The 72,089-nt window shown below is 36.0% G+C and overlaps 1 protein-coding gene across 2 annotated transcripts; it reads right to left on the reverse strand.

Annotated features, from left to right (window-relative positions):
* Positions 1-14,869: 14,869 nt before the first annotated feature.
* LOC129240286 (TPR-containing protein DDB_G0280363-like) lies at positions 14,870-42,182 on the reverse strand. Of its 2 annotated transcripts, XM_054875991.1 has the most exons (5): positions 42,074-42,178; positions 37,897-41,507; positions 16,818-17,667; positions 16,424-16,534; positions 14,870-16,329 (listed from the first exon to the last, which is right to left on the reverse strand). In XM_054875991.1, exons 2-5 carry the CDS (start codon positions 37,964-37,966, stop codon positions 16,251-16,253), a joined length of 1,110 nt encoding a protein of 369 aa, XP_054731966.1. In that variant the 5' UTR covers positions 37,967-41,507; positions 42,074-42,178; the 3' UTR covers positions 14,870-16,250. The 2 variants fall into 2 exon arrangements, with proteins under 2 accessions (XP_054731966.1, XP_054731965.1); XM_054875990.1 differs by having other exon boundaries at positions 37,897-42,182.
* Positions 42,183-72,089: the final 29,907 nt, after the last annotated feature.

The following is a 72,089-nucleotide window of genomic DNA, read 5'->3' on the forward strand; positions in this document are numbered from 1 at the left end:
ATTTTTGCCGACTGAGCTCATATGGATTTATTATTTAGATTTATTGGGCAAAGAAGTCAAAAATTGGACTGATCGAATTTACCATGAAATTCGTAGCCGCGGCGGACATATGCCGCATGTCATATTCAAAAAATGTATGCAATGAAATTATCCACCAAGTTATAATAAAAAAAATTTATTCCAATAATATTTTTGGTCTGTAGTATCATTGGAATTTATCAAGCTCCTAAATAACACCCGATATTTATTTTGTTCCTGATATTTTTGGTAAGCACAAATTTATCAAAAACAAAAAAAAAAATACTTAAGCCGAAATGAAAAGAAGGTAGAGAAATAGCTTGTGGGTCGTTTTTCTTTGGGAGATAATTTTTTAGAAAAAAAAATATTTAAAAAATTTATTAAAAAAAATTTAAAAAGTAGATGGAACGCGAGTTAATGAGTTCGGATTTAGTTATTTTGAAAGTAAACATTAGCAGAAACGGAAATTTCAAAGAAAAATTTAATGTAGAGCGGTGTTGACGGTTAAAATTTTAACACAGATTTTATAAGCAAAAACAACTTGAACTAAAATTATATGTTTGAAAACGAACTACTTCAACTTAGCTTTATTTTTACTGAGTGGCCCTTTAGCCTACAGCTGCTCGTTTTTACATTTATTAGAAGTTAGTAAATGGGTTATAATTCTTAGTATTTCTTTCCATCTTTGTTTCTCTTGCAAATGCCAGAAAATTGACGGTTTATTTGTTGTATACTTCCTTCGGTTTAGTTTATTTTATTAAATTTTTTATAGCTTTGTTTTCATTTGTTTCCTCAAGAGGGGCGCCATCTTGCGGCGCTCCTGCCCATTGTGACATTCTCCGGTAATTTTATTTAGTTTTGTTCCACAGTAAATCTTACAGCATTTATTACACTATTTAGTAAATATAGACCTTTTTTATATTTTTTTACTTTTTTAGACTTTTTATTTTTAGATTTTGATATGGACGAGATTGTGCATTCCAGAGTGACAGTTTTTTTTGTGAAAATAAAATAGCGATTTTTGCGCATACCCAAAAGCGTTGAATAGCTGTCGCCATTCACAGTTGTTGTCATAAGAGCGCGTGTAAAGCGCCTTGCTACTGTTCGAAAGAGTGTTTTTTTTAACTCTAAATTGAGTGTATGCAAAATAAATACGGATTTTAAATAAGACGAAGGTTTTTCGGTTTTCGTCAACTTTTTTTAAGAGAAAAGCCAGAGCTGACCTTAGTTGACAGCCACTTTGCGGCAACTTCATTTTGTAAGCTCAATACTTTTTTTAAACGCATTTCTAAAATCTGCCTTAAGTCAACTGCAAGTAGTGAAATAAAATTGAAAAAAAAAAATTATTTACTTTTTCAAGTTATACGCAAATTTGTTTTACTCTGTCACCACTTCTTTTGCTTTAACTGTTTTCGTTGATTAGCCTTTCATAAATTGTTTCATAATTTCTTCAGTTTTTTCATTAATTTTTATGTATGCATGTATGTATGTATGCGTGTATAGTAAATATGAATATATATGCTTTATGTTTATACGTACGTATGTATATTGCAATAAATATTTATTATATTTATGTATGACACCTACTGCATGCTACGGACACTGAGAGAGTGAGAAATTTGTTAATTTTGTTAATTTGTTTTTATTGTTGCTTAAAAAGTTAAAAATTTGCATTCAGTATTGTTTGGTTTACTTACTTACTTACTTAGTTCTTTTCACATTTCAAATCTACCTAAACTTTTGCATGTATGTATATGTATAGGTATGTATGTATATATAATAATTTGTTCGTGTTGTATTTCCTTGTTTCTTTGCTTAATTTTTATTTTACTCATATTTTGTCTTCCTTAACAAACCACCTAATTTGTGTTTATTACTTTAGTTATATATATATTTTTGTTGTTTTGGTTTTTGTTTTTAATATTCTAACGGTATAATTTGTAGTTTGCATTTTAGCTGAGTACTTCATTTTTGTTTTTGGTTTTCTGTGTTTTTTTGGTTTTTAGAAAAAGGCAAAAATTGACGGGAGCTTTCACTTCCGCATGAAATTATTTACATAAATACATTTAATTAACACGATTTCATACATATCTACATTTAGTAATATCTAAGTAATATTGTAATTTTCATGCTTTACGTCCAATACGCTTAGTCTCGTTTGTAAGTGTTACCAGAGTAGATTTATTTGGTTAAAATATTTTTTTATCGAATATCATTTCGTTTGTTGCATGGAATTTCGTTGAGTGATGACGAACGCAATGCCAGCGGGCGCGCTTTTCGGATGAAAGCAGCCGCACAAGTAGGAAATATGCGAAATGTATGAAAGCTGCATAAGCTTTTTATGAAAGTTATTGTGTACTCACATTCCTTAAGCTTTGTGGTGTGAAAGCTTGATGAAAATTTATCTGAAATGTAGTTCATTTGCTGATTTAAGCTCAGTTTTTCAAAACGCATTAAAGTGGCCTTGGAGGTGGAAACATTTTAAAATAAAGTTTTTAAAGTTTATCTGAAATGTAGTTTATTTGCTGGTTTAAGCTCTTTTTTGAAGGAAGTTGTGCCTACTCAGATTCCTTACGCTTTGTGGTGTGAAAGCTTGATGAAAGTTGATCTAAAAAGTAGCTTACTTGCTGATTTAAGTTCAGTTTTTGAAAACGCATTAAAGTGGCCTTTGAGGTGGAAACATTTTATAATAGCATATACCAAGCCATGAAAGCTGAATGAAAGCTTATTTCAAAAGTAGGTTATTGCTGATTTAAGCGCTTTTTCTTGAAATGAAACATTTTATAATCGTTGCGCACGGAAAGTGCTTAAGCTTTGTGGTGTGAAAGCTTAACCAGAGTTTTTTCTGGAAAGTTTATCCAGTATCTGATTTAAGCTCTTCTTTGAAAACGCAATGAAAGGGCCCTGGGAGCGTAGGAATATTTTAAAATCGCATATGCCACATCCTTTGTTAGTCGTTTGGCCAGCTTATTTCGCAATTATTGGCATGCGTCTTGGCAGCCGGGTTTAGGTGAGTAACTTCTCGAACGCTCCCTACAAGACGTATATTTGTATGCATCCTGAAAATTTGTAATGCTCACTGAAAGTTCCTTTTATAAGTTTTTTTTTTTATTATTCACTCAATTATTACTTTGCTTTATTGTTTTTGTATATTTTTATTTTTAGAAAATGCATAATGGCACAATTGTTTGTTTGCTTCATTTGCTTCCAATTACTCAGATTTTTATTAACCTCTGTTTTATATTAACCAATTTTTTGACTACCCTACCTCTGCTTATGCACTTAGTTGGTTTCTAATTTAAAATTGTTTTCTCCTCCTAACTTTAAATTTTACTTACATAAGTACTAAGCCTTTGCTTTGATTATTATCGATAAATATTTTCAACGTACACGCAGATTAAATTTAAAATTCTAAAGACACACCGAGAAATGTTTGTTGAACTTGCTGGTTATTCTTGTTTTTGGTTTATATATATATATTTTTGTATTTGTAATATTTATTACGCATTAATATTATAATTTTATTATACTTTTATGCTCATTTATTTCGATTATCTAACAATACTACCTAACTAAGAATTTAAACCTACTCATATGTGTGTGTGTAGGTGTTAGCGTTTATAGTCACTTATCTCGACACGCAAAAAAAAAGTAAATAAAAAAAAATAAATAAAAATAATAATAAAAACAGAAAAACAAATTAAAAAAAGATAAAAAAATAAATAAACAAATTAAAAAAAATCAAAAAGTACAAAAAATGTAATTTATATACAATAATAAATAAATTTTTTAATTTAAACACAGATACACGAAAAAAACCTCTGACCAGCTACAAAACTTGCATCTGAAAAACGAAAAAAACCTTTTCGAATTTCAAAATTTGTGTAAAAATCTTAGAAAACCCCTAAACTTGTACAAAAAAAATCGCAAAGCAAAGTAACTCGTACCTCATCTTCAACTCTGTGTGCATAGTTCAATATAGTTTTGTCCTAAATCTTCACCTACAGCTGGTTGTAATGGCAGATTTGTTGTTTTTTCATTCGAAAAGCACACTACATACTTACATATATATGTGTATAATAGATAACATCAAAAATTATTTGCGAACACTTATGGAAATTCGACTTGCCGACTTGTCGACTTGTCGAATTAACAGAATTTACTATAAGTGGTCGTTTTCAGTGTATGTACAGAGCTTGCCTGAATCCTCAGTGGGTTTCAAAGCTTTTAGCGCGTTGCTTTTACTGAGCTCTTTCGATAAACATGGCAGCTTGCAAATGGCCGTGATAATAAGAGCTTTGATAACAAAAATGCTCTGGTGGCAGCTTGCGCGTCTCGAAAGTGAGAGAATTTAGCTTTTCCAAAAATTTTTTTTTGGCATGAAAACCTGAACATGAGATTGTGAATTTTATTTAGATTCACTAATTATTTATTTTCCTTACCATAAATGGGCGTAGTTCGTTTAGTGAAATACAAATTTAATTAATTATTTATGTACACCCAAGCTTTTATTTGCAGATTAAGGGCAGTGCGGCTCAATATCGAGCGAGAATTAATTGTTGAATATTAAATTATTATTTAACCTTTGCGGTTTAGTTGAATGAACTTTTGTACTTATCTCAATTGTCTTTACGTAATATCAACAAACGACTTCAAAAAGTTTTCCCGTATAAATATTTTCATATCGCATTATTCATGTTGCTTATATTTATTACAATAGGTTGCCATTGCATAAATTGGAAAGGAAAGAATTTCGAAAGTGGGTGTGAGTGCGGATAAACAAAAGTTAAAAGAATTGTGCAAAAAAAAAAATGCAATGCAGTGGAATACGGATGACTAGAATATGATAGGATAAGAAAATGGTACGGCGCCTCCCTAATTGTACCCTCGACAGTCGTTTCCGACCAAAAACTGTCATTTCAGCAGAACTCCCCGTACATGTATAGGAAATATTTATATTGCTATAAAAACAACATGGGTACCTACACAAAATTTATGCGTCTGTTGATTTCACGATGTCGTTTCAGGGTTTGCAGAGCCTAAATGTAATATGTTATAGTTTTTAACTGCATTTCTCGAACGGACTTTGCTAAATAGAGAAACGCATATGCATATACAAAAAAAACACCTTTAAATGGTACAGCGCCTAAAAGTACGCTAGCTTAAAAAAAATTATGCCATATTACTGATCTCAAATTACCAAGTTTTTCAGTCGATCCAGTTCTGAATATTTTACCCTTTCAAAATAAATAAAAAATCACCTTTAAATTTTACAGCGCCTAAAAGTATGCTAGCTTCAAAAGAATTATGCCATATTCCTGATCTCAAATTACCAAGTTTTTTAGTCGATCCAGTTTTGAATATTTGAGTCTTTCCAAACATATAAAAAAGACCTTTGAATGGTACAGCGCCTAAAAGTATGCTAGCTTGCAATGAATTTGCCATATTCCTGATCTCAAATCGTCAAATTTGTTAGTCGCTCAAGTTTTGAGTATTTGAGCTTTTCAACATTATAAAAAAGTACCGTTAAATGGCACAGCGCCTAAAAATATGCTGACTCGAAAAGAATTATGCTATATTCTTGAACTCAAATTGAGTGTTTTTTTAATTATGACTGCTCACTCAAAATATAGCATGGAGGATTAGTCCAAGTTCGTTAAATGCAGACTAATAAATGTGGCATCAAATTGATTTGCGTGAAAACACCAGTACGGCATAGACTTGTTGTGAAATTTTGAATTGAATTGAATTTTAATTTGAATACTAAATTGGAAATTAAAATAAATTATTTTTTTTTAATTTAATTTAAAATAAATTTTTTTTATTTTTTTTTATTTAAATTTAAATTTGTCTTATTTTTTTCACCAACACTCTAATAACTAAAAACTAAGAATGTGCCGCATACTTTCTGGCAGCGCAACGAGCGGCATGGTTTTAAGGCCAGTTTTTCAGTGCTCGTTCAATTAGGCTTTTCAGTTAAATTAAGCTTAACCCTTTCGCATCATTCAACGGAATAGTCAGCGATCAAAAACTTTCTCTTATGACCAAGAATGGAATAATCGGGAATAAATTTGTTAAGTAAAAAAATTAATAATTTTGCTAATTCTGTAACATTCCTTTTCATTAGTAAAACAGTAAAAGTCTTGCCGACGCAAGATATTATGGACGCTGGTATTTTGAGTACATTGCGCAAATCAAGCGATGATGCAAAAGTGTTAAACTCAGTTTAAAAAACTCACCACAGTTACTGGCACTTGAAAAGCGGCTCCAGACACTTTATTGCCCGCAACTTTTCTCTTTTCCAGCCAGCTCCAAAAATCTAACGAAAATAGGCTCCATTTTTCTATGAAGCAATCTTCATCCTCTCTTTAAACATCTCTCAGTCTATGCCCATTATTTCTTCAAACTAGGCGCGCAAACATAAATTTCCAAATAAAAGAAAATACGAAGCTGTTTGTGCTTGAAAATGCTGATGATGTGTCGAAAATAAAGCGGAAAACTAGCGAAAGATGAGCGCCGGGCAAATCATATGTAAGTAGATGTATGAATGTGAATGGTAGCGTTCAAGAAAATAATAAAGAAAAAACACAAAGTGATTTTTTTTGCAACATAATAAGTTTTTTGTTTTTATTAAATTTTTTTGTGGTGTAATTTGGTTTTGTATTTTTTGTTTATTTTTTGTTTGTTTTTGTATTTTCACAAATATTTTTATAATAATTTTATTTGCCATTGTAATGAAATTAGTTGTTGAAGCCTAGTTTTGCGTTGTGCACTGATTTGATGTTTTTATTTTTATATTCTTTCCACATACACAACAACAGTGAAAATTTTCAAAATTCTTTAATAATAATTACATTAATAATTGCATATAATAACTAAGTTAAATTGTTAATAGTAATTAATTGAATTGGAAAATGCCTACATAATCACGCGCACGCGCACTCGCATACAAATACAAATACAATCGATTAATTTCTCATATTTCAATATAAAACAAATAACTAATAAATACATACAAATACAATACTATTTATGTAGTAAGTAAGTATTAAGGTGAAAAATCTTTAACGCTAAGTGTGAGAGAAACATTCCATAATTTGTGTTTTGTTTTGCATTTTTAGATTTTTTATGTTTTTAATTTATATTTTAAATTTGTGTAATTATTTATATCGTTTATTTGTTTTTAGAGTTTTTGCTCTTTTTATCTGTATATATATGCATTACATTTTATATAGTTAAATATATAAGTATGTGTGTGATTATTATGTGAGAGCGTGGTAGGAAGTAGAGTTGAGGAGTTGAGAGAGTGATTTTTTATCTCATACAATTTTATTTTGCAATCATTGCGGTTTATGTGTATGTGCAATGCGCTTTAACAGCACAGCGGCACTCGTGTGAAGACTGGCTGGAGGGTGGAGTTGAAAGAATTGTTGGCGTTATGCGGATGATTTTCGTGTAGTGGAGGGAGATGCGCAAAAATGCATTAGAAAGTAAAGTGAGTAAATAAGCGAGTTTACAGATTTTTCGCTCTTCACATTTCTTGCCAGCAGCACTCACCGCCTGTAGGCTGCGGATGCGAGGCCAAACGGCAAACGAAGCTAATTTTCGTTAGAACTGGCGCTGGTTAGACAGGCGCTGCTGTTTATTTCAAGTTTGCTATAACTTTTTGTGTTGCTCAGCTTTTAGTAAAAAGTATAAATGCCGTAAAGCAGTGAGTGCCGCTCTATTATTTTCATTTCCTTCTGTTGTTGACAATGGAATTTTTAATAATTATAGTATTTTTTACTGAATTTTTTCAAGCACAATTAGCGGCATGCATTTTATTTGCCTTTAGCGCCTTCCAGCTGTTGTCTTCAGCCTGCTAATCCATTTCAGCGCCTGTGCTTATGCAACAATTCAAACAAAACGTACAAGAACCTGGCTTCCTACTAGGCTAAATGTTTTTGTTTTGAGTTTTTTGTATTTTCAAGTTTATTTTCACTTGCCTGTTTACTCATAACCTATGCAAGTAAGTATTTATTTATATATCATGTGTATGTATGTATGTATGCATTAATTTTTCGTTCTTTACAATTTCATATTCTAAGCTTTTTAATAAATTAATTTGAATAATTGTTATTCAATCACATGGTGGGATAATCGTTAAATATTTTTTTAACAATTTCTATAAGTTAATGGCTATATTTTTACATACATATACGATTTTTTTTTTCATACTTCTAAGCTAAATAATAGAAAATTTTTTTACTTTTACAACGTTTTAGATTTTTCAATTTTTACACTATTTCAAAGAAAATGTTTGTTGCTGCTATTTTGCTTATTATTGTTGCTGCTGTCTGCTGTTTGTTGTTTGTTGTGGTAGTAGTGATTACTTGCTATTGTATTACATACATATTTGCTATAGTATTAAGCATAAATGAGTTTTGATTTTCGGTTATTTTTGTTGCTGCTGTTGTGGGTAGTTTTATGATTATTATTCTCTTTGTTCACCATTTATTTGCTTATTTTTCATATTTTTCGATAATAAAGTGGCCATTTAAAGCATTTAATTCTACTAGGCTATTGTTTTTGTAGTTGCTTTGCATACACAAGTATGTATTTTTTGCTACTAGTTATTGTTGTTGTTGTGGTTTAATTTACGATAACAGTAATTAGCGGATGTGGACATGTAAAATGAAGATTTCTCTACGTTATTGTTGGCGTTTTTGCCTTTTTCGGATTATTTTTTGCGGTGAACTTTTGTTTTTGTGGACTGGTTATTTCTTAAATTGCGCTTTATAATTGTTTTCGTTTGGTTTTTCGAAACTTTAAAAAACACACATATAATATGTATATATAGACATAGATAAGTTCAGAATATTGTAAAATGCTACAACTACTACTTTTTCAGCCATTTACTGCTATAATTTAAATGTGCTGCTTTTGGATTTTAGGTAAATATGTTATTTATCATTCTTTTTTATTTTCATTTTCATTTTTACTTTTATTTTTACAATCGATTTCATCTGCCTATATAAATTAATTTCTTAATAGTTTTCTTAAATCCTTTCACATTTCAACGCTTTGTGTGCGTTGAATGCTTTTTTTGTTGTTTTTCGCTTAATGTTTTACAAAATACTTTGAGGAGCACTGGACGTGATAGTTTTTATATTTTTGTTTTTTTAGTTTTTTTTTTTTATATTTTAAACCTATTTTTACTTAATTATTATTAATTTTTTGTAATTCTAAAAATGCGTAAAATGAGAATTGATTTTTTGTTTGCATTTTAATTAAATCAGAAGATTTGTTTTATATTGAAGTGTTTTTTTTTTTTAATTTTTGCTTAAATTACTTATCATTAAACAGTGCGCAATACTGCAAATTATTTGAAACGTGTAATTAAAGCAACCATTCAAAGCATCAAAAACACACTGAAAGCGGCTTTTTGCATTATTTTTTAACCTTAGCTGTTTTACGCTATTATTTTTCTTTAATTACAATAGTTTATTCATTTATTGCAACACATAAAGCTTTAACAATTGAAAGAAAAAAACTAAATTATGAATTATGTTTGAGAAGATCAGCCGTGGCCAAAAATCATTTACTTTTAAATTACGCATAACCCACTGAAAGCTTATAAAATTTTTTTTTGTCAAAAATGTTACTTTTATTAACTCATTTTTGTAAGCTCGGAAAATAAGTTTTGCATCGCTGCACGCAGCTTGCAGCTTTCGCCTTGCAGCGCTTCGCAGCTTTCACGTGCTTTCGGCAAAAGCTGCGTCTGTTTTCCTTTCAGTTAAATGCAGAGTTTACCCTAACAATGCAAAGTAAAAAGTGTTAAGAAAGCGTAGAAAGTAAGAATTATTGCAGTGTTTTGTTTTTCATAAATAATTTTTTGTTTACCTCAGTTACTAGGCCTAATTTACATTTGCATCAATTAATAAATAGATCACATTCATGGTTCTATTTTTCGCTTTTCTTTACTTAATTCACATTAAATTTTAGTTTGCATACTCCCATTTGCGTGTGTGTGAGCTGTAAACAATAGATGTGTGTGTATTTGTGTGTGTGTGTTTGAAGGTATGCATTCTTTACGGCATGTTACGTTACGTTCGAAGAGCTTTAAAATTTGTTTCCATATTCTTCTTATTTTCCCTAAGCTGTGCTAAATGCTTGCGTTTACAGAACTTAAGAAAAAAGATTAGTTATTCTAGACTTAAACGTTTAACAAATAAAACCTAAACACTAATATTTGAAATATACCTGGATTTATTTCAAATTGGAGATCCTTTGCAAACAAATTGTCAAATTATAAAAATAATAATTACCTATTTAATCATAGCCTTTAGCTACATGAATATGTATTTCTTTTCAAATATTTATGGTGAGAAGTTTTTACGGGTCAAGTTTTTTGGAAAGTCAAACCAAAGTTGTGTAGGAGCGGCAAGCGCACAAAATCTAGCTTATGAGCTTATGAGTGAAAGTTTAAGAGTACTTCAGGAATAAAGTTTTGAAGGCTTTATATTTTAAAATGATCCTAAAATGAGTATATGTTATACGTTTCTAAGCGGAAGCGCTTGGAAATAGCGAACGAGCTTTTGATTGAAAGCTCTAGATTTTTAAACTATCATATTTTGAAGGACTGAACTTTTGAATGAAAACTCTATGTTTTAAAAAACATGTTTCGCAGCAGTGAGCTTTTAAGTGAAAGCTTTAAATTTTTTGTTCGCCATATTGTGTGTTGGTTGAGCTTTCGAGTGAAAGCTTTGGATCATGAAATGAACATATTTGAAGTTTTGAAAGAAGGCTTTGCACTTTTGAAATACATATTTTGAATATAATCACATTGTGTTGTGGTCGCGCTTATGAGTGGAAGCTTTGGATCATGAAATTAACATATTTGAAGTTTTAAAAAAAAGTTTTACATTGTAGAAATATTCATTATGAAGCTGTGCGCTATCCAGTGAGTTACCCGATCGAAATTTAATTTTTAGGCCGCAGCTTACACTTGAAAAAATACTTAATTTTAATTTTATATTTTAAGCGCATATATTTAATAATTCGAAACATGCTTTTGAAATTTTCAAAGCTTACAGATTCAACTAAACCGGTACAGAAATTTGAATGTTTTGCGCATTCGAAATTTTTCGCGTGCCGCTATGGCTTGACTGCCTTTCATTTGTTGTTCATTTAAATTGCCTCTTGGGGCACAAAATGTTTAAAGAAAAGTGCGTTCGACATTAATGGTCTAAATTTTGAAGTTCATAGCAATGAAGTGAATCAATACTGTCATCGGTAAAAAAAAATAATAATCATGTCCACATTAGTACAAATGCAAATAGTACATGACACGGAAATTTTAAATTTGTTTAAAAGTGCTTATGCTTAAAACTCAAAAAACAACATAATGTTTTTTCGGTAAAAGATTAATTAAATTTTTTTTTCATAATTTAGTGCTTTTTCCTAGCATAGACTTTTGATATTAATTCAGTGACTTGAATTTTTCTTAAGTGAATATCACTTTTTTTGCAAAACATTATTTTTAATACTAAAAATTCTGAACAGAAAACCTTTTAATATTAACTTCGACACAACAAATTTAATCCGAATAGTTGATGCAATCTATGCACAGAAATTGAAATTTTAATTCAAATGCACTGTTTCGCCTTCCAGTCCCCGTGTTGCCCATGTAATCAACGTTTGTGTGTATGCATGTCGGCGTGCATGTACGTGTAGGTGTTGTTATAGTGGTGTACTTCCTAAACTAATTAGCTTACAATAAATATTTGTTGTTGGTTGTGTGTTGTTGTTACAATAACTAAGTATATCATATCATATATGCATGTATGTGTGTATGTGTTTATGTGTTAATGTGTTTATTTGTTTTTATTTGTGTAGTTTGTATGTTACCCTTACTAATACCTAATCCACTATTTTTTAATACATTACTATATAACACAGATGACTTTATCTTTTGCTTACATTTATTACACACCTTTCCCCCTTGCGAATTTCCCTTTCCTTTTTTGTTTTTTTGTTACATTTCCTGCTCAATAAATAAAAACTCCTACATACACATTTCTTATAACAACCTATGCCTTCGTTTAGTTTCCTTATTGATTTTTATATACTTTCGGACCAGCACACATACACATTTGTAATTTGTTTTGTTTTGTCCTACTACATTTGTTTTCACTTCATTTTGACGATTTGTTTGCTTTTTGTTTTTATTTGTTTTTGTTTTTGGTGACGATGTGCGGACACCATCACCGCGCTTAAAAGTAAGGTTAGGTTTTTAATTGTGTGATAGTTTTTTTTGTTTTTGTTTTTGTTTTTCTAGTTTTTTTCGGCTTATAAAAAAGTTTGATTTGATTCTCATCTAATTTGCTTATAACTGCTTAGTTTATCCATTTGTTATTGAGCTGCACTTGCCTATTTGATATTCGATATTTGATATTTTAATATGTATGTATGTGTGTAGTTCAGAGTTGTTGCTTCTGTGTTTGCTATTTCAGTGAAGATTGTATTTTGAGTTAAGCCGGTGAATTTTTATTTCTAGATAAATATTATTTTTTTTCGCTTTTGGATTTGAATTTTCTATTGTTTTATTGTTTGAAAGAGCTGGGTGGCTATTTTATTTTGTAATTTGCTGTTCTGTTTTTCATTCTTCTTCCTCCTTCGTCTTCTTCATCGTTTTTTTTTCTTAACTAATTTGCTAACATCTACGCTACACTATTCGCGCTATACTACTACATACACGCATTATACTGATTGTTTGTTTTGTGTGTGTTGGTATGTGTGTTTATGTGTACCACAAAAATGAATGAAATTAATCCATTTAACAAGCGTGAAATTAGTTTTCAATTTTGTAACATTACGTAAATAAATTTCATTGGATCTTATTTCAATGCACTCCAACTGTACTGAGTGCGGTGAGTGCTCTTATTTGTATGTAATTTGTGGGATTTATTTGAAAAGAAAAAAAAGCAAATTAGTTCCAAATGTTGAATGGACATACATAATTGAAAATAATAATAATACATACATACATAATAAAATAATAAAATAATAAATAATTGGAAAAACTGTAATGTGTATACTGGCTTAAAGAGCTTTCAATATGCCTATGTTGTCATACAAGTAGCTGCTTACAGTTAGAAAAAAATTAAATAATAAAATTTTTTATTTTTTAATTTTTTCAATATTTTTTATTTTTTAATTTTTTCAAAGTGGAAAAAATTTTTTTTAAATTTTAATTTAAATTAAATTTAGATTCTAAAAGTACATATGTACATACACTTTTTAATTCAAAACTTTTGTGTTGTAGAATTTAAAATAAAACTGTTTTTTAACATTAAAAATTTTTGTTTTGATTTTACTTTAATTCTAAATCAAATTAAATTTGAAATTAATTTTTCTTTTAATTTAAAAATTTTTTTTAATTTTAAAAAATTTAAATACATAAAAAATTAAAAGTTTAATTTTTTTAAAAGAAATATAATTTTTTAATTTGAAATATAAAAGCATTTAAGGCCTTTCAAATAAGTTCTTTAAATATGAAAATATCAATACAAAAGAAAATTTAATTTAACTAAGTCTAAAAAATTTTTAATTATTCATAAAAATTAATTAGAAAAAAAAAAACGTATGCTTAATCACAAAAAACAGGCCGATTTGTGTCAAACAAGTGAAACAAAAAAATATCTAAATCAATGTAAAAAATTAAAATAAAAAAATATATTAGAAACAATTTTTTTTAAAGTTAACTAAAACTTTCATGTTAACGCGCAAATTCATGATTTTTAAATAATTTAGTTTTAAGCTCAAGCATTTTTTGTTATTATTTTAAGGATTTACAATATATTAAAATCAGTGTACAAAAATTACGAAAAATACAAAAATATAAAAAAAATTGTTAAAAGAATTTAACAGAACTTTCATGTTAATGCATAATTTCAAGATTGTTAAATAATTTTTCAATAATTTTACTTTTGATTTAGAAAATATATATGAAACTAAAAGCAAAACTAGTGATTTTTGTAAAATCAGTGCCAGCTAATAACTTAAATGGATTTCGCTTTGATGGCAATTGAAAAAAGTTATAGCTTTTGCAAAGTATTTGAAGAAATTTATGAGCAAATTCATGCATAGTTAAAATATTTTATTTCTACTACAAAGAAACGTAAAGGTCTAGCTCCATCTTCAGCCAGCCAGGTCAACCTAACCTAAGCTAAAATGTTTTATAGATACATCAAAAAAACAAGAAATTAATTAAAACCAGTGCAAAGTACTCATTTAGCAGCATTTACTTAAAGCAACACTTTGAAAAATAAAAGATTTACAAATTCTCAATTTACACTCTAAGCAACTGCTTTAACGACAACTGGCGAGTATTTTCTAGCACTAAATCTTTCATTGCTCTTGCGCTCTTATTTTAGACTTTTTGCCATTCGCAGCTAATTATTATTTCAATGCATCTTTAAAGTCTCAAAAAATAGAAAAATATCTAAAATATTTGTTTCCAAAAATTCTTACTTTTTATAAATGTTTCGCTGCTTCACTCTACCGCAAAAAATCCACCGGCGGGTGGCGTCTTACTGCTTCGCGACTCCGCACTGCTGCCTTCACGCTGCCTTCACACTGCTGTCAACTGCCTTCACTCAGCCGCTTCCTGCTTATTGCCAATGCCGTGTGAGTCGCTTTGCCCGCAGCCTGCGTCTATGTTTTCTCTTTCCACAACAATCCAGCTACTTACTTCCAATACTCCAATACTCACATTTATAATTCTACTTAATTCCTGTTCTATTGCATTTTGGAATAAAGAAAAAAATTGCTTTGGCCAAATTAAATAACAAGAAAAACTGTGTTGAAATTCGTGTTTTACCAATATTTTGTTTTTTAAATTTTAATTTAATATTAATTTGTTTCTCTCTTACTATCAATTAGTTATCATTAATTAATATCACATCGACTTTGTTTGTTTTTGCGTTTTGCATCGCTTATCTTAAAGTTTTAAGAGTTTCTTATTTGCTTACTTGATTTTTTCAAAACTGTTCTCATTTTGTTTTGTTTTGTAGGTTTATGAAAAAATCGGCATTAAATTTCTCATTGCATAGAAAAAGGAAATAAGTTAAAGAGCTTTTCTTGCTTGTTTGCTTGTTTGTATGTTTGTTGGTTTGTTATTTACGTAATACTACCATAAATACAGTGTTGGACGTTAGCGTTGGCGTCCGATTTAATGTTTCTTTGTTTGTTTTTGTTATTAATTTTATAAATTACATATATCTTATCCCTTCTTTTTCTTCTTCTTCTTCTAACGAATGCAGTATTCCCAAAATAGTAGTCACTTATTTTACTGCTTTTGCTTCTTAGTTCTCAACGATCGCGCACCGTTGGTACGCAAAATCGCACTGCTTTGTCGTTACATACAATTTCTCTGCACCTTAATTGCATAACTCTTACCCCTTTGTTAGTTTCATAAGTTTTCGGTCCAAATTATTTAGCCGGTAACTGTTGGTTCATTTGTTGCCGTTGGTATTCCTGTGTTTATCTTTTTTGCCTGCAAATGTTATTGAGTTGTGGTTGCTGCTATTGTAGTTGTAGTTGATACGAATTGAATTGTAATTGTCGCTTTTTTGTTTCATGTATTTATGTATGCGCCATATTCCGAAACTTGCTTTCGACTTCTCTAGAAATTTAGCGAACAGAAAAAGTGTGATCCAAGTTTATTTGCTTTTTTGATTTTTTGGGGGTTGTTGCATTTGTTTAATCCGAAATCTCCAGCGCCTTCCTTAGCGGTTTCAATTATTTCTAACCTCACATCCTTTTCCTACCTTCAACTCGTTATTTTTATTGCCTCTTTCGACTGTTTGTTTCTGGTGTCCAGTAAAAATAATGAAATTCGGAGGGATTGTTGAGAAAGTAAAGTATTCTCGTTATGCGTTGTTCCTGGTTTTGTTGTAGTAATTGTTTGAAGTTTTCTTTTGTAGTTGTAGTTAAAGCCACGCCCATTTGATTAATAAAAAAATTGAATAGCGTATAAGTGGTCTATTCCATACAGCTAATACGCAATTGACCAAATTCTGATGCCCTTCGTTTAAGGTCCTTTCGTTTCGTTCATTACTTTGTATTTGTTATGCTTTGTTTGTGGTTGTGTGAAGGAGAATAAATGAGATCTCTGGGTTGGTATGTATACATATAATAAAAAAAATCTCTCTTCTCGCAACCATTCAGCGGGAATTCGCTTAAGCGCATTAATCGCAGGAGTAAAGCTTGTTTTTGGTCAGCGTGAAATCGGGGCTCACCAAAATGGTGTTGCTGCGTGTAAGATTTCTGCGAAAAGAAATTCAAAAAATTAGTTTGAATATAACTGAGCGATCACATGCGACTAGCTTGCATATTTTCGCTTGCTTGTCGAGTTACATACTTGATAAATTGTGGCAACAAAGAGGTCCAGCCGCTCTTGTCCTGCTTTAGCATGAGATACAACTCGAAGGTGGAGACGGTGGAGTCATCCACTTTGAACGAGGCAATGCGTCTGTAAAATTGGGAAAAGAGAGTAGAGAGTGTGAGTAGTTATCGTGAAAATATATCCAATATCAGTAAAGCCGTCTGGTAAACAGCGCAATGAGTGAGTAATAAAACAAAGCCGATAGTAGCACCAAATACTAGCAGAGTAAAGCTGCGTTTAGCGCTCCATCGGTGGGCAACTTCTATGGCTCATAATTTTGTGTTTGATACCGCGACATAATTTCGCTATTCTTTACCAGTTGCCCACTCTTTCTTGTCACTCACTAACCAATCACCACCAGTCCACCTACCTCACATTGCTCGGCTCACACTCGAAATCGATGTACAGCGAACAGCCACGCACGCCACACGGTTCCCGCTCCGAAGCCTTGATTATTTCGGCCGCAATGCGCGGCATGAGATTAAATGGCAATGAGACTTCAGTGCAGTCCAAATGACGCTTCTTGGCATCCCGCAACTCCGTCTGCACCCGCTGTGCCAGCTCATTGACGGCGGCGATGTCCACATCAGTGGTGGCGCTACCGAAGCAGCTGCCCGATGTTGGTGTGCCCACTGGTGTAATGGCCGCAGTCACTGGTGGCTCATAGTAGAACATGTTGTCGTTGAAGGCGCCTTTGGTGTTCTCTTCTTTTGTTGTTGCGTTGTTGGGTTTTTGCGATTTCTGTTGCTTTGCTTGTTTTTGTTGCCCAGTGGTGTATTGTTGGTGGTTGTAGTATTGTTGCTGTTGTTTTTGGTGTTTCTGATAGTGGTGGTAATTGTTGGTGTGTGGTTGATTATGATGGTGGTAGTTGTTAGTGTGGTGGGTGCCACCGTAGTGGTGATTGTTGTAATAAAAGTGTTGCTGTCGCTGCTCGTGCTGATAATTATGATGATTGTAGTGTTGTTCTGCTTGTTTTAGTGGCGCTGACCAATTTCCGCCGTCAACAACGTCCCCACCCTCTACTGCGTCCTCGGTGTACAGCTCTAGGAGCTGCTCCTCGTCCTGTTTTACTTGGTAGTTGTTAACGTTTCTGTTGTTGTTGCCGTTGCCGTTGCGTTGATTGTGCGCAACGTTGTCACTGGTGATGCTGTGGCTTGTTGATAGCAGTTGTGATGATGATGATGGTGGTGGTGGTGGTGGCGTTAACGGACTCGTCCAGTCTATCGATTAAAGAAGATTAAAATGTTTGGAATTCGTTAGAAATTTTTCACAAACTGACAAGTTGGATTATTTATTCAAATTACAAATTAAAAATGTGAAATAATATAGTAGGCAGCGCGCTTAAATATTGGAGCGGTTATCTGGTTAGCGCGTGCTGTCGCAAGAATTGAGCAGAGCCTAGAGAATAAGGGTGAGCCAAATAAGATCTACCCAAGCTATTTTAGACTTTATTGGTGGCCGATAAATTCAACGCGATCTTATGTACTTCATGTATCCCTTACAATTGTTTAAGGATTTAATTCTAACCTACAAAAGAAAACACGCAATTACATATGTACATACATATGTATTAGGAAATAAGTCGTAGATCTTATTTGGCCCAACCCCAATAAATGTTCTGTATAGAACGCGTTTATTTTTCTTCAACTGCATTTTAAGTTGTGTATCATCTCAAGAACTTCATTCCAAACCTTTACTCCAAATTCACCGAAAAAGAAAGAAATCTGTTTTTTATGCTGGTTCAATCGCTGCAAGAGCAGACTGCACCGGCCGGCTAGATGATAAATACTTTCCTATTAAAACACACATACACACAAGCTGTAAATAAGAAACAGCTGCGTGCCTCCAAAATACTCACTCTCCGATTTTGTGCTACTAACTACAGAGGAGTGTCTAAAGGTCGCATTAACAGAATTTTTATTTACATATGCATGTATGTAAAATGTGCAGAAATGTCCAACCTCAAAACACAATCCCCTAGTTGTGAATAAAAAGCGCCTAACAGCTGTTAAAAATAAAACTAAAACAACAGGTTCAACAGCTGACATTCAGCGAAAGTGAAATGAATACAAATGCACTGGCCAGTAAGAGCTTAACAAAATTCTGTACATCGTTTGTGCATACCTGTTATTAACAGAGAGAGAAGAAATGCGAGCGCGAGAGAGATCGAGAGAAACAAAGTGCAATAAACAGTATTTACCATAAAGCGCAGGCGCTGCAATTACAGTGCGAAGAGCTGCAAGCTGTTACAGTTATAGCAACTAAACAGCTGTTTGCTCCAAACAGCTGAGTTGTTAATTTTATGTATTACAAGTGTAAAACATGTATGTGTTTGTGTGCACTTGCAGGCAACTATAAAGTTAAAGACAAAACGCCGGGTGACATGAGACGCAATCACCTGGCAACTCAGCTGGAAATCAGCCGTTTTTGGGTGCCGTGCCAAGGCATGCCTGCGTGACATTTGCTCGTTTATTCCAACATTTGTACACTCGTTCGTTCGTTAATTCGTTGCTGCAGTCGCCATGTTGTATCCAACAAATAATATTGAAAGTGAAGACGGGCGAAACACACACGTGCATGCATGTAGATATACATATGAGCATGCATACTTACATATATTTATATACAACATATTTGTACATCTTAAACAGAACACGTATGTATGTGACTCATGTTTGAGGCTATGTATAAATTTGTAGGGAAAAATTTACAAAAAACTACTCGTAGTAAATCCAATTGTCTTTGGAATAGCTCATTTCCGAACGAATTAAATTGAATAGAGTAAAAAACTAGTACTGTTCGAAGCTTTAGAGTTTTATTAAAGTTAAAGTCAACTAAAAGTGTACAAAAATGCCCACAGACGCTTCCTTGAAATCGACAATTAAATTCCACCAGTTACTTGCTTAAATAAGAGAAGCAACGCAAATTAGTTATGTATAAAGTCGAATTTTGAATCACGTTCAGTTAGTGCTGAAAGAAGCGCAGCAAACTTTTACATGTTGACGCCTTTGGCTGTAATCACCGCTCATTGGTTTTTTTTTAATTATTTACCTAACTAGTTCGAGCTTAATATTTTTAGAAAAACCGAAATTAAGTCAATAACAGTCCTATTTGTACCAGTTTCATGACACTCATAGAGTGGTTGGCCAGCTCCAATTTTTGCTGAAATCGTAAATGGTATTGGATTGGTGAGGGCGATGTGCACGGCTTTGACGTTTCCCTAATGACCAATGGCAGTAAAACGGTTGATAAAACACACAGAATAGAGCAATTATTGTGCTGATGACTAATAGGAAAATTTATACTTTTGTCATATAGGTATGTGCATAAGTATGTATGCATGGATTAGTGTGTAAAGTCTTCTTTATCAAGTAAAATTTGATTGCAAATCTATTATTTTATTAAGTAAGTTAACACTTTATTCGTAGACCGATATATGTAAGTATGTGTGTATGTATGTACGTATTAAGGGTTCGAATTTTTTCAAATGTGGCATACCGCGTGTATGTAGAGATTGAAGATATTAAATCGCAACGAAGTGCAAAAACTGCATGGAAAAGTCGAGAATATATTTTAATTTATTAACAAAAAATTTTTATTCAACAACTTTTTTTTTAGCTTTATTACTAAATGAAAATACAAAAATTGTTTTGAGAGAGGAAAATCTTTATTTCGACTTTTGCGCACTTTATTGCTTGCCTGCTTGTATACTGTAGTTGTCTATTTAACTATCTATTAACTTCTAATCTTCCGAATGAATGAGTAATTTGCGCCTGGTATTTAAAATCTAATAAAGTTATATTCTTATATTTCTTTTATCCAACGCTCACTGTTAGCCAATGGTTGTTGTGTTGCTGGCTTCAAACGTGGTCGTAGAGACACCGATGATGCAAAACTCAGTGCACGCCCAAATGAGGCGGTAACGCCAGAAATCATCAAACGAATCCGCAAAATCGTTGAAATGATTGCGTTGTTCGTGATGGAAGTTACGTTTATAAATTCAATTAAATTTTCTTGGTTTTCTAACCTTTTTAAATCAGACTTTCTGAAACAGAATCGATTGTGGAACGGGGGGTAAAATGGTTTTGCCAAACTAAGGGGTAAAAAATTTGTGTCAATGAAAGAGCCAAAAGCTGCACTATTTTTAATCGGCTTAATTTTTTTTTGTATTTGTCAACAAAGAAAAAGACACTTATTTGCAATATTCAGTCGAATATTTAATCAAAATTTAGAAATTAAAAAAAGTAGAAATCTCAAAAAAGCACAAGCATTCATTGTTTTCAAGTATGCAATAGCGATACGCTTGTTGTTGTTGTATTAGAATAGAAAGTTCCTCATACCTTTCTTGGAAATGCTAATAAACCGGCAGTTGTTGGCCATGTATACATATATATACATATATAATTGGCGCGTACACCCTTTTTGTGTGTTTGGCCGATATCCTCCTCCTATTTGTGGTGTGCGGCTTGATGTTATTCCACAAATGGAGGGACCTAATATGCCTGCTAATAGTAGACTACCAGTAACGGCTTATTTTACCACATTTGATGCCAGTGCCCTATGGATATTTTTTGTTATTTTTATTGCTCACTATTGTTTTGATAATTCAATTATCAAAATAAAATTCGAACGTATCTTCCAGAATTGACTACTCCAATTTGCTTCTATATTTTGTAAACGGGTGATTCTAAGTGGAAATGTAATTTTTTGTTAGAGAAAAAAGTCTATCGGAACCATATCAGGCGATGAAAAACCGCATAAGGCCAATAAAATATTCTTTAGTTTCACCACCTGATTTTTGTTTTGCAATAATTTTACAATCCATTTAAATGAGCATTTTAAATGATATATTCCAAGTGCTCTTCACAATAGGCAGATTGTTCTCAACAACAAGAAAATTGTGTGTAATATTTCCTTAAAAACTCGGCAGCGCTCTCTGAAGCAAGTTGCTTACCAGCTTAGTAGTAATGAAGAAACTTGCGTAAGTAACTTCGCCCGTATAATTTATTGTTGTCTGCTCATACAATTGCCTACTTAAAACTTGCTTCTCTTCTACCGCTTTACCCGAAAGTGAGCATTTATGTAGGTGCGTACATGTGTACGTATGCATGTATTTAGGTATTTCTCTTGCTCTTCGCTCTCATGAGCATAGCTGCAGTTCAGTTGATTGCAGTTCGTTCACTGTATTGGCAATAAGCCTAAGTAAGCAACAATTACTACGTCTACTACAACTACTACAAAAACAACAATAGCAGTGAATAACAACAAAAGCTATCAATTAACCAACCCCAAACCAATGACGCCTTCGTTAGCAACAGTCGTTCAGAAATCACACAAATGCTAAAAAGCAGAAGACGAACAAGCAGAAGTAACAACAACAGCGAGAGTGACAAAAGTGTGCCGTGTTAGGAACTGTTTGTTGCTGGGCGGTAGTGAGGTTTTATGGGGTTTCATCACATTCATAGCAGTAATAGCAACAAATATGCATACAAATACAATAGGCAACATGGGAGGGAGGCAGAGCATTTCATTTGGCGACATTTCATTCTCTGCGCCTCGACAAGGCGAAGGTGAAATTTCATCAGACAAAGCGGCATTTCATGTTGTATTGTGATGTTTTTGTTGTTGCTGTTGCTAGCCCCATTAATGTTCTTGCAATATTTCTTTGTTTGCAATATTTTGTTATTTTTTCCTGTTTTAATTGCCAACACACGTTCAGCGCAAAAGGATTAAATAATAAATGAAATAAGTAAGCCGTTCAAGCAGCAAAAGCCAACACAGTGGGGAATTGCTTGAGACATGTAAATGCCAGCGGGGGCTGGCGCACAAGAGTTGGTAGGAGCCAGACTAGCCACAGCTGTGCGCTAACAGTGACATAAGCGAGCATTGTTTGTTGAAAGAAGAAAAATTTGCACAAGAAAGCCACATTTGTATGCACGTACATTTACATATATATCTATTTACACACATACATACGAGTGTATGCAAATGTAAGCATGTCTAAATACATTCATATGTACACATTATTTATTGTCAGCAGGCAGAAAAATGAGGATGTGCCAGAAATAATAAGCACAACAACAGTGCACAATAAAGAAAGAAATAAAGCACATAAAATTTGAATTGAGTAGAACGAAATTTAGAGCAAACTGTAATAAAAAGAAGACAGATTATTGCATCACGTCACAACGCACAGAATTGCGTTTCTGGATATTTACTGAACAAATTTCGATTAATTGAAAACATTAGCAAAGCGAGAGAGATGAAAATTATTAAAATACAAACATTTAATATGAAATAATATTTGTGACGTGCGTCTTATTATTGTTTCACAAATGAAGGGACCCACAGTTTTAAGCCGACTCCTAGTGGCAAATGGTTTTTTATGTGGAACTTTTCTATGGGGCCACCGCTATTGGAAAAAACTTTTTCTATCATTTTGTCAAGTAATTTTCCACGGTTCAAATAACTGAGTGCGATCATCAAACATTTTTATTACACATAATTAAAAAAGGGGAACTACAAAAGGGTGATGCGTCATTACTTTATTTTACCTCTGTTTTTCTGTTTCATTTTACTTTTCTCTTTTGCTCTTGTGCTGAACCGAACGTAATAATAGCCATTATCATACATATCAATTATGCATTTTTAAATTTTAATTTTGAAATAAGTATTTGGGTTTGGTTTTATGGATTTATGAATTTCTCGCAATTAGTTGTTGTACCACAAAATAATAAGCCCTTCGGTTCCACCACATTTATCAAAAAAAAATTTAAAAAACTGCCTCGTGAACATGACCTGGAACTATTAGCAAACAACGAAACTATAGTCAAGGTAAAATCTGAGAATATAAGATGGCTCGGATACGTGTTTACAATGCCCAAAGAGATAATAACTGGAAAGTCAATTGAATTACGCGCTGTTGGAGGCCGAAAAAGAGGAGGCTCCTTAAAGGCATGGTTCGAAGACGTACAAGTTGACATTGAAGAGCTAGACGTGTGGTGGTGGAAGGCGATAGCCTTAGATAGAGACAGATGGCACAAGGTTGTGAATGAAGCAATGGTTCACCAAGGACTGTAATGCTAAGAAAAAGATGAATAAACTGCCTCGAGGAGCGAGAAGTTGCGTCTTATTGAGATTGGAGGACATGCGTCGCTTTGGAAAGTACTTCGCCATTTTTAAAAATCAGGTAGATTTATTAGGCTCGAATACGATTGCCGGCTCGCTCAATTGCCGATATAAAAATGTGCTCGTATTTGTTATAAGAGATATAACTATACGAACTATGTGTAAAATTTAGTTATAATTTTCTACTTCTCATTTATGTGGATATTTATTTTCTATTAAATTTTTATAAAAATCAAAATAAAAAAGCAATAACAAAATTAATTTGTGGGGTTTTGGAATTTTAAGCCAAATAAGTCTGTAAAATTTTGGCTTTTTTGTTTACTACATCAATTTTTTAACCCACCGTGGAGTACCTCTTTTAAAATCTTCGATTGACCACCCGGGTCTGGTCTTCTTTCTTCCTGTTGGAGGAACCTTTTTAAAAGCTTTAATCCCTAAATCGAGAGAAAATTAAATTTTAGGACGCTACCTGGAAGCTCAAGTTGTTAGCTATTATAGCAAGATCTTAAATTTACGCCCAAAGTCGAAAAAGTCTGCCCAACGGAGGGTTAACTTCTTAACCACCTTTTTTTTGTTGATTTTTAATAGGCCTTAATAAAAATGACTACTTCAAGTTTTCTGAGTTAACCTGGCACAACTTTTAAACACTGTGGCTTGTGTCTCGCACATCCCACTAAACACTTCAAACAACAAACGAGTGAGGCACGCGAGCACTCAAACACAAAAAAACAAACAAAAACACTGAAGTCGAATGCATACTTATGTATGTGTGTATGTATATGTGGGTGTGCTTGTTGATATAACCATAAATAAACGTACATACAAACACACATACAGACATATATGTGGACTGCCAAGTATATGAATGAGCTGTGTGTGCATTTTCGCATTTTTTGGCACAGAATTCACTCGACTTGGCCATGACTGGGCGGCGGTGGGTGGCTTTCAAAGCACACACTTGCGAGCTTCATTACAAAATTTCCAAAGCTAATTCAACAACGCGAAAAACTACCACACAAAAAAAGAGAAGAAAAACAAGACAACAAAAAAAGTATAAAGACGCAAGCAAACCAAAAAAAAGCATATGCAATTTTAAATGCGCGTGAATGTGCGTTGAACGAGCAAAGTTTTACAAAAACTCAATAATTGAGCTGCCGGGTGTGCTGAGTTGGCTGTAGAGTGGGCTGGTGTGACGCGGGACCGGGTTATTCGGCTGCATTTTGCAGCTTGCCGCTCGCGCAGAAGCTTAGCGAATTCAAAGGACAACGACAGCGACAACGACAAGAGAAATGACGCAAAACTCTGCCGAGTAGCGGTGAGGCTGCAAAGAAGAGGGGTAAGTGGAAGGGGTGTGTGTGTGCCTGTTCGCAAGAACGTTTCTATGCAAATGTCCTTCAGACGACACATCCTTTTGGTGAATGCGTACACTCGGCAATAAAGTGTGTAATTTATGCGGGTAACAGCATGCACACACACACACATACACACGAGTACAGGCGCTTGTAAGCGAATATGCAAATAAGAATTACAACAAAATTGAAAAAAATAGTAGCCATTTGAAAGAGTGTGAAAGCAAAGGTGGAGCGAGGAAAGCCAGTTGGCGTGGACACAGTCAGACATGAAATTAAATTGACTGCAATTTTCAAAACCACAAAAACTGGACAAGAGGATGAACAATGTGAGAGGGGCCATGAGATGTGGCAAAGGGACTGATGTTTGTATGATTTGTGCTGAAAACGTGTGACGGGGCCAACAGTCAGCTGATAGCTAAGCTAAAGTGCATACATTCATACACACATACATACATAAATGCATACATACTTACATATCAACGAAGCGGCCAACTTGGCAACAAATCACACAAGCGTATAATGAATGGTTGCGCGGCCGTCGCACTTTCCGTGTATGTATGTATGTACATCTATATATGTATGTATGTATGTGTAAAATATATGCTCATGTATGCTGCTTTCTGAGAGAGCGATCAGTTGAAGCCAGCGCAACCCGGCAATTGTGATGATGAACCGTAATTGTTGGCAGGCCGGCGGACGGTCGCATACAAGCGACAGTTAGGCGCGTCGCTTGCCGCCGAACGGGCCGAAGTGTCACAAATGAAACAGCTGCGCGTCCAACCAACCAACTGCTGGCTTAGCCTAGCCAGCTAACAGCCTGAGCTGACGGACTCAATTGCCGCCGACAGTATCGCAAGAATGCTTGGCAAAATGTTTGAATGCGCCTTTGCACAATCGCACAGCTTCCTCACTCTACCCATACGCCCCTCTATCTCTTTCCACCCACTTAACGCCGCCTTTCGGTGCAAGGTTTCAGTCAGCTTTTCCCTTCGGTATGGATTTCAATTGCCAACCGCTTTTTATACACCTTCCACGCGGCTGTGTTGGCACTCAACTGAATTTCTCAGCTCGGCCTTTTGGCGCTTCTATTTTGTCCTTCTACTTTTGCCATTTCAATTTACTTATTTTTTCTTTGCCGCTCGCTTTTATAAAAGTTGCCTTTTGTGTGCGCTCTCGACTCGAGCATTTAGATGTATAGAAACTATGCAAACACCCTCGTTCGCGTGTGTGCGAATCTGTCTCGAGCTCGCCCAAGTGACAGGATTAACAGGAAGTTGCATAATCCCTGGAGCGTCATGTCATACTTGTTTGGCCACCGACTTTATAATACCAACTCTGGCGCATACGATTGCGGTGCAAAAGCTACACAGGGCAACACACAACGCAGACACACAACTTACTGCCGGTGCCGGAGTGTATTTCGGATACTACACACACACACACATGCATAGGTGTACATGTATACTAAGTGGCACAAAAGGCCGCAGCAGTAGTTGGCTGTATAATCTAATGCAGTGTCATACCCACACACACACGCACACACTCAACTTGCAGCTTAGCAATTCTGCATTTTTGATTTAGTTTTTTGGAGATTTTTTTGCTTGTTTTTGGAGGTGTGGTTGATTAAATTTTAAAATTCATTCAGTTTGGCAGTGTGGCGTGTGCTGGGTATTTGCGGGAATTAATACAATAACTTCTAGCGCATACACTCGTTTATGCATATGTGTGTGTGCACACATACACCCAAAAGTGTATTTGCAATAAAGTTTGAAAGCCGCAAATTTAGATTTTTATGTCTTCCACTTTTATGGGGATCACCAGAGACGAATTTGGTGCATTTTTAACCCTGCAGCAGTCGCGCGGTCTACATATGTAATCCACCATTGTTAAATTTTAAATTTCTTGAAAATCGTGCATCGATTTCATCGGAGATTTTTGCTACTTGTAACTAACAAATTGAGAGTCACTCTCAGTTTTCCGCTGTTAATTGTCGCATGCAGTTGTGTCGCTAGAGGTTCGTGAAATTCATGGTCTACGTATGTATGCCGCGCGACCGATTACGTAAGTATTTTAAATTAGGTTTTATGCTAATAGCTAGTTATACTTTGTAAATAAAAGTGGACTTTTGGCATAATTTTTCATTTTACAATTTTGTGGAACTTTTCTTATAATATTTACATATGTAAATTTCAGCTACTCTGCTGAAATGACTTTGGACGAACAACTCTTGTCCTTCAGAGGGCGTTGTTCTTTTCGGCAGTATATTCCAAATAAACTTGCTAAGTATGGACTGAAAGTTTTTGCACTTGTAGATGTTCATTACCCATACACCTATAACTTAGAAATTTACGCCGGCCAACAACCCGAAGGTCCATTTCGGTTAAGCGACGAGAGATTTGATATCGTGGTGAGAATGGTGCAACCAATTTTGAATAGACATATCATATTACTATGGACAATTGGTTTTCCTCTCTGAAAATAGCAAAGCAATGATTTGATAATGGAATTACAATGGTTGCTACCGTTCGAAAAGATAAAAGAGAAGTTCCCCGGGAATTTAGAATTGCCTCTAACAATATGCTCCTCAAAATCACTCACTCTCCATATACTCTGGTTTCTTATGTACCAAAAGCCAACAAAGTAGTAATAGCCATGTCTACAATGCACAACGATACAGCGATTGATTCTGACACCGGAGATCAACGAAAGCCGGAAATAATAACATACTATAATCGCACTAAAAATGGCGTTGATCTGGTTGACAAGATGTGTTCTCTTTATGACGTATCTAGGAATTCGACAAGGTGGCCGCTGACTAAGTTCTATAATCTTGTAAACCTCAATGCTCTCAACGCATTATGCATTTACACTGCAAACCGTAACTATGAATCTGTCAAAAGGCGTGATTTTCTCATAGACTTAGCCTTGTCTTGGATGAAACCACTGGCTCACCAAAGATTAACACTTACCACGCTACCTAGAACACTGACATTTAAAATAAAAGACTTCTTGGATCTTCCACAAGTTGTAAGTCATCAAGGTCCAACGCACAATAACTACGTCGGTCGTTGCTACGATTGTGGAAGGGCCCGTAATAAAAGCACCCGTAAAGTGTGTAACGTTTGCAATAAATTCATTTGTCCTGATCATTCCAAGACTGTATGTTCGTCATGTTTCGAAAACAATTAAAACATCTCAATTATCTTCTGGTTATTTTATATATATTTTATACTTTTGTGAAGTATCTTAATTTTTTGTTAAAAAATGAAGTTTTGGTTTTTATTTATTTTATGTAAGAACAGAAAGTTTATTTATGTTATTTTTGATTAATATTAATAAATTAAACAATAACAAGAATACTTAAAACAAAAGCAATGGAAGAGTTAAATATTTATCTTTTGTATTTTTAATTTTAAAATGGATTACATATGTAGACCGCGCGACCAATTACGTCAGTTTCAGGGGCGCGACTACTGTAGGGTTAATAAGTTTCGAGCGGATGGATCGACTCATGAGCGTGCAGATGGACATTTTCATGTGAAGTACATACACACATGCACACTATACATGTATGTGTGAGAAAAATGTTAAAGAGTGCAATTAATACACATCATTTTGCGTGCACAAGTTTGCTGGGCGAAACACAGCCGAATATTGAGTTTTTGGTTTAGCTTGGGTATTAAAATTAAAAAAAATACTAAGGTTATGCCCATGTTATTGCCCCATAGTGGCAATATGGAATTGAATAAAAGAAGAAATAGTTCGCTGTCTCATTATTGTTTTAGTTTTAAGTGACGGCACAAAAATATATACAAAATATCAACCTATCTCACCTAACCTCTCCCTCTGGACGCAACCTGTCAAAAGAGCACGTTTTCTGGGTCTACCGTTGATCACACCGCAGTTATAGCGCTTAGTAAGCTGCCGCAACAACAACCAACATTTCCGAATTTTTAATCACATGAATTAAGTGAATATCCAGCACCGAAACTGAATGGGGTTCACAGTTATATCGACCCCAGCACAGAAAAACGTAGAGCATCGCAGAGATCATAGTAAAGGAAATCCTCTCAAGGAGTATGGAACAGTAGACTGGAGACACCGCAGATTAAATTGAAAACGAAAACGAAAGACAAAGACAACTTTATTCACCTACTTTGCAAGGCTTTTAAGTTTATCAACAAGCATCTTAATACATAGGCCCCCATAGTAAGAATACCTTTTGGATCCGGTCAAACCTGACAGTATGACATGCATAATATGAGGACCAGATGAAGGACGAGCGCTCAGGTCTTGAATGTACTATTGACATACATGTATCGGGTGTTTTTTAGCTGCATGGGAACTATCGCTATTGAGAGCTATTGAACTATCCAAATAGGGGAAATTTAAACAAAAAAAATTAAACTTTTCGCCAATTCCATAGAGCGAAGTATTAAAACAAACGCTGAAATGTCCGTTTCCACGAAAGTCCGCTCTACGTAACCGGAACGATCCGGATTATATCCGGCTAAGGACTTTCACTGCGTATATGTATAGGGAATGTTTATGCTACTGCAGCAAAACCAACAACAACGCTGAAAATCCAATTCGTCATTGTTCTCAACTTTTTGGACTTTTCCCCTATGTGAAAAAATTTTACGTAAGGATCTTGGCTTTCGTACCTGTAAAATATAGCTCGCGCAAGAATTGTAGGCAAATTGCTATCATTTGCGCTGCATTTTTGCTGATTGGGCTAATTTAGATTTATTCTTCAGATTTATTGGAAGAAGTAGTCAAAAATTAGACTGATCGAATGGACCACGTAACCCGTAGCAGCGACGGACGTATGCCGGCTGTCATACTTAAAATATTATTGCCATGAATTTATCCACCAGATTATAATAAAAAAAATTTATTCCAAAAATTTTCTGTTTTGTATTATCATTTTAAGTTCTTTGGCTCTAAAAAAACACCCGATTTAACAATTTCAGTGTAAACGGAGCAGTGAACTCCAAACTGTGCCGTCTTACAAAAGCTAGCATAGCATACGATTTTGTAATAATGAAATAAAAATGATTAGCGAATGTAAACTTTGAGTCAAAAATTATTTCCAAGTCTTTCATTTCTTTCAGGCTGACGCAACTGATATTCGGGAAATCCTATACAAATGAATGCAATTTCTATTATTTGCCTTCATTAAAATTTCCGGGAAGACCCGTTACATATGATAAGCGTACACATTGCTGCCAAGGTAGCTATTTTAATGAGCTCGCGATTGCTGCTTTTACGATTCCCCCTTTGAGTTTGGTAATTTTGGTAAATATCTTAACGAAAAATGAGGCAGGCATTCATGTTTACAGAACTACTATGAAATGTGAAAATTTAGTGGAAGCTACTAAATATAGCGGGAGTGCGCGTCGGCACTTACTAGTAGTACTAATCACGCAACCAGCTAGAAGAGCATTTGCTACTCAGAGGCTTTCTAAAGATATGAAAAAAACAAATTTTTTCTTTTAAATGCTCAAGATCGCAGCAATCTTTTACGATATTTGGTGCTGATATGGGAAGAAGAGCTTTTTCGAACAATAAGTGAAATTTGTGCGCTACTTAAGAGAATTATTTATTTTCAAATAAATTTTACAGGATGTTTATGAATATAATTGAAATGTGGTTAACAAATTTATTATAATATTTTTTAAGTAGACTGAAAATATTCAAAAAGAGAAATAATCTGAATTAAATTGTAATTTTGAAAATAAAATTTAATCTAATTGATTTGTATAAACTTTGTTTTTTCAACTAAACTCTAACATTATATACCTGTATATATATAATTGGCGCGTACACCCTTTTTGGGTGTTTGGCCGCGCTCCTTTTCCTATTTGTGGTGTGCGTCTTGATGTTGTTCCACAAATGGAACATTACAGCTCACTTTATCTTGTCGATAAACGTATTTTCGTTCTCTCAGAAGTTTCTTAAACTCCTGTGTGAGCGGTTTTGCTGGCCGACAAATAGTTGGAAAAATTAGTGCATTTTTACCTTAGCTTTAGCTTAGTCAGGCACTTGTGAAAATGAAAGCAGTTAAAGGCCACTTTATAGTTATGAATAGTTTATTGGCTCATCTCTATATGGGTTAGATGAAGGTTCATTGTGGTACCACTGTGTAATACGCAACCCTCAGTATTTATTCATCATGGAACCATTTAGACGCTCTTGTGGAACGTAGGATAGAGTTTAACCGAATATCGGATAATTCCGTAAGAGAGTCAAAAGAATGTTTCCATAACAACCCTGCTTTGCTCCTAGTTAAGTACGCCTCTAGATACAGAGATTAATTAATAAAAGAGTTTAACTGGTTTTAAAAACCGTAAACCGAATAATTGTTTTGTACAAAAAAAAATCGACAGACGGCTCATGCAATTGTCGTTAAATTATTGTAAATATTTATTTTTTTCTTAATATTGCAATAAGTAAATTTAAAATTTTGTATATTATAATTTTCTTTTATTTGCAATAAATACTACTACTACTCCTAGTAAGGGCTGGACAATTACAGAGGAAGTGTTTTTTCCTCTTTCTCGTCTCTTCAACTTCCGCAGTAAATGAGAAAATGCTCCTTGAGAAAATACTCCTATGCACTCTTCTGCCAACCTAACAGCCAATGATCGATGACACAAGCCACAATCTTCGAGTGGTTCGCTCGTGAGCTTGTTCGTTGAGCTTTTCTTATATATTTGCGGCCAAATTAGCCTGGTTGTAACGCAAGCATTTACTGCTCTCCATGACTTATAGGCCTCTTAGATAATATTATTTTTTATCCTTAATTTGCAAGGAACTCCAATATTGCATCTGTTTTCAAGCAATGGAAGATTAGTAGCCTTTCTGGCTAGCTAATCGGCCTTGCAATTTCCTTCAATATCTCTATCCCGGAACCCGTATAAGACTGACCTTGAAGGCGGTGCTAATATCATTTAAAGCTGCCAGACATTCCTGAACAACCTTTGATCGTAGTATAACTGCCTCCATTGATTTGTTGGCACCTGGTTATTCGAAAAAATGTAAAACTGCCAAGTTTTTCCAATAAGTCCTAAATTAATTCAAATAAATTGAATATGCAGCTTGAGAATTATTGGCGAGACGCGTTTGATATCAACTGAAGAAATCGAATTTTCTCACGCTGCTGAAACTGTGTTTGCTGGCATGCAATTGGCGCCGTGTTTTTTTTTTTTTTTTTTTTTCGGGATGACGCCCATGAAGAGGAAACTCTCATGAGTACTGCTATACCGGCATAGCAGTATGCACGACTTGTAGCCTCACAGCTACACCTACGTACTAAACACCTCTCCACTCTACCACTCTCCCCGCGGAACTGACCAGGAAGGAATTACCTCACGGGGCTGGTTAGCTCATAGGCTGCTAGTTACTTCGTCTACGAACCTCCGCGCGTCTTAGATCATTGTGGATATATTTTGCATGCGCGCAGATTCGCTTCCAGTTATCGCTCGATTTTAGCATAAAATTTATAATATTTTCTCCGTTTAAAATACCACAAGTTTCGGGAGCATAGCGTGGGCATTGGAACAAGACGTGATCAGCGTCTTCTTCCCTATCCGTGCAGATTGGGCAGTTTGGGGAACTGTCATGGCCGAATCTATGGAGGTATTTTCGAAATACTCCGTGCCCTGAAAGAAATTGGGTTAGGTGGAAGTTTGTTTCCCCATGCTTCCTTTCTAACCACGTCGTAAGGATGGGTATTAGCCCATGCGTCCATCTACCTTTCGGTGATCTGTTCCACCGGTCTTGCCAGTGGGCGATCGAACGACGTCTTTCTTCCTCTGCAATAGTTTTACGACTTGCTCTACTGTCGTGTTCAGATAGCTTTATGTACACTCTCTGCATTTCTTTCGCCAAGATGTCCACGGGGACTAGCCCTGCTATAACGAAGGAAGCATCATCCGAAATTGTACGGAAGCCGCAGATAGTTCGCAAAGCGCTTAGCCGATAGACGGCTGTCAGTTTTTTTGTGAAGCTATTTAAGTTCAGTGCATCAGCCCAGATCGGTGCGGCATACAAAAGAACCGAGCTGACTACCCTGCTATATAGCATTCTTTTGCTGTGGCTAGGTCCGCCATAGTTTGGCATGATTCGCGACAGGCAGGCCTGCACACTCGATGCCTTCTTTACAGCGTACTCCAGGTGTGTTTTGAAGTTTAAACGGCTGTCAACCATCACTCCTAGGTATTTTATACCGTGTGTGTTTATATCTTTGTGTTTATACGTTTGCCTCTGTTTGCCTATAAAGATTTATGCGATGAGAAGTTGTTTTCCAAAAAATCATTAAGCACTGAAGGCATTACTTGCGCCCCCCTCTTGCCCTCCACAACTCTTTCTAGCAATCTATTTCCTCGTTGATAATCAGATTTATAATTATGACTAGCTTTTCGCACGTATCACAGCGCCAGCGAACAGAGTTAAGTGATTGGCAATTTTGTAAACAAAATTTATTGAGCTGTCAGCTATCTGGCTGTGTGCTGTTTTTCGTTGCTTTGACGTACTCCAGGAATTCCCCAAGCCCGGCCAATTTAATAGTCTAAAGAATTAGTAAACATTTTTGCATTCATTTTAAGAATTTGCTGCTAGCAAAGCACAAAAGCTGCGCTGGCACAGCGATGTTTCAAATGTATGAAAAATTAGTTTTCTAACTTTTGTTATTCTTTTATTGATTCATAAATATCATATGTTTGTGTGTGTGTGTGCATTTTGCTCATTATTTTTTCATGCTTTTGTTATTAGTGGTGCTCAAATTTCACCAAGAGTTACACAAGAAAGAAGCTAACCAATTTTGTAAGCTGGTGACAAAAAATGGAAAAATACAAAATGAAAAAAATGGAACCAAATCGCAGTTTTGCATGAAACAATGAAGTGGAATACGAGTATTATTAAAAAAAAGGTTCTTCCACATGTGTTTGTATGTATGTGTGTAGTACGCGCGCAGCACAGCAGCTGTAGTGCGGCATGCGGAGAGGGTCATGTGTGAAGTGGTGGTCATATATCATTTTCATTTAATGGGCGCTTCGCAGCTGAAGCCGTTTTGACCCTGAAATTTGAAGTCTCTATTGTGCACGAACACACACATACGCATGTAGAATAGTCATATAAAACACACACACACGCGCACACTTGTAGTAATAATATGAGTTTGAGATAATTTGAATAAACTGAAAAGCGAAAACAAGTAAGCCGCAGGCAAGACGAGCGAAGGGGTGTGCCTGCAAAGCAGGCTAAATTGTTGGTAGAGGCAACTAACAAACTTATTTAGTCCACTTCAGGGGGTAGAGCGGCGATTATACACACACACACACACATACGTGCACATGTAGAATGGGAAATGGTATGAAAATACTGGCTTCAAATACATACAAACACACACATTCGTATGCGTGTGTGCGTGCATATGTAACATATGCTCGTTTGAATGATGTGCCTATGCTGCTTGTGTATTTCGATATGGTGCCGTTGTTAATCAACCGAAAAATAATATTAATGGAAACAGCTTGCAGCTTGAAAATTGACTACAATTCAGTTCATAAAAAAATTATTACAAAATCCTAGCATATAATTAATAATAAACGTTTGAGTGGATTAAACACGAGTTAATCATTTTAGGTTAAAGATTTTTCATTATGTCAGTGATGGAAACGAGGCAACGAGTGATTTAGAAAATGTTACAATTTTTATGCACTGCAAATGGGTAACTGTAATATTTTATTTATGAATAATAAATAAGTATTTTTTTTAATAATGTTAACTTAAATTCTAGAAAAAAGAATGATATTGGAAAAATTGGTGCCTGAAGTCATTTTCAAAGTAATTTTTGCGAAGCTACGAAATTCGCAACGCAAAAAATTTTACTTTTATTTATTTACACCGTTTCAAATATTATTTTAGCAAACCATGTACGTATGTATGCATATAAAAGCTCTCATATTTCCGTTAGTTAAAGCGAAAATATACTTTTTTTAATTTGCTGAAAATTAATTTTAAAATGGTAATTTTGTTTTAAATTTATTATTATTTCCATCAATTCTATTATATATTAGCGTTAAGGAGCGACCACCTTGGCTCCTTCGCACCATAAGATCTATTCAGATTTCTTCGGAGCTCGGGTAGATTTAAAGAAGATTAAAAGGGGAACCCGGGGGAGTACAATGGACTTAATGTTTTCTGAGTGCTGTACTTGGTAGTTGTCCAGACAAAAAAAATAAAAATTGTTAGCGTTTCTCAATGGTTTAATAATTGCAAAGTGATTTATAAAATCTATTTAACGATTATAAAAAATTTAGTTCTGATTATGAAAAAATATCAATGAAATGCGAAAAAAACAAGCACCTGGTTATATAAACCTCTGATTATATAAAAGAGTAAGCGAAATCTGTGAAGAAAAAATAAAATTCGTGCCTACTTTCAGCTTTAAAAGAAAATAAGAGAGAATATTAACGAAAATTAAAACAAAATAATAAGTTTAACAGAACGAATATATTTTTTTTACATAAAATATATTAAATCAAATATAAAATTTAAGAGACCATATAGACCAACTAGGCGTTAACTAGTTTTAAATTAAAGACTTGGCGTGACCCGAAAACTTGCATATTTACTTATGAATTAATTCAATTAATTTTTAGTTAACTAATTTTTAATTCCAACACTTCAAATTCAATTATAAATCGTATTTATTTAAGCAAATGCTATGCTTCGGAAAAAAATCTATCAGATTTAATTGCTTAAACTTGGTATTTTCCACTTGAAACAGCGACAAATTCTCTATAAAAATCAACCTTTTTCGAGGGATCTTAGCTGCTAACGGAAGTTAATTAAATTAATTTATGGATATGTGAATTATTAAAATAATTCAAAAAAGTTTTGATAAAACCGCAAAAAACAATTAAATTTCAATATAAGCTGGCATTTTTTGTAATAAAGCCTAAAAACTCGAAAGGAGTTATAAATTTAAAGGAACCGTTTAAAACAATAAAAAAAGTATTTGAAAAAAGTCTACATGTTTTAAGAATGACTTGAAATGATTAAAATGTATTATTTGCTAAGCCGAAATTTTTTAAAACAAAATATCAGTTAAAAAATGGCAATAATTTTAAGAAAACCCGCAAATCGTTAAATGTAATACGGTTTTTGCATATTTTTTTATGAAAAGTTTAAGATATGTGCGTAACAAAGCACGAATTCATTAAAAAAATATATTTGTTAAAAAAAAAAAATATTTAAAACGGTTCAGCTCCAAGAAAAATTAAGCAAATTTGTTTTTACAAGTGATGATGAAAGTCTTTAAAACAACTGTGATTTTTTATTTGTTAAGCAAAACTTTAAAATGTCGCTAACAATTATGAATTTCTAACAAAATGCGTTCGATACAAAACACGAATTCTTTGAAAACTATATTAGTTAAAAAAAAGAAATATTTAAAACGGTTGAGTTTTAAGAAAAATTTAAATTTTTAAGTAAACTGCTTTTTGTAAGTGATGCTGAAAGTCTTTACTTTTAAATATTTGTTCAGCAAAACTTTAAAAATCGCTAGAGTATTTATTTATTTATTTTCTGAATTAAATTTATAATAAATTATAAAATTTAATACTTAGGGGACAGCGTTAGCTACCTATAGCCTTGGCTGTATATGAGTTTTTAAACAATTAAATTTAAATATTCTAAATTTTTTACCAGAAATTTCTTTCAAAATTTAAGAGCAAGCGCTTTGAGTTTTGCAATTTTATTTAACACTTCTTATAAAAAAAATTCAAAATTATATTTTAATAATAAATCCCTAAAAAGGATTAATATTAACATTTTATAAAAAAGTTTTGTTTAAAAGCTGCATCAATTCGTTTTTTTCAAAATAATTTAAAATATAATGAAAGTACTTAAGTAAAAAGCAGTCAAAAATTAGCCCTTTACGAGTGAAATAAATAAAATAAAAAATCAAAGATAAAAATTCAGTTTCTCAACACAAGCATAAAATATTACATAATTTCCAATAGGCACAGCAGATGTGTGATGCATTAAACGATAAAATGTAATAAGAAAAAAAAAAAAATGGACTGAATAAGCAAAAATTATCCAAATGTAAATGCAAACAGTTTTTAGCATAAAACTGAAAGTAAATCGAAATAAATTTTATTTCTATTATCAACACAGATAAAAAGAAAATGATGCTCAATTAAGATTCAAGATTTTCAATAAAAATAATACATTCCGGAGCGCAGGAGTAGTTTGGTATGAAATGTTCAATGGCTTGAAACAGTTGAATTTTCAAGGGAAATTAATTAATTCAATAATTAAATAACCCAGTTTGTTAAACGCACTTGAAAACATGAACAAAATAAAAAAACTGGCTTTGTAAATTTATTTTAAAATCGCAATCGTTGGCAAGTTCAGTGAGTTATTGTAGAAGGATAATATATACATTTTTTTTAATTCCGTTTCATCGAACGTTGTGCCAAACAATCGGCTTAAATTCATATTTCGAAAAATTTAACTTGCAAGCAATTTTAGATTTTCTTAAAATATTTAGCATTTTTGCAACACAAATGAGGCCAGTCATACCTTTGCAAAAGAAAATTTCAAGCCAGCCCCGAAGAATACACACAGATCTTTCATAAAAAAGTAGTGAGCCACAGTTAGAGAATTTGCCTTTTATGAAAAAAAGTGTGATTATATTAAAGTGGTGAAGCACAGGCAATAATTCGCACGAAAGCACAAGTTTTTCCGCTTAGTTATCATTTTCGCACCCATAGGAAACCATTTCAATTAATATAAATATTTTTATATTATTTACCATTTATAAGATTTAAACTATGTTTTTGTTTTTTTTTTTTCAAAATCTAAAAACATGTCACAGAAGTATGCACGCAAACTTTACTCTACAAATAAAATAATTCTATGTGTGTATGTATGTATTTCAATATCGTCACTCACCTTTAACTTTGCTTGTACCGATGACACCGAATTGTCCCTGATATTGATTTTGTACTGAGAGCACTTCCATTTTCTGTCGCAACTCCTCGAAGACTTGATCGATGTGGATCAAATCGTTGGCGTGACGGTCCACTTCGGCCTCCAGTTCGAATTGTGCTTCGAAATCGCCGCACACGTCGCTACCCTCACCCCGACCCTCTGCCGCTGCCAGCGTCAGTTCTGCTCCTTCACGTTCGACTTCTTGCTCAACTTCAATATCGATTTCAGTCTCGCTGTCGTCGTCAACGTCACTGTTGGCACCGCCGTATTCTCGACCTCTAAGTCGCCTTTCTGCTTCCACTTTGTTTTCGACTTCACTTTCAGACGCGTCTTTAGCCTGCGGCTGCCGTTTAGTAACTGTTGACCGTTGCCCACTACGCGTATGCGCTGCCGCTGCGAGCGTTCCTGGCTGCTGTGTCGCCGCAACACCTTTAAACCTTTCGCTGTTGCGTTGCTCCTGCTCCTGGTGCTGTTGCTGCTGCTGCTGTTGTGACCGTTTAGCTGCGATGGCTTCGTCCAAATATCGCGGCGTCTGATTGACGGTGGTCGCTTCAACGGCTGCCTCTGTGACCGGACTGGGCGGTATATCGACCGCTGCACTGACGGCGGTAGCGCTACTAACAAACGCAAATATATTCTTAATGGCCGTAGTGGGTGTTGTGGGCGTGTTAGTGCGATGAGCGATATGGCGATTGTTGGTGGTGGCCTCAGCTGCTGCTGCTGCTGCTCCAATTGCTGCGGCGCTTGCACTTGAAGTGGTAGCTGCTGTGGATGAGTTGTGGTTTTTGTTGCGCGTTGTTGTAGTGTTGCCAATTTTAATGATGTTGGCGCTGCAGTTAACTGCAGCGACTGAGCGCGGGTGGAAAACTTCTCTTCAAACGTCTGAACGAAAATGGCAAATTTACGCTGATTTTTCTTTTTTATTTATTTTTATTTTCTGGTCTTTGTGTGTTTGAGTTGGTGAACTTACTATTTTGTGTTGGAGTTTTTTCAGTTTGTATTTGAATGTTTCTTAAAATTTGTTTTAGTTTATGTTATTAAGATTAATTTTTCATTAAATTACGCTTAGAAATGCACTTTAATCACAAAAATTGTTTTGATTTAATTAAAATTAAACACAGAGTTAGAAAAACGTAACACAAAACGACACAAAACTGCTATGCTACTACGCCAGATAAGTCATTCGACCGTCGCGGCTGTGCGATTGCTTTCTGCAAAACTTTCCGCTATTTCAATCGTCGTTTACTTTACGGCACATTTTTGCTCGAGTGCGTTGCTAAAACTGGGTTGCTTTGTAGTCTTATTAAGTTATACTTGGTTTTTTGTTTAAACGTAGTTTTTTGCTTTTTCAACAATTATTAAACAGTAGTTAAATTGTGGTGTCTATTAGTAGTAGTTTTTGTTTTTGCTTTATTATTTTAATTAACAAAAACGAAATTTGAAAATAACAACTAAGTTCAATTTGAAATTGTCTTTGCTTTGTCACCGTCACTGATTCACTTCCAAATTTGTTATTCTAATTAGCTTTTTCGTGTTGTTTTTTATTTTTATATTAAAATTTCTTTGATTAGTATTATTTTATTACTTTGTTATTTGTTGGTTTTTGTATTTTTTAAAAAGGCGTTAAAAAAGGAGTAGTTGTTTATTTGTTCTACGCTGCTTCCTATTTCTTTTTAATTTTATTAATTATTTCCTTATTGCTCGCGCATGGCTACCCAGTTGCTTTGTAAATATTTTCGTTAATAATTTTGAGAATTTCTTGTTGAAAAATTTCTAAACCGTTGCGTTTGGATTTCGCTTCGTTAGATATTAAATTTACATTTTGCTGTGCTCCACATTGATTCTCGCCAACTTTCATAACCAATTTTTCGCCCAACTTTAATTGCTGATTTCGATTATTTTTTCTTTTTAAATTTTAATTGCGCAATTTTTTGTTTAAGAGTTTATTATTTATTTTTGGAGTTATTCATTTGTTATTATTAATTTTTAAAAAATGAAATGATTTATATCCCTGAACTTGTGTATTTTTACGGTTAAGAAAATTTCACTGCACCTCTTTAAGCTGCTGCTTTGCTGTTGCTCGAATCTCCAGCCCTTTTCTGCCTCCAGGTAGAGTTTTCACAGATTCTGAATTGCTACAAAAGCTTAATTCTATTTTACGCCGCCCTCCAACTACTTTGTAGAAATCTGCGTTGGTCTAGTGAATTTTCATTTCACTCCAGCAGCGATTTGCCTTTGCTTGCAGCTTTTGTGGCTTTGCTTGATTTTCTCTGCATATTTTGCGTATTTTCAGCTTTTGTCTCGCTGGCTTCTTGGTCGTGGGAGTTTCCTTCAGCTGCTTTTTACAGATTTTCTTTTTCTGCTTTGTAGGCTTCGTCTTCGTCAACTCCGTTTCGACTCATTCACAGCACTAAAATATCACTTGAATTTTTATTTTGTTAAATTTGTGGTTTTTAGCCTTTTTCACACTTGTTTTTTTTTTTTTTTGTCTGCCTTTAATTTTTTGTTATCTGCTGTTCACTCAGTTGCCGTTTTCTGCATGTAGGCCGGATACTCGCCTGCAGCGCATTCGATTTTTTCTTATTATTGTGAAATATTTTCGCCTTCCGCTTCGCTTTGTCGGCTCGTTTGTGCTTTTTATCTTCGCCTTGATTTTTTCTTAGTTTATGGTTTACGTACTTTTGCGGTTTCTTGGGCACTCTTTAATTGCGGCTTTCTGTTTCTTCACTGCTATTTCACTGCCGTTTCCTTTTCTCACTGCTTTGTGGCTCTGCGAGAATGTTGTATATTTTCTTGTCAGTTTTCTGTGGCGTTCAGTAAAACCTTTGTCTGCATTTTTTCCGGCTTCTGCTGTGTTACTTGACTGCTACCACAAATTTAATGGCAAAAACGGCTGATTCGGCAAATTTTCTTCCTTTTGCTTTTTGCTTTGCTTGCCTCACCCGTTTTTTTGATCTATGAAAATGGAGTTATTTCACAAATGTCACTTCCTTTTCTTTGGGCAGCCCTTCAAGTTCTTATGCGTTTCTTTTTCTTTTCATTTGCTTGCTTACCAATTTGCCGGTTGTTCTACAGTAGCTTTGCCTGCGCGTCGTGGTCACGTCTCGTCTTTGATAATTTCCGTTTACTTTGAGCGAGCTCGTTCCTCTTTTTCGTTGTCGTTTGCCAAATTTACTGACGTTGCTTACTCGACGCTCTCCCAGCTGCTACTGATGTCGGCTGTCGTTTGCACTGAGCTGTTAGGCGCTTTCTTGGCTATATGGCGACTATTTGGCTCAAAAGCCTTCGTTCCGCGGCTACTTCGTGGGGCTGGAGATATCAGTTGTATGTTGGAGCCTCTTTTTCACGGCTTTACCTATTTGCAGCTGATTTGGTTTTCACTCATTTGCTGTGGGTTGGTATATCTTTCCTGAGTGCTCGCTGGTACGTGTTGAAATGGTTTTTTTGCTGTTGTTGTTCGGTAGCTTCCTGTACTGGTTTTCTCCTGATGTCAATGCGGGTACTCTTCACTCGTGCTCTCTGCGTGTAATGCTTTTTGCTGTGGCTATAGAGCAAATTTAAGAACTTTGCTGCTGTAAAAATTTAATTTGAAGTTTTTGCTGAATTTTCAAATATTTTATGGGAAAAAATATTTTTTTTGCAAATTGTCAGAGCTATGTGATGCTCTTGGTTCTTTTTTTGTTTTTGGTATATATATTGTTTTTGTAGCATAATATTACATGTTTCGCCCTTTTTAAAGTTCTGTATATTCATTCAATTGTCAGCGTCTTTGAGCACTTTTCGCTCAACAAAATTTTACACAATTCATTTTTTGCAGTCAATTAACAAAATATTGCATGTGTCAGCTGTTTTGGTGTGTAGTTGTGTGTGTGCTTCGCATATGTGTGGTTACTGAAAAGCTCGAAAATGGATGGTTTTGCTTGAATGTCTGTAGATATTCAGTTTTGGTTTATTTGTCAAGTCTGTTTGTTTTAGTTTTATTGCTGGTTTATTGGCTTTGTGAAAATTAACAAAAGTTTTTATTTGACATACTTCTCGCTTATACTTTTTATTTGCTACTGCAAAATTCTGTTTAAAGTAATAATCTGCGGTCCTTTGTCATTTCTGTTTTAGATTATTTGTGTGTTGGTGGCCTTACTGTCGTCTTCGTCTTCGCAGTCGTGCTGTTGTTACTTTAATTCTTAAATGTTCCTCTTCTTGTTCTTCACAAACCAATTTCCACGTTGCGTTTAACCAGCAGAGTTGTTACGAAGCTACTGGATCCGACCGGCTCAAAGTGCTGCTATTTATAGGGCTACCCAGGCCGTTACAATCAACGATTTTTCCATGCACAGACGGGCCATCAAAGCAAAGCAAGGCAAACCAACCCAACCAGCCAACCAACCAACCAGCCAACCGACCGACCAACCAACAACCAAACTAACTAACAACAACAACCCGGCCAACGATTTGTATCTAATAGATCCCTACTCTCCACTTACATTACAACAGAATGCAACGCACCTACATACTCGTACACCAATCCATCCGCCACATGTGAGTGCGCGTGTGTGTTTGCACCTAATTGTGTGAGTGACTTCTTGCAATTGAGTTGAGTGGTCGTATGAATCTCCCTTTCGCATAGGTTTTGCATGCAGTTGCCCGACAAAGCTCTGTGTCATGCGCTGAGCGCAGTGTGTGAGTATCTCATAATTTTGTGCACTCACTTTGTTGCATAGCGGTTTGTGGTAGTGCCCAGTCTGTGAGTGCCGTTCTCTCTTCGCACAGTTGAACGTGCGGAACATCTGTTTCGACATCTCCAGCAATCAGCTGATTTTTTTCTTCCCTTCTCCGATTGCGCACGCACAGATATTTTGCTAGGGAGAAGATGAGTTCTAGTAGGCGAGCACATGTGAGCAGCGAAATTGAGTTGGAGTTGCGCACAAGCTGAGTACTTTACAATACGATTGGTGAGACACTCCATTAGTAAATTAGCGCAGCATTAAAATTGAGTGGGGAGTCAGGGCTGAGTTGAGTTGTGTCGAAATAAGTAGCGAAGTATGCATGAAAAAAGGGGTTGTGAGGAGATTGTAAATTGCATAGAAGAGTAAATTGCTGCTGGAGGTTAGTGTAGTGCGCTACAACAAAAGCACTTTTTGCTCAAAGAGTAGAACGTTTCATACAGCTGTGATACACACATTCATGCATACATATGCATTTGCATATAGAAAACAGCTGTGGTACTTTGACAATCGATAGAGAATAAGAGCGTAACTGTATTATCCCACACATATAAATATATAAACATATAAACATGGAAATGGGTAATGAAATCGAAAGAGATGTACGAAGGGCAGGTTTAATGAACACTTTGAGCGCATTTAGAAAATGAGTATTTGGTGATTAAGAGAAAGATAAGCATGTTTATTTCAAGCTCTTTGCTAATGTTCTGTATACAAGCGAGCATCTTTTTTGTTAAGAGAAGCAGTAAGGCTGTTTATACTGAGAATTATTCTTTGTGAGGCAAGCGCTGAGGCGTTGAGTGAAACCTGCAAAACACTTACATATATAAGAAATTGCTCTTAGAAATCGCGCACATAGCAGGAAGAGCTCGAAAGGTGAAAAGAAAACAGCTGTAAGTAGTTGTCCATACCACTTTTTGAATGAATTTGCTTAGATGTTTGCTCAATGAAAAGCTGGGCTTTCCCACTTCTGCCTATTCGTTTCTATAAGAAAATAAGATACAATTTTTCGATGCTGCAAGCAGCTAGGAAATACTTTGCAAACTAATGAATTTTTCCAGTCTTATTCTGTTGTGGAAATTGTGTGCACAGCAAATTTACATTTCAGCACTTAATATTCTTGTGAAAATCGCCCAATTATTGCAAAATTGATTTTTCCACTCACCTTCAAGTAAGTCACCCTCATACAGGCATCTTATTTGCCTTTGCCAGCTCTTTCGCTCATTCTTTCCATCATAGCTGGTACTAATTGATTTTTCCCAAATGGTATTTCTCTTTAATAGTTCATTCTTTAACTTATGTAGATGTGCATATGCTTAGTTGCATACAGACACATGTATATGGGTAAATATATGCGTCTTTCTGCACCCGGCCTGCGCACATTGCGCTCACTTGCTCAATAAATTCGTGGTCTTACCCCTCTCATCCAGTCTCCTAGCTGTTCTACGTGACTTTTTATAAGCAAATGGTTTTCCATGTGCTCTCGTTTTCTGCTCAGCTGTTTTTCACCCTGCCACACATACGCGCGAGTAGCACATTTCATTCACTCATTTTCATCTTCATCTAACTCTCACCTAAAACGAAGCTCAGCTGCTGCTCCTTAAATTGAGGCATGTACACATATACATACACATATATCGTTACATGTACTTTGGATATTCCTATGTGCTTTTACTTATTTACTCTACTCTAAGAGCCCTATGCACAGCTCAGCTGTTTGTCGACTCCACACATCCTCCAGGCGCAGATTTGCTCGGTGAGCAACGAGCACTTTTACTTGCATTACACTCTTCTCCCAGCATTCTACTGAGCATCTTCCCTTCTATGCTGTGTGACTTGCCGGCTTTTCCAACCCCATTCCTCGCGCAATCTCATTTTGTCCGTTATTTCCTATGTCAGCATGAGTTTTATTGAAATGTCAAATAGCTGCTCTGCTTTTTCGTGGTTTGAGTTTGAGTTCTTCTCTCACTCACTGCCAAGTTTGGCCAGTTACATTGTTTTTGCCGACCTCTAATGTCTTTTTGTGTACCTGTATATTCTCACCTCCTTTTCATTTCAATTTCTACGTCAGTCTGGTTGCACGATGGCTGAGATATCTGAATATTTGGGGACTTGCACATTGATTTTTATTGCTTTATTTTTAATTATCTCGCAATGCAAGCTTTAATTTTTGCAGCATTGTTCATCTTTTATTTAATATATTTTCGCAAACTACTTGGTACGCACACCTGCGCATATTTTGTGCATTTCCATGTATGAATGTGCTTAGGCATGCATAAAAGAGCCGTGCATTAAAATATATCAACTGCTGTTAAGCGGTCAGTTAAAACAATTTTGCAGTATTTATAAGGAATGTATAAATGCACCGTGGGCCAAGTGACTCCTTCCGCTGTGCAGAAGCCAAATTTCGGAAATGCGTTGCATGTAAAGCATATTTTTTGTACTGTTTTGAAATTTGAATAATCGAGGTAGGTTGCAAAATAGGAACAATCGTTCTCATATTAAGTTCGTAGGAAATATGAAAAGGATTGCTCCAGAGGAGTATAAACATTTTCTCCGCATGACCACTGAAACTTATATGGAGCTGCTTAATTCTGAATCTACTTTTATAAAAAAGAGTATACTCCAATGCGAAAAGCAATCACGCCAAATGAAAGGCTTTCGGCGACATTGAGATTTCTTGTCTCTGATCAAAGACTTGTGAATTTAAAGTTTTTGACAAATATTTCACCACAAAGCTTAGGAAAAAAGTAATTGAAATACAATAAATTTGGCACATAAATGTCCTCAATTTTTCACTTTTCCAATTTTTTTGGCAGGGGGGGAGGGGAGGGGAAATTCGCTTAATAAAATGCTTAAACAAAAATGAATTTTTTGGCGAATTTTCCTATTATTTTTGCTTCGAAAAAATTAATTTTTCGAAAACTTGTAAATTCACATAGAAAGTAATATCATAAAAAAGATGTGCAAACTTCACGGAGATCGGTCAATAACTTTTCCAGTTCTCGTGCAAGCCAATATGAAAAGTTTAGTTTTGAGAAAAACGCGTCTAAAGTTTGAATTCATACGTAACTATACCTCACCCAGCGCTCGAACGCAAAGAATAGAGTCGTCACGGTTGACGATCATAATATAAGAAATACTAAAATGTACGTTCTACAATTTTTTTGCCATAGTCTTAAAGGATTATATTAACATTTTATGACAAAAAAAAAACAGCTCACAGACTCAGTTCTGTTCCGGCCCGATTTAGCAGCGTGTCTTTATAGCCATCTGGCCATGAACTGGTATGAAAACCACGGGGTAAATAATGTTCAAAAGGATTACAATCACTACCGAACTGTCCACAATTGCGACCCATTGGAAAATATTGGCCAATTACACAAAAAAAACAAAAATTGCTAAAAAAAAAAAAATAAATAAATAAATTAAAAATGAGTAGCAGTTTAAAATGAATTGGTCGAGCGCGGCAGATACCGTAACAAAAAACGAATGTCCAGCGCCTAATGAGAGAAGTCAAATCTGAACTGCGCTATTTTGTTTAAAACAAAGATAATTGATATGAGTTTTTTGTTGAACGCCTAATAAAGAAGAAAATAAAATAAAAATTGATAGCTTAGACAAATTTTACGTTATAACGACCTCTTTCGTGTGCATTCTTTATATAAGAAATATAATTTTGAAAATCTTAGAGATTTTTTGTGTATCAATATTGCCACCAAATGCGTATAGAGCTTCACTTTGTCTAATTAATGACAATATTTCTTGACGGCGGCCCCCGTAGCCGAATGGGTTGGTGCGTGATTACTATTCGGAATTCACAGAGAGAACGTTGGTTCGAATCTCGGTGAAACACCAAAATTAAGAGAAACATTTTTCTAATAGCGGTCGCCCCTCGGCAGGCAATGGCAAACCTCCGAGTGTATTTCTGCCATGCAAAAAGCTCCCCATAAAAATATCTGCCGTTCGGAGTCGGCTTGAAACTGTAGGTCCCTCCATTTGTGGAACAACATGAAGACGCACACCACAAATAGGAGGAGGAGCACGGCCAAACACCCAAAAAGGGTGTACGCGCCGATTATATATATTATATATATTTCTTGACAAAAAGGCACATTTAGAAACTGGCTGCAAGTGTTTTTGAATTACATTTAAGAACCAATAAAATGAACAGAGTAATTTCAAAATCATGCATTTTTTAAAACAGTCATCTCTGCTTACCTAAATTTTAAATGCATTGTAATTAATTTTATTACAGCTACTTATTACTTGCTGTTGCTACATTTATGCTATTTACGTGCAGTCCTAGACCTACTTTACACTTTTGATGGCTGTCTCGCAAAATAATTAATATTTAGAAAACTAATAACTAACTAATAAACACAAATATCTCGAATGTCATGCAAATACGCATAAAAACTAATTTACTTTTGCAATGCACACAAATTCACATTTATAAATAATATTATAGTTTAATGCGCATACAAACATGCATATGGACATAATTCACAAAAAAAAAAAAAAAAATACAGAAGAAAAAAAGCGCTTCCAACGAGCGTGTCGAATTTTATGCAAAAGGGTTGGACCACATCAGCAGTTGCAGCGCTGCCGCGGTGACCTTCTCGCTGAGTTCTCAATAACGAAAATATCATTTAAAAATTGCGCTATGCTTTGAGAGACGCACATACACACGTACATACGTGCACAAGGTGGGGGAATGTGTAATACGCAAAGTAATAAAAATGTTATTTATACTGAAAAGTTCTCTAAACTGCAACTGCAGCAGGAAAAATGAAATGACTTTTGTAAACAATGAAAAATTATTTAAAGAAAAGAAGAAAAAAAGCCAAAGCTACGCAAAGGTGCCCAGTAGGAGGTGTCGGCTGAGGTGTCAGTGGCTGTGGCAGACCTTCACGGCATGCAAATACAAAGCTGCACGTTTGTTCGCTACTCAGCACCAGCACCTATGCACCCGTAGCGTTACTTACAGGCTGTTCGTAGAATGAAAAAAAACAACAAAACAAAACAAGTAGCAGTGAACTTATTGTATTTATGTAGAGTTAAATAACGCACACATACACACATGTGTATGCCCATGTAGCTACGTGTAATTTCGTGTATTTACATATGCCTTTTTTCCATCGGCGCATGTGCATATGTATGTGTGTGTTTGAGCTCCCCATGCCGTCGTTTGCGCACACATGCCGCATAAGGCCGCCTGCAGCACTCCAATAAACCCAGAACAGCCACAAAATCCTCCTGCCAGCCGGCCGTTATAATCGTTCACGCTCTTCTCCACCAATACCACCTCGAATCGCTGCGCTTAATAGTGCTCGAAGTAGCCGCTTTTGGCGTCCAAGTGTTCACACATCTCCAGCCAAAAAGAACCCCAGCAACCGAACGTTGTCGCGACTGCCTGCCGGTCCGCCTGCTAGCGAGCCAACCAACCATTTAGCTAGTCCACCGTCCGTCCCTTGGTCTACACTGTGCTGTTACAGCCAAACATCTCCATCACAGCCCAACCCTCGTCCATCTGTCCGTTGGCATTCGCGCCTTATCGCATTTAATTAAATTTATGCCTGATTTCGCTTTTCGCTTCGAATTCGTTTTAGCATCGCCATGTCCGAACTCGGCTGAACTGCTTTGTTGCACGTTTATGTGTGTCGTTCCAGCGTTATGCGGGTGCGAATTCACAGTTGACAGCCAAGCAAGTGGAGATGACTACATACACACATACATGTGCATGTACATGCATGCATACACGCATAGCATATATAGGCATTGCAGGAATGGGGAGATGGGCGGGGGAGATGTAATTGAGTAGTGACCACTGGACAAACTGGCCTCGTGTGACAGCTTGTTGCTTGTACAGGTAAATGCGCTGAACTTAATGAAGCATTGGCTGTTGGGTAAACAATTTTCCAAAGCTAGGCTTTGGGCGATTTTCGTAAATCGAATTTCGGTTGAGTATTAAAAAAATGAGCTTAAATCAGATTTAAGTGTTCGAAAATCAATTAAAAAATGTTTGAATTAAAATTGAATTACTGTAAAATGACGTGTGTAGTCTAAAGAAGGGCCTCCACGTTGTGGAGGTACATATACATATATGTGTATGTATGTATAGTACAGCATGAGATGCAGTGAGTTCAATTTCTAACGCTTCAAGCGACGTCTATCTATCTTTTTGGCATTAGTACGCCAGGGATCGTTCATCTCTGAAAGGGTCGCAATAATAAATCGCGTGTTCTGCACTTTCGTCAGTATTCGGTCCGTTTGGGCAGAAAGGGCTGTCTGACAGCTTAAAACTGTGCAAATATTTTCGAAAACAGTAGATGCCTCTATGTATGAATATTTAGGTCCAACGCCTGCTTTGTGACTGGTCCCATCGTTGCTGCCTCCGCTCAGCTGCTTTTTGTAGCGGTGTAGGACATGCTCTTTGCACATTGTAGAGCCGGTGCATTTTATCTTCCAAGAGTTCCAGTGGAGTTTTTCCAGCAAATATCATTTAAACGCAAAATTAATCACTCTATGGGAAGATTTATCAATTTTTGCAAATGGCGTTCTACGGCAATCATATTTGATACTTGTGATATAGACAGCTGCTGTAAACAAGCAGACAAGCAATAGGGCGCGTGAAGGTCATAATAAAAGCTTCCATCACTCAAAATCATTTATTTTATATAGTGAGAAATTATCTAAAAACAAAATTGGATAATTATTTTTACTCTTAACCCTTAACCTCATATAAATAATGGACACTTAGACCCTTCGTTGGGTGTTTAGTCGAGTTTCTCTTCCAATTTGTGTTGTGCGTCTTGAAGTTTTCCTACAAATGGAGTGATCAGCTGCCTCTGAATGGCAGATGATGTTTTATGCGAGACTTTTTCATGGCAGAAGTAGACACAGGGGCTTGCCAATGTCTGCCGAGCGGCGACAGTTCATTTCATCAAGGTTGCGTTTAAGGTGCGAGTGTTCTTAATAAAAAACTCTGCATGTGATTAGATATTAGGGCTGGTGAAAAAATATTTGACATAACTGCCCATTTGGAATGCATGCGGCGAGTGCTGGGAAAAGGTGAATTCCTCTAACAAGGGTTCTCGTTATCTATAGCAAGCTCTTATACACGTGGCGCAAATTATTTGAGCTGTTTTGATTGCGGCTTATAAATTGACAAAGGAGTTGATGGATCGTTAAAACACATATTTATCGAGGCATCTACTGCAGTGAGAATTTGTGTGGGAGAGTCCGTAGTTACAGAATTGGGACTGGAGCATGGTGCCCAGCTTCGATTTACACAAAGTTTAAGTTAAGTCATAGGGCCTCCACAAAACCTTCCATCCTGCACGGTTTTGGGCTATTGTGTTTGCCCGGTCCCATGTGATGTCGGCATCTGCTAGCTGGACCTTCTCCAAATATTCTTGCCGCGTCGGTAGGCTAGCGTAAGTGCACTAGCCTGCCATCCTAGAGGTTGTAGGTTCGAATCCCACGTAAAGCACGCTCCCCGCACTTTTCCAAATTTACCTTCTTTCATTGTTTCTCTACAAACAAAAATGTCATACCTCAAACCCAAAAACTTACCCTTTCAATCCTTACTCGCGCATAATAGTCAGCGCATTATTTGCATTGTGGCTGCTAAAACAAGCAAAAAAAAAATTATTTACACATTGCATCAGTAGCGCCAGGAAGAGGAAGCGGGCAATCGCAGTAATAGCGCAGACACATCAAATTAAGCGAAGACCTCAATCATCTGTGCGTTTCTTCTGGCAGAAAAATCTGGCACACAGATGGCGCTCCAAGCAGTAAAAAGGCGTTGTTCCTAAGCAACGACAGGTGGGCATTTCCACCACTTAGGACTGGTAGTGGCAAGTTAATCACCTACCTTGTCTGAAATCAAAATAGATAAACTAGGTCCTCATCAAGACAAGTCTTGTTGGAACCCGCAAGGGAACAGAGGTCGCGGTTGGCCTAAGAATACTTTTTTTGTCTTGTCGAGGCCCTATGCTCCCGCGAGGAGTGAACAAGGAAAACAAAAAAAGGTATCCTTGGATTCCAGTCCAGTGAGGAAAGCTTTGTGAAGAAAGTTTATCTTTTTCTTCTCCCCCCTTGGCCACAGCCTTCTTCTTCCATTCTTGTCTGAATATCTCACCCACTTTTATTTCTTCAAAATTACTATAATCGGGGATCTCAGCGGAGTCGCATTGTGGTGGTTTAGTGACATTGGTAAAAGATGTTCTTAAATTTCCGTACAACTCTTCATTTCACTTTCTTGGTGTGATGCTTTATTTTATTTAAGAGGCTAGCCATTTTTCCATACAGAAGATATCCGCTTCGAAGATAATTCCTGCGAAGAAAGACACACTGCTTCTCTAATATTGTGCACCTCAAATTAAGTAAACATTTTCTCGGCCATATTCATTTTTTTATTTGGCTAATTACACGAATATCTCCATCTTAACTTAACACTAGAGAATTTGGTTTTACTTGGGGACCTTCAAATTCGACTTAATTTGATTTAAGCCATTTATAAACCAACCATTATCGAGATCAATTCAGTCTGCGTGCCTAATTTTTCAATTTTCGTCTCATTTAGCCGCCAACGCTTGGTTCCCACAATTTCTAGCACGTTTAGCATTTTTGAAATCTCCCACGATTCCACAAAATTTATCGCCTACTATTTTTACCTAACAAATAGCACCAAAAAAAAAAAACAAACAAAAAATATACAAAGGCAGGCATAATCAACGTTAGCCGTTTCCTGTTTTTGCCAATTATATATTTTTTCGCTCTTTATTCGAAAAAAAATTGTTAGTATTTCTCATGTTGACATATTTAGATAATTCAAAGCCGCGCTATGCAGAAACTTCATTCAAAACATAAATACTTACACGCACGCATATGTATGTATGTACATGTATGCGTATATGATAGCGCTGAAAATCTAATCAATTTGCATTGGTAAATCTAACACACTCATTTGAAATTCAATACAATTAACAATAACAACAACATGCATGTGTAATTCCGTATCTCTGAGTCGCTTTGTCTGGCTGTGCTTTTTGATAAAAATCGCATGAAATATGTTGTTAGTTGATGGAAAAAACATGCATAAAAGTGTATGTGTATATACAATGTGTACCCACATCCACATACAGATGTCCATAAATAGAAAAAGTTCAAAAGTATCGATTAACAAAAACTTCCAGGGAAAAATTTATAAAAAAATTAGCTTCATTTCAGCTTATCTTGACAAGCTGCCCGTGCGTCTGTATGAAAACTAATTTTTTATGGTTTTTTATAGTTTAACGATTTTGTAGGGCCTATAGAATTTCAGAAGCGCTTGCAAGTGATTGCCTGTTTGTTGTTTAATTAAAAATGATGTTGCTCTTTTTTATGTTTTTCATTTTTTGTATGACTGCGTGCATTTTTTTTAATAATTTAAGAGCACTAAGTGCTTCAAATAATAGGAAGTCATTAAACAAACGCGAGGCCGCATTAATGAAATATGCGCCTAGTTGAATCCGAATTCTTTTTAAGTCTTAATGGAAAAGTTACAGTTAAATTTAAAAAAATCGAACGGTTTTAATGCTAAAGCGAAAGGGTTGAAGGCTTTTCTCGGTGATGGCACAAATCGAGCTCTAAAAAATTAGAAATTAGTTGCTGATGAGTATGAAGTATGAAGGTGCCTTGGGTTATAGCGGACCTTTTCGGTCGTATTCCTCTATTTCTTCTTCTTTCTTAGCAGGACAGTCCTGGGTGGGCCAGGTGGGCTGCCTCTATTTTCACGTTACCCATTATTTTGCCTTATACTATCTTAGCTTATTTCACATGTTCCCGACGAAAATGCTCTTTATATTATATATACAGACAACTTCAATAGAAAGTGTACACCATCCATATAGGTATTGACAAGTTTTGACTATTTATTTATTCTTTAACTTTAATTAATTCTGAATAAAATTTATTTATTTTGTGATTTCTATCATTTTTTATAAACATATTATTCATACAACCACAAATTCACTTTATTGAAAAGTTTCAAACTTTGTATAAAAAATTATAAAAATTCGGCAAATTTCCGTCAAAATTTCAAACTTTTTATTCTGAATTTCTGGAAAAATTTCAAGTATGCAATTTTATAGCTCACTGAATTTTGAAGTTTTAAGTAGATCACAAACCCCACTGATTTTTCATAATTTTTTTCGGTCACGCTCTTGTGCGTTTTCTTCATTTAACGCCTACTCCACATTTTTTTGTTTGGAAGAAAACGCCTTCAACACCTTCAGTAGAAAAAATTGTCACAAATCAACGGGATATTTAAATTACTCGAAACTTGCACTTTATTGTACCGAAACTCAATGACCTGTAAAATTCCATACCCGAAAATTTTCTGAAGATTCTGAGTAAAAAGTTTGATGTTTTGAAGGAATTGGCTGAATTTTTACAAATTTTATACAGACTGCGAAACTTTGACTATTTTGTAGTGTTGAATATATTTTTATAAAAAATTAATTGAAATTACAAAATAAATATATTCTCTTTTGACGCTGACCAGTATATAAATATAATTGACGCTCAGACCCTTGGTCGAGTTCTTCCTCCTATTTGTGGTGTGCGTCTTTTATATTTTTCCACAAATGGAGGAACTTACAGTTTTATGCCGCCTCTGAATGGCAGATGATATTTTATGCGGGACTAGGGATAGCGACCGCTATTACTTATAGAAAACACTTTTTCTATCATTTGGTTTTTCATGCACGGAGATTCGAACCTGGGCATTTCCGGACGGTAGTCGCGCACCAACCCATTCAGTCACAGCGGCCGCTTTCTATAGGCTTGCAAATAACACATGGGCCGAAAAGTCCCAGGCACTAGTTTTATTGCATTCACCCCTTGTTCAGTTGGTACCAAGTTTAAAAGGACAGCTGTTAAAATTTCAAGATAATCTATTCATTCGTGAGTTATTGTGCTATGAGTGGTGCTAGTTTTGTTATTTTCAAAACTATGCATCGGAAAGATTTTCGGGGTTTAATTTCTTAATCTAATAATCTAATTCTAATAATCTTAATGCATACAAATACCGTTGAAGCGAAGCACTGAATTGAAAAGTATTAACGGGGACTCCGCTCCATCAGAAACATCAATAAAACGATGACTTGCTGACTTCAAACTCGGCCATAGAGAAATAATAAAAAAATCCACAAAATCGTTTTGAATGATCGAAAAGTGAAGTTGCGGGAGTTAGCTGACATCATAAATATATCAAAAGATCGTTGGCTTTATATTACATGCGCATTTGACTATGAGAAAGCTCTGTTCAAAGTGGATGCCGCATTTGTCCACTGTTGACTGTTCATCAAAACAACGCACCGTATCACAAGTCCATCAAAACAATGGCGAAACTGCATTAATTGAACATCGAATTGTTTCCACATCCCCCGTACTCGCCAGACTTGGCTCCCTGTTTGCAGACCTAAAAAAAGTGCTCGCCGATAAGAAATTTCCCTCGAATGAAGAACAAACCTCGCTGAAACTGAGGCCTATTTGAGGCCTATGAATCGTTCTACAAAAGGGGTTTTGCAATGTTGGCGTAGTCCACGTAGTCTTCTCTGGATGGAAAATGGATTGTATAAGACCAGTCTAAGCATGTACTCGCCGAGTCACAAAAGTCGGTGGTATTAGGAATACCAGGAAACATCCCAAGTATGCGCGAGTGTTCCTGATTGTTTGGCTTGAGCACCGATTACTCCCTCAGTCTTAGCGTGGCTTTGGTTGCTTAGGTGTTTGCATTATACGAGTACTATAGGTCAATTGGCAATAAATGCAGCACAACATTTAGAGCTGAAGTTATCGTTGTTTTCAGTCGCCAGCCTTGGCTGCCTCTTGTAGTCTTCGAGTCACCTCCAACAAACCGGAGCTGGTGCTATTTACCAGAAAATATAAACCTCCACCCTTTCGACTTCCCAAATTAAACAAACACGTTCACCCGCTCTCATCGGAAGTTAGGTATCTTGGAGTGATGCTTGACTCCAAACTCCATTGGAAGCTACACATTGAAAATCGGGTAAAGAAGGCCAGTATAGCCTTCTACTCATGCAAATCCATGGTTGGTAAAAATGGGGGGCTCAAGCCACAGGCCGTGCTATGGATGTACAACGCAGAGGTTTTGGCAATTTTAACGTATAGATGCCTGGTTTGGCGGGAAGCTCTTCGGAAGGGCTATAATATCACTAAACTAAGGAGGGTGCACAGGACGGCATGTATTGGCATCACCGGAGCATGTAAAACTTGTCCCAGTGCTGCCCTTATTGTCCTTTCGCACTTACTTCCCATCGACTTTTCCGTCATTTCCATCGCAGCTCAAAGTGCAATTAGGTTAAAGTAGATTGGCCGCTGGAGACAATCTCTCAAGGAACATGGTAGCATTTTCGCGCAGTTAACACCGTATTTCTCCGAATTTCGAACAGATTTCTCTATCCGCAAACTGGAGTTTGAGGGTCGTGCTAGTGCAATCTTTCCAAATAGGCAGTATTGGATCGAGGGGAAAATCTGCACTGAAGCTTGCACCTCTGTCTTCACTGACGGTTCCAAGATGGAATCCAGAGTCGGGGCTGGGGTTTTCTCCAAATCAGCCAATTTATCTATCCCCTTTAAACTACCAAACACTGCTAGTGCTTTTCAAGCAGAAATCTTTGCGATCTTGCAGGCATGCAAAATGCTTAGGGAACGCGGGAGCGAGAGAAATATTAACATTTTCTCCGATAGTCAAGCCGCAATTAAGGCTCTGACGACGTCATCTCTTGGGTGTGCAGGTAACATTTCTCTGATCTGGGTTCCAGGACTTGGGGAACATAGAGGGAAATGAAATTGCTGATGAGTTTGCCAGGAGGGGACTGAATTCGCCTCAGAGACCTCCTACCCGGTCATCCGCATCCCCCTGACAATTGTTAAAGGGAACTGCTCAGAAAAGTGCAGAAAAGATGAAGCTCCATTTCTTCATGTGCTATTTCGAAAACCCTTTGGCCTCAATACGATATACGACGGACTCAAAAAGTTCTTTGGACTCCTCGCCATTCAATTTCCAAACTCGTAACTGTGTTTACCGCTCACTGGACGATCGGCACACTTGCGGAAAAGCTAGGGTTACCATTTAACCCCCATTGCAGAAACTGTGGGGACCTTTCAGAGAAAGAGACTGCATTTTCTCTGTAAATGTACGGGCTTGGCAGCTAGACGACTAAGGTCACTGGGCGCTCCTTTCTTCGACAGCTTGGGGCCGTGCGCCAACCTAAATCCAATCAATCTCCACCATTTTATCAACAGCTCTGGCTGGCTGTAGATATCTGCCTATTGGAGGTCTCATAATGGTATCAAAACGGCGCTTTAGTGCTACTTGAGGATTGCCAGGTGCACTTCAACCATTTTACCTACCTACCTAGCGTTGTTTTGAGCGTCTCAATTAGTTGATTTCAAGTGATAGGAAACCCTCTAATTTTTTTCCTGAGACTGGGGCCTGTAGCAGGTTTTCTTCTGAGTAATTTGTAATGCGACAAATGCATTGCATTTTTTACTATGGGCTTGTACATGCATACATATGCTCTTATGTATGCATATATGTATGTATAAATATTATATGTATGTCCATATGTATTTACCTTCTACTCAAATATGAACGAGACGGTATCAATAAAACGGTCCGCGGATGACATATGGGAAAAATACATTTTTTGTTTTTTGGTAGGACTGTTATAAGCTTACATGGCAAATTTCAGCGTGATATGTTACATAGTTTGTTTTCTGTGCTACTGTAAACAATTCAAGCTCGAGTGAAAAAGTCACATGGAGCCATATCAGGCGAATACGGTGCTTGCGGAACGACATTAACATTATTTTTGTTCAAATAATCGCGAACAAGACGTGATGTATGAGCTGGTGCATTATCGTGCGGCAAGAACCATGACTTGTTGTCCCACAATTCCTTCCTTTTAAGACGAATGTTCTCGCGCAAACGCTTTAAAACGTCTAAATAATATTCAGCGTTAACCGATTTTGCGATTTGTGCGATTTTCAAGCACAATTTCCTTTACTTTTCCGATGTTTTCGTCGTTTACTGATGTTGCTGGACGACGTTCATGAGGCAAGTTTTCAACCGATGTACGGCCCTCTTTAAACGATTTGTACCACTGGGAAACACGTGCACGCGATAGAGCAGAGACCCCATAGGTTGTCTGCAACATTTTTAAGGCGTCTGAAGCCAAATTTTATTGGAATAACAAAATTTCAAACAAATTCTTTGCTCAACTTGAATTTCCATCGTTAAATTCGAAGATCACACTCGAACTTGACTTGTTTACAGTAGCACAGAAAACAAACTATGTGACATATCCCGCTGAAATTTGCCATGTAAGCTTATAACAGTCCTACCAAAAAACAAAAAATTTATTTTTGCTATATGTCATCCGCGGACCGTTTTATTGATACCGTCTCGTTCATATTTGAGCAGAAGATATTTCCCCTTTCGTTTGGCAGTAATTGAAGAGCTATAGTACTTCATCACTCACGCGCCTCTCTCTAATCTGTAAGAATAGTCAGCAGAAATCCAAATCAACAAATGGCTCTGGATACATTTCGTTTAATTCACACCAAAAAAATAAGTAGTTTTGTATGTATGTATGTAAGTAAATTCTGTCAGCCCATTTCAGCCTCGCACGTCACGTTGCACTTAAATACAATATTTAATTAAAATATACTGAGCCCAGCTATAGATGTATGTATGTATATATGTATGTATGTATGTATATATGTATGTATGTATATATATATATATGTATGTATGTATGTATATTATGTACATATGTATATATGTAATATAAAAAACGCACGAAAATTGAGCTCAATGCAACAATAATATCAATAGTTTACACATCTATTTGCCGTACTTGTATGTATGGACACATGTAAATATGTTTGTATGTATGTATGTAAACACATACTTGTATATTATATATTCAACATGCATATTTCGTATTTGCTTAGCTTTGTAATAGAATCTGTATTCGAATATATGCACACACATACATACATGCATACATACACACACACACATATACAAGTATGCACATCGTACATTTGTTCACCAGATGTTCACGTTTTTAGTTTGATTTGAAAATGTGTCGCATCACTTTGACATGCCAGTCAATTAGCGAAAGCGATGAATGTTAATTTATTAAATCAACGAGACAATTGTTGGCGATGTTGTTTGTTGCTAGTTTTCCACTGTTTTTGTGGTTGTTATGTGATCGTCGTTAAACTGTTGTTGCCTTCAATGCTGTTGCTATTGTGGTTTTTCGCATTGTGGCATCAAAGCAACGAGCGATTGTTTTACTAGCCATTTTCTAGCTTATTTGCTAATTTATTATTTATATTTTTTATTTTGTCTAATTTTTTGCCACATTAAAGGTCGATGGCATAAGCGTATTAAGTTATAATTTATTGCGGTACATTAGGGAAATGCGAAATTAAAAAAAAAATACGAAAAGTTATGAGAAAAAACGCTATTATATGGAATTAAATTAATTTTAGTAAAATTAATGCTAAAAAAATGCTTTATACAGGGTAGGCCAGAGTATTTTGAAAATGTCTAATATATTTAAAAAAGTTGTGTTCTTTAGATCAACTTGTCCCCAGAAACAATATTGAAATACCAATTAAGTGGCCGCTGTTATTTGTAAGAGACAAGATAGTCCTTTTTTTGGCATTTTCCATCACATTAGCCAGTGTCGCATCAAAAATGGCTGCCATTTCAGCTCGGATGTTGTCGTTGATCTCTTAAAAAAAATCCTCTTTAAAAAAAAATTACTCTTTAAAAAAATCCCTATAAAAAGAAACTCAGTAAATTCAAATCTGTAGATCTTGGCCACTGCTTAATATGCACTGCTACAACAACAACAATAATCACCATTTTTTTATACCACGCGTCTCGGAAATTTTTACCGTAAAAAGTCCATCGTTGCACGGACAGTGTTGTAAGTTACGCCATCCTGTTGGAATCGTACCTTTCACGTACATACCTATGTGTGTTCCGTTCCGAGCCAAAAAGTGCCTGATGATTCAATAATGTTTCAGGATGTTTTCTTCATTCCTAAAGATACCTGAAAGTGGCAATTCTGTTTGTTTTACCGATAGCAGGGAGTGTGAAGTAAGCTTCTTCGAATATCAGAATTTACTCCCGAAAAAATTGGGCTCCATTTCAGGAATCCGAATGATAGTATTTGTCGCTTTTTTTGAAAAGTGTGGACTAAATTTGGAAAATCCATTATTCTGACATGCGCAGTTGAGATGGCAAGTTCACGCAACGGAAAGCCTTCTGATTTATTTATTATTTATTTAAGTAGCAGACGGAAAAAAACAAAAAAATGTATCCAAAAAATTTGTTCCAAAACCACCTCATTAAAAATAAACGTTGGTATTTTTTTCTGAGAGGCGTTACAACGCAGGTCCAGTGCCAGCCAGTTCGCATGCATGCATTGTTTAGGTAATCGGTTTTAAATATTATACTATACATACATACAGCAATGGTCAAACGTTTAGCGCACTTAAAAAGAGTTCAATATAATGCTCGATTAAATGATATGAAACCAAATTAAATCCAGTTTTTTTAACTAAATATATTTAACACTTTATTATAAGACAAAATAACTTAAAGTAGACAGTCTTCCCTGGTAAAAATATGATAGAATAGAAGTAATTCTTATTTGGTCATAGTGGGATTTGGACAAAGACTTAGCGCAGTTTTGATTTCTGTAAAAAATATGAAATATTTGTAAGAATTGAGTAAAGATTGTTGACTATTATTATTTACCATATCAATATTTGGTAGAATAGCCGTTATTCTGTATAACTGCTTCACACCTGCGTGGTAAATTCTCTATTAACTTTTGGCACCTGTCCAAAGGAATAGAGTTCCATGCTTCCTGTACACCTTCGCAAAGTTCATCGATATTTTTAAATTTTTTTTGTCCAACCATCGGTTTCACATCATTCCACAAGTTTTCGATTGGATTTAAATCTGGACTTTGTGCTGGCCAATCGAGCTCGTTGTCGTGCATAAATATCCAATTTACTGGCATAAACTCAAAAGAATATGGCTCCATATTATTTCTAAGTATATTCAGATAAATATGCTTATCCATATTTCTTTCTATCTTGACCAGCGGCCCAACCCCGCGCCATGAAAAAGACCCCCAAACTTTTAAATTCCCACCGCCATGCTTCATCGTCTTTTTTGTGTACCGTGGATTGGTTTCCTGATTTTTTTCACGATGTACATACGTTTTTCCATCAGGACCGATGCGGTTTATTTTAGCTTCATCCGTAAAAAGTACTCGTTTCCAAAACTCTGTCTTTTCGAAGAGGTGCCTACGCGCGAATGATAAACGCGCTTTAATATTCTTTTTTGATAGGAGCGTTTGTTTTCTGCTTATGCGACCAAATATTTTATTTTCATTCAGACGCCTTCGCACGAGCTTACTGGACACAACTAAGCCTAATTCTGCCCCTACTTCAGCCGCTATCGTTCGTGAAGACATAAAATGATCCGATCGACTTTTCCTTATAATTATTTGATCCTCACGGGGCGAACTTTTACGTGGCGGAGCTTTACGAATTTTTTTTGTTTTAATAAATTAGCATCCGACTTGACGTCTCTGATGGCATTGTATACCATTTTTCTTGAACAATGCACTATTCTGGAAATCTTTACTTGATTGGTCCCCATTTGGTAAAGGTTCCATATTATTTTTCTTTGTTCAACACTTGAACAACACTTTCCTCTAGCCATTTTAGCAAAAATTTAAATAATAGACGTCATTAATTAAATATTCACCACAAAAAATAGTTATTTGCCGAACCGATCGCATGTAAGAGAAAAACACGTGTAAGTGCGCTAAATAGTTGTCCAACGCAATTGAGACAGAACGCAAGAAAAAATAAGCAATAACAAATACGAAAGAATTATAACGGTTATTTTTTGGGTATTTGAAGAGACCCATAAATAACTCTTATCATGCTGAAAACAAAATTAGGAAAATTTGCACTCTCTTAGAAGTAACTGCATTATTTATCAGTATAATATAAAGTGCGCTCAATGTCTGACCATAGCTGTATGTATGTATGTATGCACTTAGATATTTTTCCTATTTTGTACCAAATTCGTATTCGCTTAACATTTTGAAGCTGTGTATTTTCATCAAACCTTTTTTTAACTCGTTTGTTTTTAATTTTCGTTTACACCTACATTCAATGAAACTTCCACTGGCACTTAAATTGTCTACTTAAAACTCACACAATTTTTTTCCACTTAAGCAGACAAAAGCAGTCATTACATGTTGTCGATACTGCACTAAGGCTCTCATCTACTTGCGTACATATTTACGTACATACATACGTACATATATACATACAGACATAAGCGTCAATCACATGATACTAGATCAGCCTCTGTAGATCTGAAAGCTGTCACTTCGAGGCTCACGTTTCCAGCTTCGTTAAAACAAAAATACATGCAAACATACTTACAAACACCCCTACATAAATACATACATACATATATGTATGCCTAGCACAATAAGTGTACACAGAATCGTATTTTCCATTGTTTGTGCGAACATTTAAGTTCTGATATATGCACGTATGTATGTATGTATGTATGTACAGCAGCTGCCGAGTGATAAATACACTGTGGTGCATAACCATGGGAAAAATATTTCAAAGGTAAATTCTTTAACAGACCGTTACTCGGCTCTGAGCGAATTTGACAGAATCAGCTGATGGGCTGAAGCCACTTGGGATGTGTTTACATAAAATCTGAGATTGTGTTGGTTATATAGGAAAAAATCAACCAATGACACTTCGTTGCCGCCTGAAAAACGAGTGATTAGACGAGTGTACGAATGTGTGTTAAATGATCGTGCGGAATTCGGCTGCTGAATCCTCAAGTGACGTGGCAGTCAAAGTTCTCCTCACAATTTTCTTTTTCACCATAGCTAAAGAGGAAAGCTTGAAATCTATCATCCTTGGTGCATAACCATAAACGAATTGAAATTGAATCGCTTGAGTTGATGAGAGGCGTATCGTGAATTACTTACTATAATTTTTGAAAAATTTCGAAAGCTTTAGTGATTTTTTCTAAAATATCAAAGAGAATTATTATTTTATCGAAAGCAGAGAGTAAAAAAATATTAGCTTTTCATGAAGAAGGGAGAATTATTTATTCATTTATTTATTTAATGAGATTTTAATCGCCCTCAAGGTGCCTTTTAAAAATAATTTTCCGTATGGGCGAGGTGGATCTAAGAAAAAGCTCGCAAGCAGAGAGGAGCGTCGAATTATAAACATGCCAAACTATTTGAAGAAGAGTGGTGCCCGAATTATAAGATGAGATGCTTTCCGATGGACATTCTTTGAGAATTGGGCATTTTGATAACTGGGTCAGCAAAAGATAGATCGACTGGAATTTGTTCAAATAAATTTGCAAACTAATTGGAAGCAGGTAAGTGTGATACTTATTTGTAATATTTAAAATAAAAGCTCAAATTTATTCTTTAGATTACATTTCGGATAAAAAGGAGCTTAATATGAACAGTCATGCCGAGTTTAACTCATATCAAAGTGGTCTAGGCAAGGAACCGCACTGGTTTTTAAAGCGTAAGAGAGTGGTGATGGCTCACGGATGGCTTGGTGGTACTTTTTTCGTTGAATGGAATAACTGAAACAGCATCTGCGATATGCGCAGTGAACTCTGTCGAATATAAGTGGATGCTTTATCTTATTTAAGTCAGTGTCTGCGAAGAAAATGCATATTTTCCATTATAATTATCCGCCAGTAAATCTTTCTGTGCCACTAAGTCATAGCTAACTTATTTCCCGGGCTTTGGTCCCATTCAAAATATATGGGAAATAATAGTATGCCCAATATATGCCGATAATAAATATTTTTAGAGTGTTGATGACTTAAAATTGGTAGTTACGATTGCATCTGAATCGGTTTTTGAAAATATAAGTCAAAAAACCGAATCGAAAGTACATATTCCAGACTGAGTTTTCGAAGTGATTGAAAAGAGAAAAGGTCCAAAACTTTATGAATTATTGTAAAATATAAAAAAAATATTAGGTGCGCAACTAAGTTATCGCTGTTTTTTTGATGAACATACAACTTTATACTGAAAAAATGGTTACAAGTGAATCATTGCAAGTATTGCCCATCTACTACTACTACTACTTTTTCCCATCTTTCTGGTAGATCTCGTATACCGTCGCGGTACAACTGTTTATCTTTTGAGGCTATCCACCTATCAAGTCATTTTTGGATGTCTTCATACGAATGGAACTGCTGGCCAGCTAGACCATGCGCCATCGATCGGAACAGGTGATAATCGGACGGTGTAATATCTGGAGAATATGGCGGATGGGGTAGGATTTCCCATTTCATTTTTTCCACTGTTTCCACCTTCGCAGCGTGAATATTCGGCCGAGGCAACGACGTAGAAGCATGACCAGGCAGTCTCCATGACTTTCTTTTCTTTGGATTGCTGTAATGAATCCATTTTTCAATACCCGTCCCGGTGCGATGAAGAAAACCCTTCCTTTTTTGCCGCTGGAGCAGTTGTTCACAGGCGAAAAAACGACGTTCAACATCCCTTGGTTTTAACTCTTCCAAGTTTCCCAAAGCATGCAATCACTTGGAAATGGATTGGCGGGTAACTCCTAATACTGAAGCAAACTCTGCTTGTGTTTGACATGGATCCTCATTGAGCAATGCCTCCAATTCAGCGTCTTCGAAGGTTTTTGGCCTTCCTTCACGCGTACGGCCGTCAACATTAAAATCACCATCTTTGAAGCGACGGAACCTATTTCGGCACGTTGTTTCACTTAAAGCAGCATCTGCATAAACTTTTTGTACTCTCGATGTGCTTCAGCCGCCGTTTTTTTCGAATGAAAGAGGAAAATCACCACTTTCCGCAAATGACGCTTCTTCTTCTTCTTAATTGGCGCGATAACCGCTTACGCGATTTTGGCCGAGTTTAACAAAGCGCGCCAGTCGTTTCTTTCTCGTGCTAAACGGCGCCAATTGGACACACCAAGTGAAGCCAACTCCTTCTCCACCTGATCTTTCCAACGCAGAGGAGGCCTTCCTCTTCCTCTACTACCACCAGCTGGTACCGCATCGAATACTTTCAAAGCCGGAGCGTTTGTATCCATTCGGACGACATGACCCAGCTAACGTAGCCGCTGGATCTTTATTCGCTGCGCTATGTCTATGTCGTCGTAAAGCTCATACAGCTCATCGCTCCATCGTCTGCGATATTCGCTGTTGCCAACGTGCAAAGGTCCAAAAATCTTACGCAGAATCTTTCTCTCGAACACTCCAAACGTCGCTTCATCGGATGTTGTCATCGTCCAAGCTTCTGGGCCATACGTCAGGACGGGCATGATGAGAGTCTTGTAGAGTGTTAGTTTTGTTCGTCGAGAGAGGACTTTACTGCTCAGTTGCCTACTTAGTCCAAAGTAGCACTTGTTGGCAAGAGAGATTCTACGTTGGATTTCAAGGCTGACATTGTTATCGGCGTTAATGCTGGTTCCTAAATAAACGAAGTCTTTTACAACCTCGAAATTATAACTGTCAACAGTGACGTGGGTGCCGATACGCGAGTGCGCCGACTGTTTGTTTGAAGACAGGAGGTACTTCGTTTTGTCCTCGTTCACCACCAAACCCATTCGCTTTGCCTCTTTATCCAGTTTGGAGAAGGCAGAACTAACAGCGCGGTTGTTAAGGCCGATGATGTCAATATCATCGGCATACGCCAGCAATTGTACGCTCTTATAAAAAATTGTGCCTGAGCGATTAAGTTCTGCGGCTCAAATGACGCTTAGTCGGCACAAAATCAGGCATTTTCACAAAAGCAAAAGTATATGATACCAAAACAAAATCACTAATGTGTCGAAGCAGTTTGTTTACCATATGTCTAAGCTTGGTTTATGATTGATTATTATGGCGGCATTTATTGACAAACAGCGGAAACTTAGTTGTGCACCTAATACTAAAAACACTTAACTAATGTAAAAAAATCCTAAATGCCATGCACTCTTCCTAATTAAAGTTAAGGTCAGTGATGACACAAATCTGTGATGAAATAAAAAATTAAAATATTTTTAAACACAATATTAGAATATTTATAAAAACATTATTTATTTCTGTTGATAAAATATTTTATTGTTTACCAACTTCCAGCTTTACAAACATTCTAATATAATATTAATGATTTTAAGGCTAAACGCAGAAAAAGTTAGGTTATGGCTATGCTCCACAGTGTAAAATTCTGGCCAGACCCTGTGAGGCTGTGTATTGAGAGATGCGGGCAGTCAAACGCTTTCGTTTCGTAATTTAATGCCGTCAAGTGTTGTTTTTGTTTTTTTTACTTATGCCTACAAAGTGGGTTATTTTTCGTAAAATAAAATGATTTATAAAATAATATTTTGCGGCTTGATGTGGGGCTTATTTGAAAAAAATATTCGTTGACTTTTTGTATGCGAATTTATATATTTTTTATTCAAATATAATTTCAAAGATTTTTAAATAATTTGCCACCTTCCTGATACCTTACTTGATTTGCTTATACATATATTAAGCTGGGATTTTTTTTTATTCCAAAAGCTTTATTGAAAAACGAGAATATTATGTTACCATTCAATATGTGGCGGAAATTAGAGGAATTACTCTGAACAATCGACGTAAAAATCGTTTCTCAACAAACCCAGTTGGTTCCTCAATTTGACGAAAAGTATTTATACGGAATATTTTTAAAGTTGCTCCTCATGATTTTTGCTTTTAGTTGCAAGAGTAACTGAATTTCAAATTTCTATGCTTAGATGAAAAATAGGCTGGTCAAGCTTTTGAAATTGAATCAAGTCACAGAAGTAGACGCTGTAGTAGAAAAAATTTATTTATCATTCAGATAAAATTGATCTTCGTAGGAAAAGCAAAATGTTCTATGCTTAGCAAAATAATGATTGAATACAAAAATATACAGATTTAAGTGAGAAAATAAACGTTGTTTTGACGTGACTTATTTCCTGATTAGTTGTGTGAGAGAACTTAGAAGAGCGTCAAAATAGTCCAAGCGAGTAAATTAAGTAAATACTAATATGGAGTTTGGTGGCTTTGGCAATGATTTACTAGGCTAAGGGAAAAGTTCGTAGTTATTTAAACAATAATTATATCAATTACATATTCGCCGTTGCTGTTTACAACCTCTTCCCACCTCTCGACCAATTTTTTGATGCCGTTCGCCAAAAATCGCCTGTTCTGGTGTGAAAGAAGTTGCTGAGCCATTCTAACGCCCTTCATATGGTTTGACAGGTAGCGGAAAAGATGGTAATCGGTCGGTGCAAGATCCGGAGAGTACGGCGGATGCTGATAGACTTCCCATTCTTGCTCTTGGAGTGCGGCTTTGACGACTTCTGCAACATGCGACCCGGCGATGTCGTGAAGGAGTATGGTTTGACCATGTCAACCACATCATTTTAGTCGAAAGCCTCATCCAAGTGGTGTAGCTGGCCAATGTAGAGCTCCTTGTTGACCGTGGCATTCTTTTTGAGCAATTCCCAGTACACCATGTCCTTCCAGTCACACCAAACACATGTCATTCATTCTTTGATTGAAGATCCAGCTTGTCTCTCGGCTTTACCGTATCTCCTGGTGGAACCCACCCTTGTTTTGCTTTGCTAATTAATTAATAATAATTTCCTAATTAATGTATAGGCACCATTTTTCATCTCCGTGACGTTTCGTTACAAAAAGCGCTGTTTATGACCTTGTGTTGCTCGATGGCGGGCGAGATGCTGAGAAGCAATTTGAAGGCGACTTTTTTTGTTTTTTTGTTGAGCTAGTGATGCACCCAGGCACCCAATTGTTCGATAAATCCCATTCAATGAAGGTGATTGAGAATCGTTTTATGATCGCAATTAATTTTCTCCGCCAATTCACGGCTGGTTTGGCGACCGTCTTCTTGCAAAAGTGATTTGAGACGTTCTTCATAGAACTGAGAAGGACTTTCGCTGCGGGACGTGTCATCGACATCAAAGTCGCCATTTTTTAACTTTGCCTCCGGGGTATTCTATTTCTAAGTCTCAAAACTAATGAAAAATTAAATTACTCAATTAAAATAGTTTTTTTTCGATATCAGTTTGGTAAGCTTCGTAACCGGCAACACCGAACGTCGATTAAACAAATTGTCCAATCTCTTTGTGATTTTATGTATATTATTAGTTTTGTAGAGCTGAATGAGTTCTTTCGAATGTATATTAACACCAAATAAATCGTTGTAAAATAGAGAAAATATAAAAAAAAAAATACCAGTCTAACGGTTAGACGCGATAGAAGTGAAACCATCCGTAAAACAAACTGAGAGAGAATGAGACGAAAGCAGCATTAGGAACGGGATAATTATAGGTTCATTATAATATTGCTATAAAGTTCATATTTTATTTTCTTCATTTTATTATTATTCATCCTCAATGTTTTCAATTTCAACAAATGATACGAGCTTATGATAGCTAAAATATGATACAAATGCTTTGGTTTCGATGTTGTCAACATATCTTTGAAATACCGCGTCAATTGTTGTTTTTGATCGTGTTGTCGATTCAGTGCGATTGTTACACATTTTTAAATTGAATGTTATATTGAGAAAGTCAATTAAAGGAACCGCTGTGTCCAATGCAAATTTACGTTAAAATCGCCACTTAAAATCATTGGAACTTTATCGTAATCTTTTCTAAGTATCCGCGATACTTCTGGTGTATACTTTATTAAATTTTCGTGAATGAATTCCGTGATGCTGATTGATTTTTTTTTCTGTCGATATTTACGACACTTTTCTGCATTATTTTTCGGCATAATTGCGGTAAATATTTAAAAATGAAAATATTTACGAATATAAAAATACGGATGCAATACAGCACACGCGGTTGCTATTATGAGCGTCGTTACATGTATATTACACAGACGTACTAACATACACACAAACATTCGTAGGACGCTTGGTCTAAGCAAGTATTAGGTAGTGTAGTATAGGTATACATAATGCCTTCTCGCTCACCGTGGCTCCGTAATACGCAGGCGCGCACACATATGTACTAGCACACATACAAACATACATACGTATGACGCTTGAACTAAACACCAAAGCAAGTTATAGGCAGTGTAGTATACATACTACAATATTCACTATACTAGCGTGGCTCAGCAGTACGCAGCCATACACATATACGTATATCAACATATGTCTCTTTTTAGTGTCGCTTTTTCGTTTCATCGAGTCTCAAATCACTCCCAACGATTCTAAAGAAGTTTTCACTTCAAAAAAACTTATTCCCCATCCCAATACTTTGCAGTCTTGACCAGATGATGGTTTTACAGGTATACTAGTTTTTTTTGGCCTGGCAATCTTTTTTTGCCACCTATTTTGGCTTCGCATTGGCTCTTTACTTGTTATAAATTTATCAAATATGACTTTAAAGTCATAAATTTCGTGTGGATTTATGAAAATGCGATTTTTCGAAATGAATCCTGTCCTGCGAAATCGTTACCTTTGTTAGTTCCAAGAGAAATTTCGCTAAAATTTAAAAATTTCAGAAAGCTATTCTAGGCCTTTTTTGCCATTCAAGTAAAAAAAACCTCCCCAGCACTTTACAACAATCAAAAACAAAGTGACTGAATCATACTTACCCCTCCACTGATATACTCGTATGCACGTATGTATGCATGTGGCAGCAACAGTAATCCTCAAAGCCATAAGCAAATCAAATCAATTATCATGCTAGGAAATTATTTATTCAATCAACGTCCAATGTAATATCGTTCTGCTATATCAGAGAGCAAAATTAATGGACTTTAGCCTGCGGTATGGCGAAACGTGCCATGAACCTAAAACGCTTTTATTCTATGTATTTGCATAAATTTAGTTGATAACAGAATGAAAACACTTCAGCCAATGCTTAGAATAAAAAGCAAAAAAAAAAAGACGAAAAACTAACAGCAGCAAATAGAAATGGCAAAGAACTCAACAACTAAATTCACTTAGTTCACATCGTAAACAAGTGCGCGTATGTTTATGCAAATTGGTTCCAACTTTTGTTGTTTTTTCTGCGCACTTTTTATTTGCCTTCACAACGGCGACCTTATCAATTAGTGAATTTTCTGTTATTACTTATTTAAGCGCATGTGCGTGTGTGCGTGTGTGCGTGTGTGTTGGGTAGTTGATATTAGCGCCTGTTTGTGTACGGACATAGTGCGCCAACATTCCAACTAAATGTTGTATTGAATTAAATCAAGCAAAGAGTAAATAAGTACGTAAATTTATAAAAATAAATACAAAAACAAAACCAAACATTGATTGAAAATAAGAAAAAAGCACATGAAGTATGAACTTTGCTCAAAAATGCGAAATGAAATGGAATGTTGAAAGCGGCGAAAATTTGGGAACGTCCTTGTCAAGTAAAGTTCAATAAATATGCTAACCATACTTACATACGCAGATACAAATATACTCACATATATTTACGTATATTTATACAAGCACCAAGAATACAATTTATAAATGGCACTTCAACACATTTGAGCGGCTAAAAATAAATATGGAGTAACGGACGCCGAAGTTTTGAAGCATACATTACGTATGCAGAAGTTTATGTATGTGTGTGTACGTACCAATATATTAACATGTACTTACATACATACATATGTATGTGCTTCAGCTGTTGTAAGTGCATTTGCACTCCAATCTCAAAATTCGGCCTGGTGGTTGGGACAGTAATTGCCAGCCAACCAACTGGGAGGTTCTTGGATACCGCAAATTGTCACTTTACGTAGAAGTTGGTTGTGAAAATCATACGAAAAGTATGTACATACATACATAGGTATCCATATAGCAGCTGCCCAGCAGGGAAAATGTGAGGTAGTGAAAAAAAATTGCTGATAACACTTGCATGTTTTGCAAATTTTTGCGAACCACTTCACTACTCAGACCATCTCTACGCAGAGTGCGCCAATTCTAAAGCCGAAAAGTAAGGCACGTCGTTCCCACATTTTCGAAATTTTACGCTTGGCTACTATGGCTTCAGGAGCACTACGTTGGTGGTTCAAGTAGCACTCAAAAAGTGAGGATATCTATGTAAATTATAGTGGCATATTAGAGTTTCCAGAAGTTGCAGATTGCAAGTTTTTTGAATTTAACTTCAGTTCCTGCTCACATAATTAAATCATCTTATTTTTTTCGTTTGGTGAGGTATGGTTCCAAATACTTTCGCACTTACAGCGACCGTCATCAACTGCGTTGAGTGGTGTAGCCACTAAAACATTCTGTCCTCTATTTTTGGGGAAACCCCCTTCGTGGGACTACATTGTGCATTACTTCAGGAGGGCCCAGAACGGCATCCATAAAGGACCAATTGCATTCAGCCACGTCTTTTTTTTTTTTTTTTTTTTTTTTATGGAGGTGGCACAAAGCATTGAAAGTCGAAAAGTGTGGGACTTGCCTTTCGACTCACCCACTAAAAACCCACCCCAGCTCCGTTTCCCTCCCACCGCGGGACAACCGTTAGGCATGACTTCGCGGGAGGGGGAGCGGCCTATTGCCAATTCTTGAAAATTTGCGCTGTGTTGTTCAGCGACGTCAACCGTCAAGTATCACTTGACGGGAAGGGGAACGGCCTATTGCCTCTTCATGAAGATCTGCGCTGTTGTTCAGCGCGACGCAGTTTGGAGATTACTATTTTTGCCATATTACATACAGCGGACCAATGTTCTTCTGCCTCTAACATAATATCGACTAGGTTATCAGCCGAAATTGGCTTCCCCACCCTAGTGCTTAATTCCTCCCTTTCGAACACAAATCGCGGACAGACAAAGAAAACATGTTCTGCGTCTTCTACAGCTGGTGCACAATGAGAACAGTACGGGTCGTCTTCGTGCTTAAACCTATATAGATAGGATTTAAAACACCCATGTCCCGTCAGTATTTGGGTCAGATGATAGTCTAACTGTCCATGCTTACGGCTAACCCATTTGGCTATTAAGGGAATGAGACGGTACGTCCAGCGTCCGTTCAGGGACGAACTCCAACTTCCCTGCCATGAACGCAAGCTACGCTCTCTTGCTTCCTTGCGTATTGTCTGTCGTTCTGAAGTAGCTTTGTTCTGGTAAACTTCAGCGTACTCTTTTGCCATTAAATTTATTGGGAATAGTCCTGCAATAAGCATAATGGTGTCTTCTGATACCGTTCGAAATGCGCAGCACACTCTGAGGGCACTCAGTCGATACACTGATTTCATACAACTCACATATGAGCTGCAATTAGTTGCTTCCGCCCATGCTGGAGCTGCATACAGCAAAATCGATGAGACCACAGTATTAAGTAGTCTCCTACGGTTTTGCCTAGAGCCTCTAGTGTTCATCATTATGCGCGTCAGTGCTGTTACTGCCTCTGCCGCTTTGCTGCTTGCGTATGATAGGTGATCTCTGAAGTTCAGCCTATGGTCGATTAATACGCCCAGGTATTTAATGAACGGTTTCGATCCTATGGTATTTTCGCCCACCATTATATTTGCCGACTCCACCTTCTTCCTGCTGCTAATGAGCACTGCTTCCGTCTTATGATCCGCAAGAGTTAGACCATTCTTGCGCAGCCATTCTTTTACCACGCCGACAGCCTGGTTGCAGGTTGCTTCTGCTTGCTGTAGTACTTTAGCTACGACCACAACCGCGATATCGCCAGCAAACCCTATAATTTTGGACCCTGTGGGTAAACTGAGACGTAAGACTCCGTCATACATAATATTCCACAGCAAGGGGCCTAGGACTGAGCCTTGTGGAACTCCGCCAGTTATTTTATATTCCCTAACACCCGCATCGGTATTATAGCGGAGGGTTCTGTCAGTGAAATAGCTGAGTATAATCTTTCGTATATACGTTGGAACCTGGAAGCAATCAAGCGTCATCAGAATCTGGTTCCAGTTCGCGGTATTGAAGGCATTCTTTACGTCTAGCGTTGCCATTAGGCAGTATTCCTTGCCACCGTATAACCACCGAGTTCCTTCGATTGCCTTCTGCGCAATGCTTTTAACCGCAACTACAGCATCTGTGGTTGAGCGAGCCTTGCGGAATCCGAATTGCGAGGATGATAGACCGCCTGCGTCATCAATGGCAGCCTCCAGACGATTAGCGATCAACCGTTCTAGAATTTTACCTGCGGTGTCGAGCATGCAAAGGGGGCGGTAGCCTGTAGGGTCTTCCGCTGGTTTAGATCCTTTTGGAATCAGCACCAGTTTCTGTAACTTCCACTGAGTTGGAAATGTGCCTTCTTTTAGACATGTATTGTA

This window comes from Anastrepha obliqua, chromosome 3, assembly GCF_027943255.1.
Source record: "Anastrepha obliqua isolate idAnaObli1 chromosome 3, idAnaObli1_1.0, whole genome shotgun sequence".
Taxonomy (NCBI): Eukaryota; Metazoa; Arthropoda; class Insecta; order Diptera; family Tephritidae; genus Anastrepha; species Anastrepha obliqua.

Bases quoted from the DNA above. Each gene is read 5' to 3' on its own strand.
- LOC129240286 (XM_054875990.1), bottom strand. From the start codon at position 37,966: ATGGAAGTGCTCTCAGTACAAAATCAATATCAGGGACAATTCGGTGTC. The intron at 16,535-16,817 runs GTAGGTGGACTG...CCAATTTTACAG, and splicing joins TGTGAGCCGAGCAATGTGAG to ACGCATTGCCTCGTTCAAAG. The intron at 16,330-16,423 runs GTATGTAACTCG...TTCTTTTCGCAG, and splicing joins TTGTTGCCACAATTTATCAA to AAATCTTACACGCAGCAACA.